Source organism: Chenopodium quinoa, unplaced genomic scaffold (genome assembly GCF_001683475.1).
Source record: "Chenopodium quinoa cultivar QQ74 unplaced genomic scaffold, ASM168347v1, whole genome shotgun sequence".
NCBI lineage: Eukaryota > Viridiplantae > Streptophyta > Magnoliopsida > Caryophyllales > Amaranthaceae > Chenopodium > Chenopodium quinoa.
In genome coordinates, this window is record NW_018742904.1 from 1,770,389 (window position 1) to 1,842,477 (window position 72,089).

At 38.7% G+C, this 72,089-nt stretch overlaps 4 protein-coding genes and 2 long non-coding RNA genes across 8 annotated transcripts; 3 read left to right on the plus strand and 3 right to left on the minus strand.

Moving 5' to 3' along the window:
• Window positions 1-2,768: 2,768 nt before the first annotated feature.
• LOC110727407 (putative UPF0481 protein At3g02645) lies at window positions 2,769-4,265 on the minus strand. The gene has a single exon (XM_021906969.1). The coding sequence runs from the start codon at window positions 4,263-4,265 to the stop codon at window positions 2,769-2,771; it is 1,497 nt and encodes a 498-aa protein (XP_021762661.1).
• Window positions 4,266-5,224: 959 nt separating this feature from the next.
• Window positions 5,225-6,763, plus strand: LOC110727296 (glutathione transferase GST 23-like). Its single transcript, XM_021906859.1, has 2 exons — window positions 5,225-5,576; window positions 6,206-6,763. Exons 1-2 carry the CDS (start codon window positions 5,265-5,267, stop codon window positions 6,566-6,568), a joined length of 675 nt encoding a protein of 224 aa, XP_021762551.1. The 5' UTR covers window positions 5,225-5,264; the 3' UTR covers window positions 6,569-6,763.
• Window positions 6,764-7,708: 945 nt separating this feature from the next.
• Window positions 7,709-9,262, plus strand: LOC110727348 (glutathione transferase GST 23-like). The gene is made up of 2 exons (XM_021906914.1): window positions 7,709-8,356; window positions 8,750-9,262. The coding sequence occupies exons 1-2, from the start codon at window positions 8,045-8,047 to the stop codon at window positions 9,110-9,112; spliced, it is 675 nt and encodes a 224-aa protein (XP_021762606.1). The 5' UTR covers window positions 7,709-8,044; the 3' UTR covers window positions 9,113-9,262.
• A 144-nt stretch (window positions 9,263-9,406) lies between these two features.
• LOC110727349 lies at window positions 9,407-12,944 on the minus strand. Its single transcript, XR_002512531.1, has 4 exons — window positions 12,242-12,944; window positions 10,914-11,018; window positions 10,717-10,773; window positions 9,407-10,032 (listed from the first exon to the last, which is right to left on the minus strand). It is a non-coding gene; the product is annotated as an uncharacterized LOC110727349 (long non-coding RNA).
• Window positions 12,945-14,130: 1,186 nt separating this feature from the next.
• On the minus strand, window positions 14,131-24,860 carry LOC110727350 (protein ROOT INITIATION DEFECTIVE 3-like). 3 transcript variants are annotated; one of them, XM_021906916.1, is made up of 11 exons: window positions 24,443-24,860; window positions 24,196-24,251; window positions 23,557-23,714; window positions 23,249-23,468; window positions 22,885-22,998; window positions 22,087-22,220; window positions 21,818-21,965; window positions 21,389-21,588; window positions 16,132-16,256; window positions 14,685-14,911; window positions 14,131-14,606 (listed from the first exon to the last, which is right to left on the minus strand). In XM_021906916.1, exons 2-11 carry the CDS (start codon window positions 24,196-24,198, stop codon window positions 14,430-14,432), a joined length of 1,506 nt encoding a protein of 501 aa, XP_021762608.1. In that variant the 5' UTR covers window positions 24,199-24,251; window positions 24,443-24,860; the 3' UTR covers window positions 14,131-14,429. The 3 variants fall into 3 exon arrangements, with proteins under 3 accessions (XP_021762608.1, XP_021762609.1, XP_021762607.1); XM_021906917.1 differs by lacking the exon at window positions 24,196-24,251 and having other exon boundaries at window positions 24,443-24,859; XM_021906915.1 differs by lacking the exon at window positions 24,443-24,860 and having other exon boundaries at window positions 24,196-24,417.
• Window positions 24,861-35,929: 11,069 nt separating this feature from the next.
• Window positions 35,930-40,311, plus strand: LOC110727352. The gene is made up of 5 exons (XR_002512532.1): window positions 35,930-38,835; window positions 38,914-39,112; window positions 39,245-39,374; window positions 39,461-39,514; window positions 39,614-40,311. It is a non-coding gene; the product is annotated as an uncharacterized LOC110727352 (long non-coding RNA).
• The last annotated feature ends 31,778 nt before the right edge of the window (window positions 40,312-72,089 follow it).

Sequence of the window (72,089 nt, forward strand, 5' to 3'; positions counted from 1 at the left end):
TTTAATTTATGTATTGAATGGTGTTTCTTTTATATTCTCCATGAAGGGAGGTACTAAATGCAGGGTATGATTTTATCTAAATGCAAGATAACTTAATTTTTAATAAATTTTATATTTTCAATGATACCCTTGTTTTAATCTACCATCTTTAGGGGTGGCAATATCATCCAAACCCGATGGATAACCATCCACCCGATCCAAATATGTCGATGAAAATCCGAACTTAAGCGGGTGACAAATGGATGATGGATGAGTCGTGATTAGGGGATTTTCCTCGCCCAACCACAGTCTGCCACGTGGACCAATCAGGTCCTGTCATGTGTCCGCCACATGGACCTGCCAGGGTCTGCCACGTGTCAGGCAGTAATCAGTCCAGCATGGACCAATCATGCCACGCCACGTGGCCCATGACATGCCAACCTGGAAAACGGCTACCAAGGCCCGATTTCCGAGGCAAGGCCCAATCAGTCCTAGGTTTACCTAAAACCTAGTATTGGGCACACACTTCGAGGCTATAAATACAGTAATTAAGCCTCCATTTAACACATTCAGAATTAATTACTCTCACCTAGAGAAGCCTAAACACACGTGCATACTATTTCTAGACCAGACTTAGCATTATTTGCACCTCCCGATCACTCCTCCCCCTAGAGGAACCAGATCACCCCTCTCTATTTTCCGCACCATTTACTCCACATACAAATACTAACTTGATCGTCGGAGGCGGAGCTCCCACCACCCAGAGTCTCCGTTGTTTTGCAGGTACAGGAGCAAGGATCCAGTTTCGGAATTGTAACTCTCCCGCAGGACATCAGAAAACCCCGAAACAAGTCGGGTGACGGATCAGGTCGGATTCGGGTGATGATACATCCAACCCATCACCCGATTCATCCATCCACCCGTTAAATTTACATATATAAAAATAAAAATAAATACTTTTTTAATAATATAATGTCCATTTGCAAGGTTTAGGAAGTAACATGTGCTTTTAAGTTAATAAAACCAAGCAAGTATTAGAAAGATATATCAAAGTTTTAATTAATTTTTCACTTTTTTCAAATCTTTATCTTAATTGTGAAAGTGCAAAATTGTATTTATATATATTTTATTTCACTCGAATTATCACCCGATCCACCCATGGATGATGGATGGATCGGATGTGGATGAAGGTAAATTAGGTGGATGGATGGATTGGGTGACGGATGGATCATTGGTGGATGGAGGCAAATGAAGCATCACCTGACCCACCTCTGATCCATTACCATCCCTAACAATCTTCCACGCCATACCTATTTAATCACCCCTAACATTTTACTTGTAAACCTATCTCAAAGTCTTCAACCATTCATTTGTTCGAACTTTGTAAGGCTTGATGAATGATGATGAACGTCATTTTGACAATTTTCTAAGGTACTTACGTTAATATGACTATTGGACAAATTTAACTTCTATGAAATATTTTTAGACACCTTCATTTTCAAGATCCTGATTTAATTTCGGTAAAAAAAATTTCAATTCTTCATCCTACTACCGACTATGATTTCTGGGACCTTCAGTTTACTACTGGCTATAATTTTCGGGACCTTCAGTTTACTATCGGAATGAATTTTCGGGGCCCTTCACTGCCTACCGGTTATAATTTTCGGGGCCCTTTACCACCTAATGGTTATAATTTCCAAGGCCCTTCATTTTTTACCGAATGAATTACAACTTCATTGTAATGCATGACAATAAAATCAAATTCATTGTTCAAAACTTTCAACCTTAAAAATACAAAACACAGAAGATAGACACAGTTTTTGGGGTTAAATAATAAATATATGTCTTTTCCATTCATTGACATGTAAAAGTTTTCTCAACTCTTATCTTTGCTGTACGTAATTAGCGGAATTGCCAAAATATCATACTTAAAAAATTCAACAATAGGAAAGCTTTCAAGCTTGTTCCTAAATGTATCATAAAAGAGAGAATAGATAATATGAGATGAAAAAGGGATTCTTAATAATGAGGAGAGGAATTAAGTTGGGTTGTAAAACGGATAATATAGTCTATAATATATCTAAATATTATTTTTTAAATTATGCATTTAGGTTATTTTGTATTGCCTTATTTTTTAATATATCTAATTTTATCTCGATTTTACTTTACCAAATTTGTGCATTACACGGGCTGAAGACTAGTTATTATATATATAACAAAAGTACATTACTACATGATAATATCACATTAAGTTATTGTTTTACCCATTTGCATATAAATCTAAATACAACTGGACGTAGCTTCTACCAATTGATAATATAATCAGGAGATAATTAAATGTTTTATTTTTTTTTTTTTTTGGGAAAAGATAAGAAGAAATAACATTAGGAAACCCTTCTCACGAGGGAAATCCCTAATGTGTCAGTTTGAAGTATGGAAGCTAAAATAGAGCAAGTACAATCATTAATTAACATTGATCTGCTACTAAACGTCCTGTCACCTTTTTAATACAAACCAACGATACCTTAATCCTCAAATTTTACATACTCCAATACTCCATCGTAATTGCTTTTTTTTCTTTTTATTCTACAAACTTAAATAACTACCGACACTTTTTTATTAACTTCTTAAATATACGATGTAAATTTCATAAACTACATAGCTCGATTAGCACGGTTACATTTTACTTCGTTAAACAACTCCTAGGCAAAGAAACTTATATATAATAAAAACATTAACTTCTAAAAAAACATGAAATTAATCAAATTGGCTATATTCCTAGCTTATATTCATCCTTGAGGATGTGGACCAACCATGCGAGAATTGTACAAGAGTGAACCTAATACTTGTAATATCAACAATGACAAGATTAAAGCAGCTACTATGAATACTAAAAATTGCCAAGAATTGATTAAACATGCGTTCATGAATCTACTTAATAGGACCTTCCAATTCCCTTCATAATACCTATTGACATTATCAATGACTTCATCCAAGAAAGAAACTCTTGTTAATCTCAATGACTTACTCATCCCATTCCAAAGATTAGCAACCTCTTCATCACTTCTCAAGTAGTTGAGTATAATCCCTTTCTCTCTTAAGAGCCTTACATCGTCTTTTGTATCAATAATGCCATTCATTACCTCGGTGTAACGAGTAAATACTAATGGACCTAATGTGCTTGATGCCTCAAATGCTACTAGGTTTCGTAGAATAACCTCGGTGTTATCATCTATACTAATGGTAGGGAGATAGAATTTCTTACTCTTTTGATCAAAATTAATACTCATTATATCTCCATTAACAGGCAAAAATGTGACCCCGGATTTTGAAAGTTCAATGACAGATGGGATCATAATTTCTTCAAATAAAGGTGGCATGTTGTCTTGAGTAGATTTGGTGTCAATAGGGTTTTCGAAATTATTTTCCTTAGGCAAAACAACAGCAGACAAAATGGCTAAACCAGGAAGGCTACAAATGAAAATCCAGGGTAATTTGAAGACGGCTTTAAGTGGAATTTGATGTAAGGACTCCTTAAGTTGTGAAAGCAACTTACATAACCTTCTTTCCTCGTTGATGCCTTGATTAACATTTTCGTCGATTTCAACCGTTTCTTCTACTTTAGGAGTCAATCTTTTGTACAAAAATTCTAGAATATGCGCACAAGAAGAGGGTTGAATTTGTGCCCAATTCAACATTTTGAAAGGAGAAACATCTTTACATAAGCCAACTAGGACATCATCCAATATTTCATCAACCATATTTGAAGAATGAAACCAATAATTCGAAATTTTTCTTAGGACAAATAGAGGAATTTGATTTTCCAACATCATAATATCCCTCAAGATAGTGTTATATACCGATTTCCTTCTTGCAAAATCAACAATCTTGGAAGAAGTTTGACATAAAAACTTTCCTTCTTTGTTGCTATAAATGTCAATAATCTCAAGCAAAAAGGCAGAGTCAATAGCCATCTTCCATGCTAATGTTTCTCTACTGATGTCTAAATATTTGTGATAGCATGCTCGAATTCTATGATCGAGCATTATCAATTGATCCACAATGGTGTGCAATTTTGTGCTTTGCTTTCGATTTTGAAACCTCTTAGCTGAAGAAATTTTGTATCTCTCCATTTCTTGAAGCTTAAAACGTCGATAATGATAAGGACCAAGAGCAACCAATTGAGGAGTGTAAGCATTAGGATTTATATCCCTTAAGGCATTAGGGACATTGAATATGGATACATGGATGTCTCCATCGTCTTCTTCGATTTCATCATCGATCATGTGTTGAACTTGCATGACCCAACGATGCTCATCAAAAGTTTTGTTGAAACAACAACAATTTGTTGGTTGAATTGATGACATGATAAAATTCTAAGGTGAGACGATTAAAATGTTTCATGAGGTTAAAATTTTACATATAAGTTGCATTGGTATCACTTAAAACTAAGTTTTATATTCCGTAATACTTAAATTTTTTTGAGATAATAACGTACCCCATTGTATTAATATTCCAATTGATTATTAATTAAACATACATGTTATTATATAGGTTCATAAGATATTGAATTAACTCATTACTTGCATTAAATGTGAAAACTCAGCTCATCCAAGAAGAAAAATATGAAGAAAAGGAAAATTATGTTTATTTAGAGTTACATGTCGTGCTCGTGCTCGTGCTCGTGCTCATGCTCATATGGGATAGTATATGTAGAAAAAATTTATGATGAATGTAAAGAAAAAGTTCTTAACTTCTCATTGATAAAATTAATGTTATTAATGAACATAAAGAAAAATTTCTTTAACTTCTTATCGATAAAATTAATGTAGAACGCAAGTTACATTGTTTACATGTTTTCTACTCCGTATTGTAAACAAGATTTGATATTTCCGACTGAATATTTTGGAATGACAATTGTTAAATACCTTGACAAGCTAACCAATTTGCACCTATATTTCCTTCTCTATAGACATGCTTTATCCCCACTTGCTATATTTCCTTCTTTATAGACATTCACCTTCATTAGTATGACACATTGATTTATTAATACATCCTTTCAAAGTAAATCAAATCAAACTTGGTCATTTACTTAGGGATTGATGGTGACAATAATACTTCACCATATAAAAAACATAACAAAACCTTAATTCAAAGTCAAAAAGTCATGCCGAAGAAACGATTAAAAAACTTTTAAAGCACCTTCTTAGATGTTTCCCTCAAGTAAACTTCTATTAATTAAACATAATTGTTAGATCACATATGTGTATTCTTCTCAATGAACCATGGAAAATGTAAAGCTATTTGGAACTTGGCCAAGCCCATTTAGTTATAGAGTGATTTGGGTGCTTGAATTAAAAGGCATAAAATATGATTATATTGAAGAAGATCTTGCTAATAAAAGTTCATTGCTTCTACAATACAATCCAGTTCATAAGAAAATCCCAGTTTTAGTTCACAATGAAAAACCAATATGTGAATCCTTAGTTATTCTTGAGTACCTTGAAGAAATTTGGCCTCATCAACATCCATTATTACCCAAGGAGCCTTATGAAAGAGCAATGGTTAGATTTTGGGCCAAATTTGCCGATGAAAAGGTACAATTCTAAACTTTGTTCATACTATGATGTATTTTATCAAATAATTTTGCTCGGAAGTTCTTCGATCTCGATATGGTGATGTTGGAACATTAACATGTCAACCAACCAAGTTGGTATTAGCTTAGTGGTTGCTCAATTTAATTTCTACCCTAAACTGCTAGAATAAATTATGAATTAGATTTGATTAATAAAGATAGTTCTGGGCCGTGTCTAGCTTGCATGTCTTGGGCCTAGTAAGCTAACCCACTAGCTATGTGTTATGTCAAAATTTGTAAAAGGGTAATCAAACACGATCCATTTTCACGTGTCAACGTGTCTAAGTGTATTGTATTTGTGTGACTAAGTCAAATTTAACTTTATTTTAGCATGTTAGTGTGATTATTAGGTCTTGCCTTGTTGTGGTTTCCCAAAAGAAAATTGTCTCAATCAAGGCTTGACAAACAAAATAGTGTGTCATGTTATGCTCATGACAATCTCATATTTATGTTGTGCCTTGGGCCAACCTGATCCATTGCCATCTTTAGATTTGATCTTTAGCCTTTACCCTTAAGTGTAGCACATGGGGTAAAAGGACTAGTCACTAAACGTTTAAAATCATGTAATTATTGTGACAAACATGACTGCAGGGCATAGTTATCTGGATACTATTTCGAACCACAGGGGAGGACCAAGCCAAAGCTAAGAAAGAGTGCTTTGACATGCTAGAAACATTAGAAGAGCATGGTAATCTAGGAACTAATACATTTTTTGGAGGTGAAAATGTTGGACTAGCAGATCTTGCAGTTGCGAGTGTAATACATTGGTTGGAAGTTATTGAGCAAGTATTGGAAATCAAGTTATTTGAAGTCACTACTTTCCCTAGCTTGTATAATTGGTTTAACAACTTCAAGGATGTACCAATTATCAAGAGCAATATCCCTGATCAGCACCAAATGTTTTTGTCCTTCAAGAAGCAGAGAGAGAGACTAATGGATGCTTCCTCTATGTGATACGAAGTACTCCATATATTTATAATTAGAGTTGCATTGTCTATTCGGGTGCTTGGGTCAGACTTGCTTCAAAGTTGATTTGAGTCATACCAATCAATTATATCATGTTATAGTTTTTCCTAGTATATAAGTTGCACAAGTTATATCAACTTATTTGGGTGTAACACAAAATTACTAAATTATAAATAATAAAAAAAAATTTCAGTTCATGGAATAATTCACCGTATTTTTTCTATATAATTCTCTCTTCTATTATACAAGTATAATTTTTTTTACTTGCAATAATTCTCATTTTACATTTGTCAATACATTATCTCACTTAGAGGTGATCAGAGATCGGTCCAGATAAATTGTTCGAATCCGAAAGAAGAGTAGTAGAGTACTAGTTTGGTCTTTGAGTTACGAAATGTATTCATTTATTTTTATCCGGTCTCTAGTGTAATTCAGTCTGAATCCTTATAAAGAAGTCTTGAACTAGACTGATATATTTTTTATATTTATGCATAAAAACCTTTAGGTTGAATTTTCACATGAGAAATTTTATTATGCTTTATAAAAGGCAATAGAAAAATATAGCTTTATTTTAAATTTGTTTTCCATATTATTAATAAAAATTAGTATTCTGTAAAAGTTTTCAAAATAAGGAAGGATAGCAATCAAACTAATGTTGTTTACAAAAAGTGTATCACTTACGAAAAATGTAGTACTAGTTTAGGTTATGTTTGATTAGCTTTATCTCAAAACCTTATTACATAATAATTGAAATTAACATAGAATAGAATAACAAGGTGAACTAATGTTATGTCCATTTCAACTTATTTAAGCAAATATATCTTATCAATTCTTAGAAATATATGATAAAATATATCAGACCATATTAAATTAGATCATAACATATCAGATCAAATATTTTTTTTTATTTGTGGTTGTTTATCAAAAAATTACCTGTAATAAAATTAATTTATGAATTTTAAATACTTAAAAATAACACATTTATATGAATGTCATAACTATCTCATTTGATAATATTTTTCCTATAAGGCCTTATTTACTTTTAACTTAATTTTTGGTGAACTGAAATTATTTTTATTGAATTCAAATTATTTTTACTAAACTGAAATTATTTTTACTGAACTAAAATTATTCAACTAATAATTTTTTTTTTTTAAGGTGAAGTGAACAAGGCCATAGTGTACAAATATCCAATGTCAAAGTTTAATAAAGTCGGAAATTAGATTAGTCACTAAAAATAAGCCTAAACCTACCTGCCTTGTTTGAAAACAAAAAAAATAAAAATAAAAATAATCTTACCCAACACAGTGTCTAAAAAACTAATTAAGCACTTTCTTAGAAGTTTCCCTAAAGTTAATCCCCCTAATCACTATCTATATAAAACATCATTTCCGATAAGTTCAAACTCTATTAATCTAGCAACAAAATTACAAAACCCCACAATCTTAATCTTCATAAAATAGCATGGAAAATATAAAGTTGTTGGGAGTTTGGTCAAGCCCATTTAGTTGCAGAGTTATTTGGGCACTAAACTTAAAAGGCATAAAATATGATTATGTTGAAGAAGATCTTACTAATAAAAGTTCATTACTTCTACAATATAATCCAGTTCATAAGAAAATCCCAGTTTTGGTTCACAATGAAAAACCAATTTGTGAATCTTTAGTTATCCTTGAATATATTGAAGAGATGTGGCCCCATCGTTATCCATTGTTGCCCAAGGAGCCGTATGAAAGAGCCTTGGTTAGATTTTGGGCCAAATTTGCTGAAGGAAAGGTATATTTTGAACTATTAGTCGGATCTTATTATATTCGTCTTGATACAAAAAAAACAAATTTTGTTATATAACTTTTATTGATTATTGATATTTGAAAAAATTAATTATTGAACTTATGTAATTGAAAAATAACAAGCATGAAAGTCTTAATACATATTACAAATACAAAAGTAGAGGAAATGTTTTATTAGCATTAATGGTTTAGACGAGATTTGATTTAAGATCTTAGCTACTAAATACAAATACTCCGTACTAATTATGATTTCTGTTCTTATTTTGATACGGTCAAACTTTAATAAATTAACTCCTTTATAAGATAATGATCTTCAAAATTCAACAAATTATTGCTACAATACTAACTTGTTATTATAAATCATGTACTTATATTACAGGGCATAGCTTTTTGGATGTTTGCACAAACCACAGGAGAAGAGCAAGCCAAGGCTAAAAAAGATGGCTTGGAAATGCTAAAAACTTTAGAAGAGCATGGTAATCTAGGAAACAATACTTTTTTTGGAGGTGAAGAAATTGGAATTGTAGATTTGGCATTTGGGAGTTTAATATATTGGTTACAAGTTATTGAGCAAATTGTGGGAGTTCAGATATTTGAAGCCAACATTTTCCCTTGCTTATATAAATGGTTCAACAATTTCAAAGATGTTCCAATGATCAAGAACAATGTCCCTGATCAGAATCAACTGTATTTACACTTCAAGAAGTATAGAGACAGACAGATGGAAGCTACATCTGTGTGAGAATTTATATTCTGAGATCGATCTAGTTTGAGATTTTGTTTATTTCCTTGTAATCAAGTAAGAAGGGCAGGGAATACGGCATCCCATCTCGTGGCAAAAGTGTTATACAACGTACGAATATGTAATATGAACTCCAAAAGTTTTTTCTAAGTATGTTTCAACACGATGGTCCAAAGTATCTTATTTTCGGTAGAACTTGATTTTTTTCTTAATAAGTTTATATCCTCCAAAAAGATTTAAACTACAACAACAACCGGTATTTACAATCCTATGATATAGATTGGCAATAGCAAGAAGAGAAAAAAGTAAAATATTAAACATTATAACAATCCTCTGATATACATTGGCAAAGTGGAACACAAAACCTATAACTATTAAGTAGAAGTATACATATTATTTAGACTACAAACTGATCACACTCAGACATAACTCCACCCAGCTCTTATTATAGGCAATTTTAATTATTCAAGAAACAAGGAAAAACTGTAAATATTACCTATTGGCATCATAGGACCACTAGAAAAACTTGGCCTAAATTATGCCATTTGAATTCAATTCCTAAACAAAGAAACTGCAGGGATAAACTCTGTATATATAAGTTAGAACATAGGTCCAGTCCCGCTATCCTTATGTGCATCTGGGACACTGGAGTAAGCGAAGATAACATTGGACATCTCCCAACCCCAGTCATCCCTCCTCGACACAGCCAAGCGAGGCCAACGATTTATCCTGACATAGTTTTCCCTGATCTTTCCATCTCCGACAATGCTGGTGACAATTGTGTAAGTACACTCATGGCCACCCCAAACCTTGTCGTCAGGGTCTGCAGTCTGGCTCCCATCAGCATGGAAGTAACGATGCATTGGAGAGCCCGAACCTCCCCAGTATGGGTCGAGATTTTTCCAATAAGCAGGGGCAGCCTGGTAATCGAAAGAGTAATGATGTTGTTAGTGAACCCTGAATAGAACTGTCATAGTTGAACAGGTAGAAGACAAGATGCTCTGCTTTGCAAATCTTATGACTTTAAGTGACTTAATATGTGCAAGATTTTCAAAACCCAACCGCTTTCATGAATAGAATTCTAATCAAGGAGTGTTGAAGTTGCTCTTTCGAATCACGACTTACAAAGAGGGTAAGTAAGTTTGATCTTCTAAGTGCTTATTTATGTATCTGTCCATTATAACGAATGTATATAACAGATAAGTTTCAAAAATGGTTGTAACACACTATCACTTGGCATTATTCTATTCAGTACATATATGCATATGTCCTTGTAATTACCCTGTTAAATTTTAAGCATTCCAAATCTATATGAAATCAAGTATTGGCCGGAAAAGAAATTGCACACCCCCCCCCCCCCCCCAAAAAAAAAAAAAAAAAAAAAACAAAGAAAGTAAATAGCAGTATTTTTGAACTGGCTTCGTTGCAAAAAGAGAGTGCATAACTGTTGCAAGAAATCCTCAAATTTGAAGTGAAACATATTTACTAAAAATAGGAAAAGAACCGAATCTGCAACTGAAAACTGTGAAGTACTAGACTACTAGAGGAGAAAATTACCAATTTCACAACTATAATACATATGAAATTTACAGATTAAAATATACCTCAGTGAAATGGAAATCCCAGGAATGGTCGCAGAGATCCTCCCTCATAATACGGATCTACAAGCACCAAAGAAGTGAATGAGTTAGAGCAAGACGATATAGAACCAACAAAATGCACTTGATGCACCAGCACATACAAAGAAAATAAGGGCACTCTAATGAATTAAGGCAGTAAAAAGAACTAAAAGAAGACTCACCCGCTTACTATCAGCGACTGCACGGGAATAACAAGCTAACTTTGACAATCCTGGTACTTTCGACCATCTGGGTATATGCGCTTTCCCAATCCACAAATTTTTACACTGAAATCAATGGGATGTATTCTTTAGAATAAAGGAAATATTGATAATCGTCTATCTGATTTCATAAGCTCAACTAATGTTAAAATCAGTACAGCCACAGGAAGTAAAATTATGCAAATGCACAAACAACAGAGACAAAGAGTCATAGAATCGAATATACACAACAACAAAAAGATTTGGACAAAAACTAGACTCGCCGATTTGCATTTTAAAGCCCATAGACTAATCTTGGTAAGCAGAGAGGAACTTTTATACTCATCTGTCAGGTACCTTCAGCTTACGTCACATGTCCAAATTCTACACAAATAGCTGTTTTACTTGGTTTCACAAACATATTAAAAAAGGAGTGGTTTTATGGGAAGAATACATTGAAAGTATGTTGTCTAAACTCTATCGTTTGCAGTTTCATCAGTCCATACTTCATGATTTTTTTCAATCTACAGACAATTCACCTCTATAACTCTATCTGCCTATTGATGACCTCATATGTAATACAGTATATCCTACTCTAAATACACTGTGTCCTGCAACAAGGTAACCTTTTCGTGTAATTGTTGTCGCTAACAGTAACAAAACAAGCAAAAAAAATCTAAATAATATGTCACATTTTAATAGAAGAGACGACTATTATTTCCAAATTACTCAGTTTGATTGAGGCCATTTTCTAGTCAATTATTTAATCTATCTGAACTTATTTTATCGGATTTCATTTGGTGGACTACTAAACACTGACTCCATCACCAAGGCTCAATTAAAAAAAATAGTTTTCATATACGGAGTATCAAATTTCCTTCTCTAAAAATACAAAATACAATTTATAGTCAGTTGACACCCAATTAGCGTAACATCAACACCTCGTCTTTAAAATCGTACTCATTCTATTAGTGTTATTTTAGGTGTCATTCGCCATGATCGATACTCAATTATCAATTCTATACGGAGTATGTTATAGAGGTACATAGAACCACGAACAAGCATGTTAAGCGGCTTACCAACCAACACCTAGACTAGACTACATGTGCACGATAATTCACGATCAAATTGTCCCTATTATTCTAACAGAACTGCCAAATTTTCCCAATTGAACTGAAATTAAAACAAGTCACTACTCCCAAATTAAATAAATAAATTCCAATATTTTCCAAATTAAAAATCAACAATTATAACATAACATATAAATAAAACAAAATTACAAAAAAAAATCAGAAGAAGCAAGAGAGAACCAAGAGCGGGATACGAGAAGAGAGCGTGCCAAGCTGCGTGCATCCAAACTTCCCATTATTTTCTTCATTACATCTTCACCCAACACTTCCATTGGATCATTTTCATTACCATTTTCAATTTCATTTTCTTTCTCTTCTCGCAGTCGTTGTCGACGTTGCCGCTTTCTTGTTCCACTCATCACCGCCATCGTTATCGTATCGGAAACCAATTCCACCACCATCACCCCATTCGATCTCACCATGTATGTAGGCGAAGAAAAAATGGGGTTTGATCTAATTTACATGAATAAATTTTTTTATTTGTTGTTGGTGTTAATAATAAGGATAGTTTGACAAAAAGATATACCGACCGATAAAAAAACAGGGAGGAGACTTCAGAGAGTTCGGAGGATGACACGTGGCTGTTTGATGTCGTGTTTTGATTGGATGAAAGTGAGATTTTTTTGATGATTACTATGTCGGAATCTGGGAAAATAGTGAGGAGCGAGAATGAAAATCCCACCTGATGAATGGAAACCTCGATTTTTTTTCTTAGTTTAGTTTAGTTTTGGGGTTATTTAACACCAATGATAATTTGACATTGCTTCTTTGTTTAGTTTTCTGTTAATATTTTTATCCATTTATTGGATTTTTGAACGGTCTCTAATGCATACTTTTTTGACATTTTAAAATATCTTTAGTACTCTTTTGTCATTTTTAATTTTTACATTTTGATGTTGTGGTTAATTTTTTAAAACTTTAATTATAGAAATTCAATATCATAAATAAATTAATGCGTGGTTGGTGCATCCGAAGAGAACTTTAGGTTAAAAGAACATAATAGACAAATATAAAGAACGTGAGCATAATATATTCTTTGAGTTTGATCATTATGTTCTTTGAGTTTGAATTATATGTTCTTTACATTATACAATATTTTCTTTAATGTATGTACATAAAAAAAATGTTAAATTTAATCACCTGAGTAATCATTAAAAATAACATGTTTTTTAATGTATTATCATGTTCTTTTTGTAAAAACTTTATGTTTTTTTAAAATGTCATATTCTTTGTCAAACACAAACATGTTCTTTTGTCAAACATAAGGTTCTTTTTCAAACACTTTCAACCACCCTAAGTAACCATGAAAAAAAACATGTTCTTTAATGTATTATCACGTTCTTTTGTAAACACTTTATGTTCTTTATAATGCCATGTTTTTTGTGAAACACAAACATGTTCTTTTGTCAAACATAGGTATATTTTTTTTCAAACACTAGTATATTCTTTTTTCGCCTATATTCTTTAAAATATGCCTAATGTTCTTTCCGAGTGCATTATAGATTATACTATTTTCATAAATATTATACTCGTATTATGTGAGATTTCGTTAGATTTAACTTCCTAAACATCTGTTTTTTCCTCGTATCATATAATCATATTGAACATATATATGATTAAAGATGAAGATTGGGGATTGATAGGAATATTTTCTGTTAATTTTTATTTGTTTATATGTTTTTAAGTGTAATTTTTCGATTCATTTTAGAATAATCAACACATCAATGAATTATACATGTCATTGTATTTATAAAACATTAAAAAGGAATTATTGAAAGTGTTGTGACGTGGAAGTGGAGATTAGATTATGTTTTGAAGTTTTGTTTGTTTGTACTTTTTCTAATTTTTCAACATGGTCCAATGTCAAACAAGACTTTTTTTTGGATATTCTTAAGTTGTGCTGGCATGGAAAGTTGTGTAGACGTTAGATATTTTTTGCAGATATTTTTGGAGGTTTTCGTTTTTAAATCAAACGCAGTAATTGGAAAAGACAAAAAAAAAAAAAAAAAAAAAAAAAAAAAAAAAAAAAAAAAAAAACCGTTTTAGAAAAGTGTTGTATTGGAGAGGAAAAAAAAAAAAAAAAGGCTGATACTTTTGTATAGGTTTTGGTAGCATGTACAACCACATCAATCAATAAGCAAATTAACGCTGTATCAACATATGATCCAAAGCAAACCAAATGTAAAATACAGACTAACAAAGCCTACAAAACTTGAAAGCTGCTGAAATACACTTAGCAAAGCCTGAATCGGGTTGGTATTCCTATGGTTTGCTCAAGTGTCATCTCCACAAGCTCATTCGCTCGAAACCAATGTAGATTATCAGTTTCTTAAATAGCTGAATCATCTGCATGCCCCTTTGCAATATCTCAACCAGAGTTTATTTTAATGTGTTTGGCATTACTTTCATCAACAAGCTCATTAACACAAAACTGATGCAAATTGTCGTACATACTTTTCCATTGTTGGACCATCTGTGTTGCTCTCTTGCACTCCAGTTTTAGTCGCTCAACTTCCATTTCTGCTGCAGTAGTTGAGCCTTGTTGCTAAACAAGAAAGAAAACGGTAAGGAAAAATAGACCACACCACTCACACATAAAGACGGATCAATATTGATCACTAACCTGAAATTCTTTGATTTGGTTGTTCATCACATGTTCGATGAGGTAAGAACCACAACCTGGATTAGAAGAGCTGTCACAACCAATAAAAGCCTTTGTCCCCACAATCTCCTCACTAGAATTTGCATATTTTTCAAGTGACGGAGGCAATAAGGCCTTCCTCCCATGAGAAGCTTGGGACTTCAACTCGCTCTCTGAAATCCTAGTAATCAGAACATTGGTCACTGGACCTGTCAAGCAAAACAGCTCACATATTGATAGTTTGAATTTTGTCGTTGGGCAAGATTGTAACAAAGCAATGTGTAGTAATAAATATACCAGGAAGATCCACTTTTTTGTTTTTCCTTTTTTTTATTTTTTTTATTTAATCCATTTATAGTAGCAGACTGGCACATAAAACCATAAGAGGCAAGTTAGTGCACAAACTTGACAGGAATTGGAACCAACATACTCAATAGTGGATACCTTGTGCAGTTGTGCTTATAAATTTTAGGTTTACACCATATTAGTTTGAGGGTGACCATATTATTCCTACACAATATTCACTTACGGACAAAAGCTTAAGAGCTTCTTACTTATCAATATCTACGAAAGAAATACTTGTGTACTCGAGAGTATAGATCTTAATTGCAGTTCAAAGCCAACCTCTCTAACTTACATACAGGATAAGGATACTTCAAGTATATTGAAATATGATGAGACACTAAACAAGGTATTCCGAATAGCAACAAGTGAGTTATTGGTGAAATGAATCCCCTAGATCTTAATCTTCTGATTCTATACGTCAGCATGATTTTCATCAACTATCATTCCAAACACATAAAAAGATAGTTGAGATACAAGCTTTTCAGCTCCTATCAAAATCAAATCTCAAGAAGTCCAGATATTTAAACAGCAGAACGGACATATAAAATTCCACATTAGTCAGTACATAACAGTCCAGTACTCGTAGTCTAGTTGAACTTGAAGTGATTGATAAAAAAAAATTCCACATCAGTACATAAGTAACATAACTGTCCACTACTCCAGTTGAACTTGAAGTGATTAATAAAACCTAGATACATTACAGATTCATTAAATATTCCAAAGAACTGGTGTAATAATATTAACCCATCCTTAGGTGCATGTAGATTGTAGACTCCAAGCTACTTGTTTGTCTTAATTATCTATATTATTCATTAGATACTTATATTTTCAACACAATCTAAACAAAAGGTATTGTGAGGATTCATATCTATATTAGGCCCCTCCTTGTTTTTGGTGTGTGTGCGTGTTTGGGAGGGGGGAGTATCTCTCTATGTATTGTGAGGATTTGTATCCTATCACTGAGATGTCAAAGTTGAAACAGTTCCCACTACCTGCTTTCTGCTCCTCACCTTAATATTAATAAAAAAAAATGAAAAGGACATGATAAGTTATCATAAACAGGTTGTTAAGTGGGTCATATTACCTTTACCATGTGTAAACATGCGAACAATATTACGAGTTCTAGTATCCCATACACGAATTTTGCCATCTTCTGATCCAGATACCAACGAGATTCCATCTGAACGAAATGCTAGAGAGGTAACCCTACTGTTGACCACAAGAAAAGAAGGGGAAAGGCACAGAGTAAATAAATCTAAAAAAGTGATCTCCAATTACAAAACTTCTGCTTTCTCTGAACATAAAACCAACCCCCAAAAAAGACAAAAATAGATACAAAATGTACTACACTAAATGAACATTGGCTTAAAGTCTGAAGAAGACTATCAGAAGTATTTTCAATTTCATTTAGGAAAAATTCATGGGAATAATCCCACCTTTGGGCCGTTCGTTTTTAATAATCCCATCTTTGGATTATTATTTAATAATCCGACCTTTACCCCCAATTCTTTTTTAATGGTCCCGGGTGACCAGTAACCGATTGAAGAGGTAATTTTTTTTTTTTTTTTTTGGTTTAAAATACACGTGTCACTATACAATTTGTCTAAAATTTTAAATTAAAAACAAAAAAAACGACAACCCAGCCACCTCCTCCACAAGTCCCAGCCATAACCACCACCCCAAACCCCCATCCGCAACCCAACCCCATTCCCACCATAACCACCACCCTAAATCCCCCACCCCGAACGCAACCACCACGAACCCCCACCCCCGTCACTCCCCCACGCCGGTAAATCACAGCCCCTTCCCATCCTTTGCAGCCCCCCTCCCGTACCCCGAAACCACCTCAAACGGAAACGGGAAACCACCCTAACCCCGAAACCGGATTTTTTTCAAAGGTTTAGGGTTGCGGTGGACGACGGCGGCAGGGAGGGGGTGGACTGCTCGGATTTCAGAGGGAAAAGGGGTGGGGTGGTCGGATTTCAGAGGGGAAGGGGGTGGGGTGGTCGAATTTCAGAGGGGAAGGGGGTGGGTGGTCGGGATTTCAGAGGGGAAGGGGGTGGGTGGTCGGATTTCAGAGGGGAAGGGGGTGGGTGATCGGATTTCAAGGGGAAGGGGGTGGGTGGTCGGATTTCAGAGGGGAAGGGGATGGGTGGTCGGATTTCAAGGGGAAGGGGGTGGGTGGTCGGATTTTAGAGGGGAAGGGGGTGGGTGGTCGGATTTCAGAGGGGAAGGGGGTGGGTGGTCGGATTTCAGAGGGGAAGGGGGTGGGTGGTCGGATTTCAGAGGGGAAGGGGGTGGGGTGGTCGGATTTGAGAGGGAAAAGGGTGGGTGGTCGGATTTGAGAGGGAAAAGGGGTGGGTGGTCGGATTTCAGAGGGGAAGAAGGTGGGGTGGTCGGATTTGAGAGGAAAAGGGGGTGGGGTGGTCGGATTTCGGAGAGGAAGGGGGTGGAGTGGTCGGATTTGGGAGTGGAAGGGGTGGTTTCAGGTGAAGGGGGAGTGGGGTTGCGGTGGTTTCATATGAAGGGAGTGGGGCTGTGGTGGTTTCATATGAAGGGTGTGGGGCTGTGGTGGTTGTTCGGTGGTTTTCGGTTGGGTAGGGGAAGGAGATCGTGGTTTCCGGCTGGGAAGGGTGGTGGCTTGGGCTGGTTTGTAATTATTTTTTTTTTATTTTATTTTTTCTTTAAACAAATTTAACTTTTTTAAATTTTTTTTTTTTACCAATCACAGGCCGCCACGTGTCATGTAACATGACCGGTTGGGACTAGTAAAAAAGAATTGGGGGTAAAGGTCGGATTATTAAATAATAATCCAAAGGTGGGATTATTAAAAACGAACGGCCCAAAGGTGGGATTATTCCCATGAATTTTTCCTTTCATTTATGCCAAAAGTTGCAACAGATAATTAAAGCAGTCTAATATTAGCTAAAAATAAGCAAGAAAACAATATATATTGGCATAATATCACTCCATGTTAATAGTCTTGGTACTAATATATTCCACAAGGCATTCATAAGAGATTATAAGCATTTACAAAAGCATGCAAGTCCGAAAAATTAAATAAAGAGAAAGCTCAAAAAACAAAAGAAGTTTTAAATTCCAAACACGTGTCAGATGGATCTCAGCTAACCTACTAATCCACCACAATCTCAAATTAATTCATAAACAACTTAACCATGTCTTTTGACATAGTAAATGCCAAAACTAACTTGAAGGATCAAGACAGGTGAGGCAGCAAGTAAATTTGACATCAAGGTCTGTCATAGTTCAGAGATCTAAGATAACCACCTCCAATGCATAATTTCAGCATTCCCTTAAGAATGTATGTGTAGTAACTAACCACAAGGAAACAAAACAACAAACCTACAGCCATTGAAATAATTAAGGGTCTGTTTGTTTTAGTCTTTCTTTTTTGTTTTTTTTTTTATAAACTAAAAACAAGAAACCAGAAAAAGTGGCTTGCTCTTTTTTGTTGTCAGTAGTCAAAATCATGATGATTCTAATTAGATTCACTAATTTTTATTCGTTTTATGAAATATGTCATTTGACTTTGGAAACCAAAAAACTGAAAACTACAGTGATACCAAAAAAGCCCTAATGATTCTAAGCAAATAAACTAAGACAAATACATATATAATTATTGTTCTCTTATTATATATATTAAAACCTACACTCTATTTCCCCTTCATGAATAAACTTGTTCCCCGAAAGTTGTACTCTCTCCTCTTGCCTAAATCCGTGCGTCTATAATAAGTGGGTAAATTGTAATAGACTGATAATTCTCACGCTACTAACAGTAAAATAAAGAGAAAAGATTGATTGTTTGAGTTAACTATATAATCTGATTTTCTGTAGATTGATTGAATATAAGGAACTACTAAAGATGGAAGCTTTAATATTGATTGATAATGGTGGAAGGATTACAAAATGATAGGGTTAATAGCTTGAGGCTATCACTCTCTAAATAGCTTGAGGATATAACTCTCTAACAATGGCTTGAGGCCATAACTCTCTCTAGGTTTCCCTAATACAATTTTCTGCCTATCCTCCCTTCCTCCCTCTCCCTATTTATTTACAATTTCTAAGATGATTCTAGATGGTCTGTCTTCTTTTGAGCCCATGAGGCATCTCTTGATTCCTTGCATAATTTCCCTTATGTACTACATTTGATGACTACCAACATACTAAGCTACCTATAATACCCCTCAGATAAGTCGGTTCATTACATAGATCTTCAAAGAGTGGAGCTAGTAATTAGAATCAAGAATTAGGTAAATTCAACAAGTGAACATTCCCTGTATGGGGACAGACAATAAAGAGTAGTGATTTCAACACTCCTCTAAGCCATGTTCACAACCCCATTTGTGGACAAAAATGAGAGCAGCAACGAGGAGGGGCATTGGGCAATGCACCCACTTTTTGATCTTGAGGTTGCAAGATGAAATGCTCATAGCCTCATAGGGGAAAAGGGAGCACTCACCTAGGTGGGCTTAGACTAAAGATAGGCAGCTGAGTTAAGTGTCCTTGGGCACCTCTTTAAACATAAGATAAAAGAAACCTAGGTGAGAAAATAAACAATAGTGTTAAAACCATTTCCAAGAATGAGTGGCGGGAAGAATATTTTTAAGTTATATCAGGGTTATGCTTATGCCCACTTTATTTTCTATTTTCTATTAATGTAAATTGATCCTGCACATTTACAAAAGAGTAAAAACTAAAACGGGCATGCATTTGCAGACTCCATTACCACCATCAATTAGAGAATTTTTACAGCTACATTAATTTAGAGAGTTCTTGTTTGTAGTTGTATGTCGGAATAATTAGAATGTGTCATTGGTAGCCTCAAAGAATCTCAGTATCCCAGCACTGTATATCCTAATATATCTGCAGAAAGGACCATGTCCACACTGAGAAGGGACAGGTTGAAAAAGCAGGAAAAAAAAATGAGAATATTGAGAACAGGGAAGAAATACAGGAAGGGGAGGGGGTGAGAAGAGGGTTAGCCCACATGCCTCATATATGTACCTAAATGCAGGTAAATCCAAAAACTACAAATCAGCAGATCTTGTAAAGACAGAATAACGGTTTAACATTAATGCTTTCTGCAATTTTTTAATAGTGCAAGTCTATCCCAAGATTATATAATAACATCTACTCTTACGAAAGGCAGATTAAATAATCAAATCAGCACATTAGAGTCTAAGACATGCTCTAAACTTTATTGTTCCCATCACATATCAACACATAAGAGTCTAATACATACTCGTACGTTATATAGTTAAGAATCTTGGGAACCCAACTCCCTATAACTAAATTCATACTTTTTCCTCATTTAGCAGCAAGTTAGTCACAAGTCTTGTTATAAATGGAATGGTTAGTTATTATATACATGGTTTCGAATTACTTTCTCAACTCTCCTCAGATGATATACATAAATACTTAATGCATTGTGTAGTCGACTCATAATTACTTCCCAGAGAAATATAGTGAATCTATACAGCTATACAATAGATTTACAGGCATTAAAATTCTTCTGGAGTCCTAATTTAATCAGAATAAACACCACCAAATGAAGGGAGTACTTCGAGACGAAAGGGATCAGAATCAAGATATTACTAAGCAAGGTCAACTAGCTAGCCAATATACTAATAGCTAATCAACTAGAAGCAAGAGATTACTAAGCAAAGTCAGAAACCTATAAATAGCAACGAATAGAACATTCCAAGCTTGTAAACCACATTTGATGTAACTAATAATTAGACAGACTTTCAATGGCAGAGCACTGCTTTCATTATATATATATATACTCCCTCTGCCCACATTTATCTGCAACATTTGCCATAAATGGGTGCTCTCTACTATGTGCAACAAATTCTTTTCTTTCCTCTTTTAGTGAATTTTAAAGAGTAAAAAGACCACCTTACCCTTACTCTTATTTTTTAACTTTGTTTAACATCTTTTAATTACACTCAATTTTCCACCTTTTTCCCACTCATAAAAGGGGCCCTCAATTTTCCACCTTTTTCCCACTCACTTTAACCCACCATAAAAAAAGATAAGGGACCACTTCTTTCCCTCTTTTTTCCCACTTAATTAAACCCACTCAAACTTAATTAAACTCCACTAAAAGTTTTGCCAAGGAGTCCGCAAAAAGGACGTTTGGTGCAGATAATTGTGGGCGGAGGAAATAATATATATATATATATATTATATATATTATATAATATATATATATATATATATATATATATATATAGTGATGACATCAGACTCACTAATTCCAAAATAGAAGAATAAATCAACCAAAGAGCATTGCAATGTAAAATAATCAAGTAACAAACCTCGAATCAGCTAATGAGCCAATAATATGCTTTCCATAGTCAGTACTATTCGTAGTCAAAGCATTAAGTGCAGCTATGTATATCTTGCCATCTCTACCACCAGCATAAAAAGCATATTCACCCACATCAATGGCAATTGCATTGATAACAGATGGAAATGTAATATTCCGCAACAATCTTCCTGTCGCCAAGCTCCACACCTTGAAAAGATTTAAATAAATATAAGAAAAATAACAAATTCATAATATGCAAAAAAAAGATACATAGTAATAATAATTATTTCATATCCTGATTTGACAACACATCAACAAATGAATTTTCAAGATCATAGGAAGCAACAACTAGCCCATGCAAGAGCATATTTTGTAACTCATTCCTTTTCATTTTCATCTTTAATCATTTATTGATAACTTGAATAACATATCTCACCTTACAAGTTTGATCCTCTGAAGCAGAAATAATTACAGCATTAGATCCACCATGACCTGTTTTGACATCTGTAACACGCAAAGTATGCTCTCGAAAATTATGCACATGATCATGCCTAGCTTCCTTTCTTCTAGCATCATCAAACATCCTGAAAACCACAAGAATAAGATCAATTGTGGCACAACTATCATCCTAAAGAACAAAATTGTCCAAATGGAACAGTCAAGTGTAAATTAATAGCATAATTTACGATCAAATTCAGGCAGTACATGAAAAGCGACCAAACTTTAACACGTCCATCTTCTGCTCCAGATATAAGCAGGGATTCATCATCTGACAATGTCAAACAAGAAACAGCCCCGTAATGCGCTCGCCATTTCTTCAGTAATCTACCAGTATAAACCTAATCCACACACAGAGGGATCAACAACCAAGAATATAAAGAGAGAGAGATCGCTCAATAAGTCGGTTTATTGTTATAATAAATTTAATTCTCCACCAACAAAAATTATACAACCAAACTAAGAGAATTTGCCCCATCTGATTAAATTGGTGTCAATTTGATAAGCAACCACCTCCAGATTCAAATAATCAGTATTAAAAAGCAAATTATTATATGCAACCCTATGTAGTATGTGCTCCATAAATAAAAATAAGACATCAAACATAGTTTCAATAATAGCACCAATCAATACATGATTTTATCACAAATTCATAAATTTTAACTATCTTGTGAAATTCAGTTCATGCTATATAACCTTACTAAAAAATGGGACATTAAAAAATTCTTACAAATTTCACTAAAACTCTACTTACATATAAAATTTCTTCGGAACTTGAATACTATTTATTGATGAAAAAACTAAGCTCTCTGTTCCTGAAACCTTCTAAATTCTTCCAATAAAAAAAAAAATACTCGTACACTCATATGAAGTCTTGTTTGATTAGTTTCAGTAAGTATTTAACAACTACTTTATAATTTTTCACTAACAATTTCAAAGAGATACTAAACCCGGGACATGGTAAAAATACGAAATGAGAAGAACACTTAGGAACGGAGAAAGTACCTCCCAAACAAAAACATCACCGGAAGCACCGCCACCAATGAGATAAGTACCCTCACGATTCGATACTAACGGTTTTATCGGCTCAACCGGAAAACTCTTGACTTCAGGCTGAGGCTGCAGAGTTGAAACAATTCATACATTAATCAAACATAACTGAAGAACCCAAATTAAACTCCAACTTAAAAAACCCAAATTAAAGTCTAACTTGAAAACCCCAAATCAAACATAATTTGAAGAACCCAAATTAAACACAACTTGAAGAACCCAAATAAAACATAACTTGAAAAACCCAAAACCCAATAAAACAAAAATTGAAGAACTAAATTTAGAAGTGCAATAGAAGTGAGGAGAGAGAAAAGAGTACCTTGTGCCAAGACCAGTAGAGAATGGAGCCAGAAGCGGAGGAGTCGCGGAGTTGAGAGGACGCGAAGAAACGACCACCGACGGAAACGAGGCCATGAGGAGGGGATAAGCAAGATTTGTAACGGAATTTCTCGGCGTTAGAGTCTTCTTCCCAGCGACCTACCCCGCCGTCCATGGAAGACGACGCCATTACCACCTCCATTTTTGCGAGAGAATAAATTCTAAGACACATACCAAAAACAAAATTTGAATTTGAATTTCTTCGAAAAAAAATATCAAATTGAAGGAAAAAAATGGGAAGAAACACACCGGACAGGGGGCTGTGAGGTGGCTGGACAGGTCCGCCAGTGGCTACGGTCAGGAGGCGCGAGGTGGCTACGACGGAAAAAAAAACCTAGAGCTTGGACGGTGTTGCAATGCTGGCTGCTGCAGCGTTGAGCGGTGGAGGCGGCTTTGTGGCTTGACGGCTCGAGTTTGAGGGAAGAGAAGAGGAAGAGGCGTTATAAACTTTACGGAGTAAGATACAACACTTTACTTAGAGGAAGCTAGGATGCACGGATTCAGATACGGATACGGAAAAACGGCAATTCTAAAATAGGGAACACGGGTACGGCAAATTATAAAACATACTTCCTCTAATTGATACGTTTTTGTAGTCACGTTAGCAAATGCACAAATTCAACCATTAATATCTTTAATTTTTAATTAACAAAAATTATATAAGTTGATATTTAGAAAATTTATATTGTGACGATTCCAACAAGATCTCACATCACTATATTTTTCATTACATATAAATTACAAAACACAGTCAAAATAAAGTGTGTGAAGTGCAAGTCAAAACGTGTCAACTAATAAAATACGGAGGTAGTATAATATATTAAAAAAAAAAAAAAGAATTTGACAGCCTATTTAATGAAACGCTAAATAATTGACATCAAAACATACCATTTTGTTGAAAACTAGTAAACAAAGTGTTACGAGCACTCGAGCATCGTTGCATACTACATCACAAATCATGCAATCAACCCCAAATAATCAAAATCAAGCATCAATTTATACACTCAATCATTAAAAATCAAATTAGGGCAAAATTTATGTACATCCAATAAACCAATTTTCAGCAGCAATTAATCATAAATATAAACAAAAGAGACTAATTATAGAATATAAATTAAAGTAAATTTATAAAAACCTGGAATTTGGTCCACCAAAGTAGAAGATTAAGAAGAAGATGGTGAAGGGAAGGAGATCTAGCACAGCCCCGCAACACCGAAGCCACAACAGCAGACGAGCAGCCGGCGGTGGTTGACTGGGTGTAGCGCCGGCGGTGGTTGGCAGTGAGGGGTAGCGGCAACAAACTCTGTGAAGTGAACTTGCGATTTGCGAATTGTGAAAGAAACCCCTAACGTATCACTGATTTACTGTAAAAAGGGGTTTCATTTAAAAAAAATAGAAAAAAGAAAAAAGGTTGAGGTGGCACTTAGGTGGCATGTCCAAAGCAAAACGGGCCGTGTCACCACATGACACGGTCCATGTCCAAGTGTCAAAAAATAAATAAAATATTCGGATACGAATTTTCGCGTGTCCAAGACGTATCTCCCCATGTCTCATGCGTGTCCGTGTCCGTGTCCGACACGCGTTTTGACACGGACACCTCATCAAAATAGCGTGTCCATGCTTCTTAGAGAGGAAATAGTGAAATACATGTTTCTCAATGAGAAATAAGAAACATGTACTCTCAAAGTCTCAAGTGGGAGTTTTGTAATTTAAATAGACTTTTGACCCGTTTGATACACGGACTATTACTATGCAATCTATCTCATCATGCCCATCCTTTGTGGGCAATGTCTGGCTTGCTCTAAGAAGGGTATTTATTGATTTATAGTGCAAAATTTAGTTAATGAACATATTTGGAAAGAAATAATGAATATCAGATAATTGAAATGAATATTTCATTAGATGAAAATGATATACATAGCCCTTATGGCTACATATAAGCATTAAATACACACTAGAAAATCGTATAAAGTTAAAAAATCATAAAAGATATAAACACTAATTACACTGATTTACGCGTGTTTTTATCATGAATTCTTAATTTTATACAATTTTCAAGAGTATATTTAATGCTTATATAGGGCTACATATAGCATTACTTTTCATTAAATAAGAATGAAAAATGGAAAATGAACTTCAAATCGAAAATAAAAAATATCTAAATTTTGAAATTAACATTGCAATTAATAAAAAAGAACATTCATTATTGTGACTATGGACATTATTATTTTGACAAAATATTTAAGATTTAATACCCTTACATAGTTAATTACAACACATATATTAAATACTTGTGTGAGCATAATAAAAATGAACATTTATTTTCATGATTGTTGTGAACATCTCAATTGATTACTTTTTGTTCGTATGTTATCGACAAATGAAATAAAACATTCTTTTTATGAGCGTAGTAAAAATGAGCATCAAATTTCATGATTTTGAACATCTAACAAAAAAAACCTTTTTGATCATACACCAAATGTATAAACAATACTTTTATTAGTGTGATATAAAATGAACATATACTTTTCCAATTATAAACATTTTGTTGATATTAATTCGAACTTAAAATGACCATCCTTTATTAAGATATGAACATTATTTTTTATAAAAAAAATTAAACATATAATAATGCTCATACATAGAAAATAATGAACAAATATTGAAAAGTTATGAGCACAATAAAAATAACATTTATTTTCATGATTACAAACATTTAGCAGTATTAAAATTGAACATTCAATTTTAACATTTCAATTAATTAATGTTTAGTATTTAATCATTTACAAATCTAATTAAACAATCACCTTTGATGAGTGTAATAAAAATGAACATTTAATATCATGATTTTGAACATCTAACAAAAAATCTTTCATATACCAATAATTTAAACATTTTGTTAGCATGATACAAAAATAAACATATGCTTTTATGATTATGAACATTTTACCTATATTAATCTGAACATTATGAATATACTCTTCAATAGTTAATTATTCACAAATGAACATCTAACATATGAGAATGAACATGTATTGTGTTTGGGCCTAGTCCATGCCCTAAGCCCAATGCACCTTGAATGACGAAAATATTCCTCCATGATCCAGCCCATCATTACCATCACAAAGTACGGATTTACCCCTAATCTGTCCACTCAAGTACAAGTCTGCCGCTTGAAAAGTACATCTATAAATAGCTCATCATTTAATAATAATGAGGACTTTTCCAATTCTCTCTCCTTCTCTCTCTACTTTCTCTCTCTAAGTACACTCTCTCTACTTTCTCTCAAAAGTACATTCGCTGACTTAAGCATCGGAGGGGCTTTCCCGAGCCACACCCCCAGGGGCAGCTAACCTTCTCTATTTTGCAAGCTGAGCTCTCGGACATCAAGGCGGAGCCCTTAGACATACCTTTGTTAGGCGGAGCCGAATTACATTTGAACAATCTGACTTAGTTTTTAGGACATCTTGATACCCTACCCTAATACTTCGAGGAGTATTCTGTTTCCAAAAACAGGTGGCGCCGTCTATGGGGAAAACAAACAAAAAGCTATGGTGAATATTAGGTGTCTCCAAATGTATCAAGATGCTACTAGAAAAGCTCCAGTCCTCTCAGCTCGACATAACCATGTAGTTGAGGAAATCGTACCAGGCCATAAGCTCTGGTCCTCTCAGCTCGGCATTAAACCCAATCCTCGATAGCGCGACGGGAGTCAAGTTAGCCCAGCCAAACCAGATATGCAATAGAGATAATCTATGAGCGGAGAATGAGAGAAGGGATGTTGGATGCCCGGGTGATACTTAACTTTAGGAGGGAAAATTCCAAGGATGGAGAAGATCAACCCTGAGGAGGCCCAACCTGAGCCGACTCTTAGCATGGCTTAACTCGATATCGTGATACCCGCACTCATTCAAATACTTCACGTCGAAGAAGAACATATTTCGGCATGTTAGGCAAAAGGCGTAGCCCAAGGAAAATAAATCAAGTGAAGGTTAGAAATTCAAAACCACAAAGGAGGGACAAGCTCTTGGCTCTTGGTCCCCCAGCATTCACCCCAAGCTCTCGGCACTTGGTCTAACTCACTAAAACACGCCATCTCTCAGCTAGGCGTCACAAGCAAGGTGTACAACTTGAAAAATTCGAAAAGAAGGGACAGCCGAGGGATATGCTTCTATATATCAACCCTTCGGCATGCCTAGCCGAGGGCTATGCTTCTATCAACCCCTTGGCATGCTTAGCCGAGGGATATGCTACTATAAACCCCTCAGCATGCCTAGCCAAGGGCTATGCTCCGATCAACCCCTCGGCATGCCTAGCAGAGGGATATGCTTCTATCAACCCTTCATCATGCCTAGCCGAGGGCTATGCTTCTATCAACTCCTCAACCTCTCGGCATGCCTAGCCGAGGGGTATGCTTCTATCAACTCCTCGGCATACCTAGCCGAGGGCTATGCTTCTATCAACCCCTCGGCATGCCTAGCCGAGGGCTATGCTACTATCACCCCTCGACATGCCTAGCTGAGGGTTATGCTCCGATCAACCCCTCGGCATGCCCTCGGCTATGCTCCAATCAACCCCTCGACATGCCTAGCCGAGAGATATACTTTGATTAACCCCTCATCATACCTAGCCGAGGGTTATGCTTCTATCCACCCCTTAACCCCTCGGCATGCCTAGCCGAGGGCTATGCTACTATCAACCCATCGGCATGCCTAGCCGAGGGTTATGCTTCTATCAACCCCTCGGTATGCCTAGCCGAGGGATATGCTTCTATCAACCCCTCAGCATGCTTAGCCGAGGGTGTAATACCCCGTATTTTTGAAAGGCATTTTCTAAATTAAAGAGTATTTAGTCTCGTATTTTCGACGTATTTTCTAACTTAAGAGTATTTCAGTTTTGGAGCCAAAATGATATTTGAATTTTGGCGCCTAAATCATTTATTTTAATAAAATGGATAAACTAAAAAATTTATAAATAGTATTTTGATTAAATAAATAATAAAACAAAACTATATTAATTAATAAAATTAGAGGCATTTTAGAATTTAAAAATCTGATTTTTAAATATAATTTCGGATTTTCCCAATAAAATCCAATTTTACTTAATACCTTGCTAAACTAATTATTTTCATGAAATGAAATTAATTTCCTAAAACTAAATAAATATCATTTTCGAATTTTTTTTTAATTAAAAATCTGATTTTTCTCTAAATAAAAGTATTTTCATAAAATAAAATTAATTCCTAAACTAATGAAGCGTATTTTCGGATTTTTATACATTAAAAATCTGATTTTTATTAATTATTTGCTAAATTAATTATTTTTATGAAATAAAATGATTTCCAAATTTATCAAATAATATTTTAAACTTTATATAATTAAAAATCTGATTTTTATACCTTAGTATTGTTCAAATTCGGCCACCCTAATAATCTAGCAAGAAAAATTGATTTTATTCTTATTAAATCTTTAGTTTTTGACAAATAAATTATTTTATAAAATCCCTAAACTAACATGATAGGTCCGAAAATATTGAATAATATTTTGCTCAATATTTTCGGCCATTCATGGTTTTTCTACAAAGATTTTAAATTATTTTATTAAAAATAAAATCTTTAAATTTCTTTTACTTCCATTCTTAAACCTAAAAATATTTTATTCTACGTCATCCTTGCACTCCAAGCTTAAAAATTTCCAAAAGGAATTTCATGATAAAAAACTTCCATAAATTATAAACCTTAAAATTCCATAAACCCATCCCCTAAACACCTATAAATACCCCTTTCATACACCCCAAAAATCACACCAAAAACCTCAAGAATTCTCTTCTTCTTTCCCCTCTTCCTCACGGTTTTCCTCCTCTCCCTCCTTCCATTTTTCCGGCCACCGGCGACCACCCTCACCGGCGACCACCTGCTGCTGCCAGCAGCCACCAGCAGCCGCCACTCCAGCCGGCCACAGCCACCCTTGCTCCTCCCTTGCATTGGTTCCTCCACCTTCCTTCAATCCCTCCTTTTCCTCTTAAATTTATTCTATTAACCATTTTCTAAATATTATTTCTTATACAAATTAATTTTATAAAAACAGAAAATTCTTTAAAATTATAAAACAGAAAATTATTTTATATATGATAATTAATTAATTCATGCACATATAGGGTAGTTTAATTGTTGTGTTTATTTGATAACCTTATATTAATTAAGGTTATAATTATGTGTAGGGTGTTCGTGATTTAGAGAAGTAGTTGTGAATCGCTCGTGATTGATCAAGGTACGTTATGTGGTTTGATACCTTCGAAAGTTGATTAAGAAACTACATTTTATGATCGTATGAAATTATAATTTATTCCGTATGGAATTTTATTTGTGAAACTATAATTCATGTTCCGTATAAAACTATGATTTATTATGAGACTATAAATTATTATGTTCCGTATCAAGTCATATTTTATTACATTCCGTATTAAATCATGTTTTATGTTTCGTATGAATTTATGATATTATGTTCCGTATTAAAATTATGAAATTTTGTCGCATTGAATTAAATGATTTGGATTTAAATCAAAAGGGCCTTAAATTGTGATTGGAAATTATTGGAAATGATTTGCAAGTTATGTAAGTGTGATGGATTTTTAAACAAATCAATCGATATGTTGAATCCCACTTAGGGAATGGTTTAGAGAAGACTATGGACTTTGCATGACCTAGTCTTTCCTCAAGTTTGGCCTTTGATTATAAAGTAAACCACTTGGGGGGTGTGCACACTTAGTGAGGAATTGGTTTGGTATGAATCGATTGAGTTTTACTTGAATTAAAAGAATTGGATTGAAAAAGTTCTATTTGAATACGGCATTGGTATTTCTTTTATTAATTAAACGTAAATGATTTAAATTACGTTTTACTTATCTTACACATGACTTACTTAGCATACTTTGCTAATACGTGCTTCTGTTTTGGCTTTGCCCTGTTTATCATTTATGGTAAGCAGGTGAATTTTTCAGGTGGAAATTAATTGATGCATACGGAGTCCACGGGAATTTCACCTAGCTAGGAGAAGTTTGAGTCATTTTTGTGTCACGAATTATGAACGAATTTTATTATGGTTATTTAATAAAGAATAAAGTTTTCCGCTGCAAAAGTATTTTTGTATAAGCCTTGCGTTATACACGGCGGTAATACGCCCAAACCTATCTCTACGGTATTTATGCGTATTTTTCTACAATTTACGTAGAGAGAGATTTGGGGGTGTTACAAAGTGGTATCAGTTTGTCGGGTCTTAAAACAAGATTAAAAGTGGAATAAATAAATTGGATGGGTAGACTTAAGTTGGGCATATAGGATAGAGTTTCGCATTTTTTTATAAAAATAAAAATAAAAATAAAAATAATAACCATTTTCATAAAAACTGTTTTCTTCTTTGGAAAGATGATTGAGAAAAGGATGCTCGGGCTCTCATAACGAGGCCTATAATGGGTACGCCTCTCTGTCTAGGCAAGGCTCTCCCCGACGCTGTGGGTAACTTACCTGGGAGACGCGGGCTCGACCATCCTATATCATGAATCAAGTACATTATTAATTTCAAAAGAAAATGAATTGAAATTTTTTTAAGTTTCAAAGACTATGTGTGCATATAAAATAAGTATATTATGAATTTTTGAAGAAGTCCATGGACATGATTTTTGAGTATATATGTGGCCCATATATGTTAAACTTATATGTATGTGAACATTGGTATGTTTATATGGATACTTATTGAATTATTGTTTTCTAAACAGATGTTGGATGATATTAGGAAGAAGTACTTTAACATTCACTACTTGAAAACTGATGCAATCAGTGTTAGCGACTTTGTGACTGGAATAACAGTTTTAGCTCTACACTACTACGAGAAGTATAATCTTGAAGTCTTCACCCAACCCCCTTGGCTAGTTCTTTTGGCATTAGCCCACTTACCCAAGCTTAAGAAGTACTACCCTCTATTTGAGAAGTATGGGGATGTGATTAAGGAGGATGGGCTTTGGAATGAGAGACATCACCATGAAGGGAAATGGCTAGCCACCTTGACCCATTTCAAGAATGACCTACACTATTTGGAGCGTAACTATGAACCTAAGAGGAAGTCCGTCAAGCCACCCAAACTTACCCCTCACCACACATTAAGAGAGGTTGACCAACTCCGTTATCTAAATGCTCAACTTCCTTTCTCTTACCCAAAGTATGAGGGAGACTTTGACTCTTCTGATGATGAATCCATTCCACCACTTGGACGGCGTAAGAACTACCCTCATCCTTCCCACTTTTCTCAATACAATGTACCTATACCACGTGAACATCCAAAACCTCAAACAAAAGCCCGAATTCTAAAAAGGCCTAGAGTCCATGACTTCTCATCATCTTCTAGCTCCAACTCTTCCCCTCCTCCACAACCCAACAACCCAAACCCTCAAGGAAACCCAAATCCAAAGTCAGGCCAAACCCCAAACTACAGTGACTATGTACCAACCTACTTGAAGGAGCCCAATGGTAACAAGAAGACTAACAATGAAGATCAAGAGTTTGACCCAGTAGAAGAGGAGTGATCAATTAAATGATTTATGATTGTTTCGATAAATTATATGCATAATAAAGTGTACTTGAATATTAATTAATAATAATAAAGTATTTGCTTGATTTCTTCTATGTTTATGTATATGAATAAATTTTAATTTTTTTTTCTTTCTTCTTTCTCTCAAATGTGAACACCAGGAAATATGTCTTTAAAGTTAAAGAATAAGAAATATGAATTTATGATATTATGTTCCGTATTAAAATTATGAAATTTTGTCGCATTGAATTAAATGATTTGGATTTAAATCAAAAGGGCCTTAAATTGTGATTGGAAATTATTGGAAATGATTTGCAAGTTATGTAAGTGTGATGGATTTTTAAACAAATCAATCGATATGTTGAATCCCACTTAGGGAATGGTTTAGAGAAGACTATGGACTTTGCATGACCTAGTCTTTCCTCAAGTTTGGCCTTTGATTATAAAGTAAACCACTTGGGGGGTGTGCACACTTAGTGAGGAATTGGTTTGGTATGAATCGATTGAGTTTTACTTGAATTAAAAGAATTGGAGTGAAAAAGTTCTATTTGAATACGACATTGGTATTTCTTTTATTAATTAAACGTAAATGATTTAAATTACGTTTTACTTACTTACACATGACTTACTTAGCATACTTTGCTAATACGTGCTTCTGTTTTGGCTTTGCCCTGTTTATCATTTATGGTAAGCAGGTGAATTTTTCAGGTGGAAATTAATTGATGCATACGGAGTCCACGGGAATTTCACCTAGCTAGGAAAAGTTTGAGTCATTTTTGTGTCACGAATTATGAACGAATTTTATTATGGTTATTTAATAAAGAATAAAGTTTTCCGCTGTAAAAGTATTTTTGTATAAGCCTTGCGTTATACGCGGCGGTGATACGCCCAAACCTATCTCTACGGTATTTATACGTATTTTTCTACAATTTACGTAGAGAGAGATTTGGGGGTGTTATAGAGGGATATGCTTCTATCAACCCCTCGGCATGCCTAGCCGATGGCTATGCTTCTACCAATCCCTTGGCATGCCCAATTGAGGGTTATGCTAAGATGAACTCACCAGCCTTTTGAAGATGAACGTTACAAGATCAAGGAGGTCTCTCACTTGAGGGTCTTCCGCTCACAAGTTCCAAATGGCAAGGCCTTCAGCTCGCCCTCCCCATCAATCATGAATAGTTATGTGGCTGAGCCGACAACCGATACGCTTGGAATGTCGACTTAAGAAGATTTTATGTTTGAACAACTTCTAATCTTACAATGATGCCCTAGGGGCATTAAGGGTCGATACTAGGAGATCTTTCTTTTAATAGCGCATCATTGTAAAAGTTAAAGTTGTTGAATTAAAAAAGTTCAGCAATATGACAAGTTCCCCCCTAGCTATTTTTCGGGTTAGTTACCTACATAGCCGCCTAAAGCTCTAAAAGCTCGGGAATTCATTATCTTCTCATAAAGCACCGGGCCTCCCTACATACAGGACACCCCAGGTCTCTAACTAACGTTAACAATAACAAGTTTGTTCCAATGTTTGGGGCAAGATAATAGACTATGAGATAATGTCCTGGCGAATTGCTAAAATAACAAAAGGCTCGTTTAGCCCTCAACCTACCACAAAAGTTGAGATAGCCCAGCTCTTATACATCTTTAACTTGGGGCTCGATTAGCCCCTCAGCCTATCCTAAAAGTTGGGACGGCCTACTTCCTATACATCTATAACAAAGGGCTCATTTCGCCCCTAGCCTGTCCCAAAAGTTGGGATGGCCTACCTCTTATACATCTATAACAAGGGGGCTCGTTTAGCTCTCAGCTTATCCCAAAAGTTGGGATGACCTACCTCTCATACATCTATAACAAGGGGCTCATTTAGCCTCAGCATATCCCAAAAGTTAGGATGACCTACCCCTCATACATCCATAACAAGGGGCTCGTTTAGCTCTCAGCCTATTTCAAGATTTGGGATAACGTACCATTCACTCATTATCATAACATCAGGCCCGTTTAGCCCTCAGCATATCTCAATGTTGAGATAGCGTACCGTTCATTCATTATTTTAACTTGGGGCTAGTTTAGCCCTCAACCTATCTCAATACTTGAAGATAGCATTCTGCTTAGCTCTCATTTTCACATGGGGCTCATTGACCCTCAATTATCATAATATTTGAGATAGAGGCGTGCCTAGTCCTCCTTAAAATGTTACTCGGGGCTTGCCTCTGGCACTTCAAAATTCATGAAGAATCATGATAAGGTCGTAAAAATATAATATTTATATCTATTAAACTTTTGATTTTATATTGATATTTGATGGTTTAAAGATATATTACGTAATTTTCTTATTTAGATACGAGTTACTACTATTTATTTTTATTGTTTGTAGGAAAGAAATATTGGCATCAAATTGCATATTACGACACAGAGCAAAGTTTATAAGCCCGTTGACTCTCAACTATTTCAAGACCAATGTTGTTTTATTGTGTAAGTTATTACAGTTGGGCCTTGAAGTATAACAATCTGTCACATAACATATTAGAAAGAGGAGAGCAGCTCAAACTCTTCATTGTTCTCACTGTTCTTGCGGGTAAGCCAAAGAGTAAATCCCTTAAGCGAGATTGACGGTTATCAATTTGTCAAGCAAGAAAATATAGAGATGAAATCAGATAAGGATGAGAGCGTTCGGGATCAAAGATTCCCGATGATAAGATTGGGATGCCGAATTGGAAGGAGAAGGCGTTTTCAGATTGGAAGATTTACACATATTTGGGCTGTTTTGGGTACCGAATCAGAGAGGAGGGAGGCCAAATTGCATGCGAGAAGAAGACCAGCAACAGCAAACTCAGGGGGAAGCTGAACTCGGCGACAGAGGAACCGAGGTGGTTGTAGCTCTCGGTTTGCTACAATACTGATTTGGGGATTCCGATCAACTACTCCAAAATAGAAAAAGGATCTGAGTTTTATTTTGGGGATTTTCTGGGCTACGTTCAGGGCAGCAAATTGATGAGCTTCATCTGAATTTTGCGAGGTACCTAGCGAGCAGGAGGGTAAGCAAAAACGGACTAGTCGAGGTGACTCGGTTCAGCTTGTGTCTACTCTGATTCTCATTAGAAGATTTGGTACTGTATTTATGCTTTCATTTTCTTTTCATTCGATTGTCAGCTTTGGTTTATCTTGGATTAGTAGTAGTATAAGTTTTGCTTTTGAGAATAAAAATGAAAGTTAGTGCTTTTGTTCTTGAATGCGTCAGTATACTAGCTGGTATACATCTTGGTAGATTAATTTAATTATTAGTTTTATTTTCATTTATTTGCTTTGTTTATTAGTTTGATTATGAATTTTATGTATTCTATTATAATTAACTCAATATTTGTTATGTCGGGCTAAATTACTAGTGGGGTAGGGAGACCAATTATGCATTGGATTATTGGTTTTGTGAGAATAGATATGCTGTAATTCTTGGGTATCGTGTTTATATCTTGATTGGATGGATAGTCTATTTTATTGGTATGAATTGGTTGAATTATATTTTAGACCTGCCATCTTTAATATCATCCACTAGTTTGATTGCTAGGATTTTAACTTGTGATACGTAATTGTCCTTGTTAATTTCCCTTGGTAGCAATTAGGTGTTTAATAGGTGACTAAAGCTTGTTATAATGCCTAAGATTATCAACCCTTTTAGTTGCAGGAGTCGAGCTTGTGAGATTTGTGGCTAAGTTAACTACTCCCTTGTTATTAATGCTACTAATTAATCAAGTCTAGAGAGCTTGTTCTAGATTATTAGTTGGTAAGACAATATTCCAAGAGCTTGTTTGGTCTATTTGCAACTAAAGGAAGTTTCGAATGCTTGTTTGTGCTCATTAGTTAACATTAAGATATAGTCATGATTATATATAATTCAATGATCAATTGATACTCCAATGCTATAATATGTCTCCCGATTCCTTATTTCATTACTCTTGATTTTATAGTATCTTAATTTTATTAGTTTATTTCTCCGTACTTTATTTGTTTTCTAGTTAATAGTTTATTTTTTAGATCATATTTTTCTTATTCAAATCAGGGGTTTTTAACATTCACAAGTAATAATTTAATAATCTAATTCTCTGTGAGATCGACCCTAGCTTACCCTACTACATTTTAGGAGATTTTAGTTAGGTTTATTTTTGGTAGACACGCGACAGTCGTACCAAATCATCAAAAGTAAACAGCAAGCCAACAAAGAGAAATGTCAAGCGGAGGGACATGAATATATCACAAAGTCAGAATAACAGTCTCATACATAGAAGAGATGATGCCAAGTACAAATCAAAAAATCCAAATACATCAGAAGAAAGTTAAATGTCTAAACATCAAGGCTAGAAGATCTATTCAATGCAAGTCAAGCGCACCTCGAGGACCAATTCCTCACATCCAAAGGTCTCGGCCTCCCTTAGCCTGGCATGTCTCACACCCCTAGGCTCTTGGCACGTCTCATACCCAAAGATCTCAGCTCGTTATAAAAAGGCTCTTGGCATTTTAGATATATTTGTCATATCCAAACGGAGAGTTGACAAGCCAAGCTCTCAGCATATATGGACAAGGCGAGCCCTCGGCATCTCTCAGCCTAGCGTAGGCCCTCAACTTCCTCCGCTCGGTCTTTTCAATCACTCTTGTTTCGGGGTTTTCTGTGTCCCTCGGGAGAGTTAAAACTCCAAGACTGGATTCCGGGCGCCTGTACCTGCAAAACAACGGAGACTCTAGTTGGATAAGTTCCGCCTCCGACGATCAAGTTAGAAAGTGTTAGGAAGAATAAAAGTGCGAAAAGTAAAGTGGGATCAGGTTCCTCTATGGAGACAAATGATCATCCGGCTATCGCAGACAGCCTCAATATCCGAGTGTTCACTCTCTTGTGTAATCAATTTTACAATTAATGCTCTTTTTGAATAATCAATTCTGTGTTCCCTGGATGGGAACATATCCCTTTTATAGGGTCTTAAAATGCGTGCCCATCCTAGGTTTCTAAACCTATGACTAACGGGCTGCCTCGGGATTTGGGCCTTGAATGCCGCCAATCCTATGTTGGATATTTGTTTGCCAAGTGTCGAGCCCTGGTAGGTTCACTTAGGGCTCTCCTTTGGGTGACACGTGGCGGACTCTGATAGGTCCACGTGGCACCCGTGACATGTGTCACACGCGGATAGGAAAATAGTTTTGTTTTTTTTGTTTTTTTTGTTTTTTTTTTTTTTTACCGTTTAGTTTTTGGAACATTCTTCAGGGGTGCCCCCTGAAATTCTTGTCCCTTTATATAAGGGTCCTACCCCCCATCATTTTCACACATTCTCAAGATTCTCTCGGACATGGAACCTTAGACTTTAGGAAAGAACTTGTCTTAATTCTGAGAAAAGCAACTGCCGCCTGTAACTAATGCTTGTTTCTACAGCTGCCCAAGACTTTTTTCAAGCGTCTACAGTATCTTCAAACCAAAGGTAACCGCCTGCTTTTCTCTCTTGCTTTAACTTTGTTTCTTTTCCTTTTTGAAAATGGTTTCCCAAAAGCACACGACATAGCCTAGGTTAGTGATCAGCCGGTCACCGGGGACGACTGAATCTAGAACTAGGAGCACCGACTGCCCCTTGCTGGACCACCCTTTGCGAACTTCCCCAAGTCCGACGCTCTTTGTGTCTGTGTAGGACACCATGGCCAAATTAAACAAACATCCAGGTAGCAGAATCCGAACGGCTCTTTTAGGGCGCCTATTAGTGAACTCTTTGATTTGTCGCCTGACACCCCGAGTACCCCCAGTGATTCTATTTTGCAAGAATCAGGGGAGGAGTTTGAGAGTGATGCCTCTGACTCTATTCGACAGGCCCCTCAGGGGGACGCGGCTCAGACAGTGAGTCCGAACCTAGTACTTCTAGCAGAGTCTCCGATGACTCTGAGGAAATGCGCTCTCGGTTGGAAACAGCGAGAGGGTCCCATTCTGTAGAAAAGGCCGAAGGCTGGGCCGAGCCGTCTGCTACCCGCCGAGAGCAGTTTGCTGCTTATTATCAACACGTTCTCGCGGGCAGGCGGAAAACAATGGCTGACAAGGTGGGAAGTTTTCGAGTTGATCATGTCATGGGACATGGCTTCATTTTGTGCCGGATGCTGAGGATACCGTAGTCTGGCCAGAAGGATCAAGATACGGGGACGAGTGCTCTGGCTACTATGAAGGGGCCATCCAAGCTGGCCTTAGATTCCCCCTCCATCTGACCGTGGAGAGAATTCTTGATGGATACCAGTTGGGTATTTGGCAACTGGCCCAAACTCTTGGGTAAACATTCTAGGCTTTGTTGCCGCCTGCGAAATGTTAGAGGTAGATCCAAGTTTTGAGGCTTTCGCCCACATGCACTACCTCAACCGAACCCCAAAAGCAAGCGGGTCTGGTTGGTACACTTTATCTAGCCACAAGGGCTATATGATGACCATTGGGAAGGATAACAAATGGAAGGACTGGAGAAGCAAGTTCTACATTGTTTCTTCACCTGACAAGATAAAGAACAGAAAATACAAACGGTGGAACCGGAACCCCCCTCTGCTCTCAGGCGGAACATAATTGTCGTCTGTTCCCAGAAAGGCCAAAGAGCATATCTTGGAGAAGGGTCTTTTCAAAGTGACCATTCGGTCAAATGAGGAGACCGGGGTGAAAGAAATCATACCCCAAAGTTATATTCCCAACTATGATTGGTTATCTGATGGGGATTATCTTACCGCCTGCGGTCTGAGTGTAGAGAGGCCGAGAGGTAGACGACCGAATGTGTTTAGATTTTTAGTAAAACTTGATCATTTTGTCTAGCTTACTTAACTATTTAAAATTTCTTATGCAGACAAAGCGATGGCGAAGCTCTCGTCTACAAAGAAGCCGACTGCCTACTACCGCTTGCTTTTGGGCAAGCGAAAGGGCGAGGAGCCGGATGCCACATAGACGCCCAAGGTGAGCCACACTCTTTAATTTGACTAAGTCTGACTTAATTTTCCCGCTTGCTTCTTACTCTTTTTGGTTTATATGCAGGGTGGTTCCTCCAAACCCTCTCCTTCATCTTTGTCGGACCCGAAGCTTCAAAAGCAGACGGTCGGTGATGTGGGGACTCCTGGCAGGTCCTGGAAACACGTGGCCCACAAGCTAGGAAGGACCCATCCTCCAACTGGGGGAAAGTCCCCAGCTTTCCCTGAGAGTAGTCGGCTCCCAAGGGAGAAGGCGGCTGCCGGAGGTATTACAAGTTTTAATCCCTTGCCCTACCCCTGTAGGGTCAAGTTCAATCAACAGTTGGCCAGTGCTTCTGAAAGCAGCCGGTCTATAGGTCGAATTTACACCAAGTATTTACAAAGTGTTGAATGTGCAGATGTCCCTCAAAGGCCGGATCTTCAATAGCTGGCAAAGACCATGCTAAGGCCATCTCCCTTGAGGATAGGGAGTCTGTTAGAGGAGTCGGCACCCTTGATCTTGATGTCATTCTTGCTCTCCTTGCTGAGGTATTTTACTTTATCATTTTTATGATTTTTTGCACAACTCTTTGAGCCGTCTGGTACTGATGTTTTCCCTTCTTTGCCGGATGCAGTCTATGCTGCGAGTGCACGGTCTTAGAAAATTGCTCAACGAGAAGAAAAAAGAGGTAAAAGCTGCGAATGCTCGGGCCGCCTCTTCTCTAGACACAGCCATGTTTCAGATTACTCAAAATGAAATATTGACCACTGACATACTATATTCTCAGGCGGCTGCCAATCTGCAGGTCAAGGCCGATCTAGACGCGGCAAAGAGGCGGATCTTTGAGCTCGAGAAGGAGGTTCCAAGAGGCGGACACTGAAGCAGCCGGACTCTGCACCCGGGTGGACAAACTCAAAGCCAGGCTGCAAAACCAGGAAGTCCAACTCGCCAAGAAGTATACTTCAAGGGCTGAGGAGGAGAAGGAGGCCCTGGTTAAACAGATGATGGACGACTGTGAAGCCATCATGCAGCTGACTTGGGGGGCTCTTTTCCCGGATGCTAGCTATGAAGGCTAGAGGACCAGTTTGCCGCCGCTTCCCAAGAATACAATGATAAACTCTTGAACCAAGCTCAAGAGGAAGCGGAGGAAGAGGAGTCGTCTGATTCTGCATCCGAGGTTCCGATCAAGAGGAGGAGTAGGATGGCGAAAAAGACCGAGAGCCGACTGGGGAGGAAAAGGATGCGGCTGCCAATACTGAGAAGCCCCCTCCTGAAGCTTAAGCCTTGTGTTGATTCTCTGAGGCCTGTTGGCCATGTATTACTTTCTCCGGCGTGCGTGCCGTGTGTTTCCTTATATCTTTACCGACTAAGGAGTCGGGTTTTTTTGACAATTTTTGCCGGTTGTATCGGTTAACTCTTTTTAGTCGCCCCTGAGGTCGACTAAGTTTATTTATGAATCATCCGGCCATTTGGCCGGTTTTTCCATTTTGCAAGATGTCTTTGAATTTTTGCATTTCATAGATTTTAGCTAAGTATTTAGCTTGCTTTATCCTATGAATTTTTCACTATATACCGGTTGTTTTTGCCCCTGGGCGGCTGTGCGACTGGTTTTCAAAGGTAAATTGATTGACTTGGAAATTTTTTATGCTTTAGAGAGTATGATTGGTTTCCAAGCCAATCAATCACTATGGTGATTGCCCCAAACCAGGCGGACAGTCGACCATTGCATAGGCGGGTAAGCATTCAATAGTATGTGACCATTGGCCTCATTAGTTAGTTCTAAGACGAGCAATGCTTAGCTGCTAAGTTTTTTAACTTAGCTTATTTTATTATTTGGAAATTGGCCGTTTGCATTGCAATAACGGGCTTTAAACAGGATATCCAACCAAGATAGCGACCGCTTGTTATATTACAGGCAGTAGCTTTTAGTTATCTTGGTTTCATCAACCTAGGTAGGAATAATGGTCGAATACCGGCTGGTGTCAATGAGACATGTGGTTTTGTTTGTTCCGTTTAGGTTCCATTTTAGATTGTACAGGTTAGACGGCTGTGAGTTAGCCTTTTTGGGTTAATCAGTCTTTGCCGCTTGTTTTCGGGTTAATAGAGCAATGTGCAACTCAAATGGGAGATGCTCTCTGCGACGAATTCACCCGGGTGGGCGTCGCGGGACGCCTACTCATGTTGGAGCAGACGGATGCTAGCTGCTAAGTTTTATACTTAGCTTATTTTTCATTTCAATAGCTGCTAAGTATGGATTTAGCTTATATCCTCAAATTTATCTATCTGTATTGCTCCTAAGCAATAGCAGGCGGTATTTGACCAAGATAGTAGCTGGTTTTCGTTTTATTATACAATAGTCGGTAACCCTTGTTATTTAGGTCTCATTTAATCAATTCAAACAGCTGCGAGCTTATCTTAATCCAGACAGTCGGTAGGGCCGTTTGTTTTTAAGTTTATAGAGCAATGTACCACCCAAATGGGAGATGCTATCTGCGACGAATTCACTCGGATGGGCGTCACCGGATGCTTACTATGTTGGAGCAGGCAATGGTTTGTAATATTACCTGGCCATTGGCCTCATTAGGTTGTTCTAAAAGGAACAACGCATAGCTGCTAAGTTTTTAGACTTAGCTTATGTCTACTCATGTTGGAGCAGACGTAAGATTTTAATAAAGCCGCCTGCACATTGTATAGACGGTACTCCCATTGGGAGATGTACATAAAAATGAAAATAAAAAACAACTCTTTATTGATAGGCTTTCTACTTTACAAAAATTACAAGTCTTAGAAGTAGTACTTTTTTAAGTTGTCTATATTCCAAATTCTGGCTAGCTGCCTACCGTCTGGAGTTTCTAGGCGGTAGATGCCGCCTCTTGCTTCCTCATAGATCCAGTAGGGGTCTTCCCAAATGGGAGTCAGCTTTCCCTACTCATTGGCCCTACTAGTTGCCTCCATTTTCCATAACACAAAGTCCCCCACTTTCAAAGGTCGTTTGTGTACTCTTTTGTTGTAGGCTCTCGTCAAATCTCATGACGCAAGGCGGCATTTCCCCAGCGTTTCGGGAGTGAGTCCAATGCTAGCCGCATGGCCTCCCAATTAGCCTCTTCGCCATAAAGCATGACTCGATGAGTCGGCTCATAGTGCTCAATGGGCAAGACAACTTCAGCACCATAAACCATGAGAAACGGGGTTTCACCAGTCGCCCCTTTTTCAGTTGTTCTGATGACCCATAGAACATGCGGCAACTCATCAGCCCATAGACCGCCAGCTCTTTCAACTTTCTTTTTAATGTCATCTGAGATTAATTTGTTGAAGGCTTCAACCTGGCCGTTTGCTTGGGGACGACCGATTGATGCAAAGCAATGAGAGATCCCTTGGTCTCCCAACCAACTCTTAAGAGTAGGCGTCTCAAACTGAGGGCCATTGTCAAATACCATAGACATAGGTACCCCAAACCGGGTGATAACATTTCTCCAAATGAAGGAGATGGCATCTTTTGTCTTGATACCTTTGATCGCCTCTACTTCTACCCATTTGGTGAAGTAGTCAACAACAACCAGGATATACATTCGTCCGCCTGTAGCGGGCGTATACGGACCCAGAATGTCCATTCCCCATTTGACGAATGGTACTGGGCTGTGAATGGCCGTCAGATTAGTGGCCGGACGGTGTATTTAATACCAATTCAATTATATTGCAATTATAGCAAAATTTTCACAGAATAAACCATCACAGCAAAGCCTGAAGTTATAATTCATGAATAAATATTAAGCAATTGCTTTTTACATTGTCACAGAAAGCATAACCCCAAAATCGCATATTTGAAAGTAAAAGTAAAAAATAAATTGCATACCTTTCAATAAGACAATCATCATCCTTCTCCAAGCTTATCCTATAATAGCAATCTTCAACTTTTCAAATCGATAAAATAACCATGCTGAAAAAATCAAGTAAAATTATCAAGACAGATTATCAAGAGCACAACTTCCACATACTGATGAGTGATGCATAGCACTACACTTTCGGAGTCATCGGAACCATAGTGCACTTCATACCGTTGTTTCCCTCTCAAAGAGCAACATCAAATTGCCAAATTACCACTGTAATTAACTATCAATTAAGCTTATGCACATATAATAAAAAAAAAGTCACTTTAGAACTTATACATATCAAACTTTTTCAGTTAAATTTTATTTTTCACTTTTCCATCGAATCGACCATATTTTCTGTTTGGGTCCAATTTAGTCAAAATTGGGCCTAAGCACTAAATGATCCAATTAAAAGCCCAAGGTCAAGGTTCAACTCTCCAATTGCACAAAAGTCAAAGGTCAGCCCACAAAGCATGCCAATTGGGCTAAGGCCCAACCTCACCATGTATGATGAGGTATAAAAGCCATCATATTCGGCACATTCAGATATTCAGATTCATATTCATATTCTGATTCATATGCTCATTCTTGCATTCAGATATATTCCACAAAAGCCTCAAGCTACAAACTCTCTTGCATAGTGTCTTCTTTTTACACATTGTACTGACTTTAGCATCGGAGGGGCCTTCCTCGGCAACACCCCCGAGGCTAGTTTACGTGTGTTTACTGTGCAGGAAACCTTCGGCCCAACACAACTTGGACCGAATCCAGTCTTCTCCATTTCAGCGGACCTTCGGCAAGGTCCCATTGTTTTCACCCGAAACAATTTGGCGCCGTCTGTGGGGAAGACTTTCAAAAATCTTTAAGCCAAATTCCTAACCAAGATCATCTTGCAATTATCTTAGCAGCCATGGCTAAGAACCGCAAGAGCAAAAGCCTCCGTCAAGGAGCGGGCGAAAAGCCTAAAACCCCTACACCATCGCCCTCGCCGGACCGGAACTCTCCCAAGGGTGCCGGCTCGGGGGGAGGATCATGCAAGGAGGATTCCCTATCTCCCGTAATGCATGACTCTCAATATAGGCCGGACCACTCTCGGTCTAGCAGGGGTCAGTCTGATCACAGGACATATTCAGTGTCCCAAAGCCAACCATCGGCTGCGCGGCCTCATTCCCACACTCGGCCGAGGACCCCTTTAACGGGGCCCAGTTCGGAAGAGGTGGCAAGAGCGCTGGCAGTACTCATGGAGGCAATGAGGGCACAGAATATGCCACCGCCTCGTGATCGAACTCCTCCGCATACCCGGCATCAGCGGAGGAAGTTAGACCATGACGGTGGGAAGCTTCCTTCCTTCCGGGAACTGGAAGAGTGGGAGGAGGATTCTTGGAAAAATGAAAAACAGAGGAAAAAGAACCCTCAATTATTTAAAGGATCCTCATCCTCAAGACCAGAAGCGCATAAGAGCAGCAGCTCAGCTTCTCGGCCAGAATCTACTCGCCGAGAACCTGAGACTGTTCGCAGAAGCGTCCTTGACCGACTCGGCGGCCAGGAACCGAGCGTGCGTAGTCGCCTCTCGTTCCCTGCAGCCGAGGCCCAGACTTCCCAGCCAGGGACGAAAACCACTCCTACCTCTCTAAGAGGGCGGAGCGCGGTCCCTTCGGCCAGGAACAAGGGCAAGGCCGTTATGCTACCCGCTAGTTCACCATTCGAGCAATGGATACTGGAAGAGCGCGTACCCACGGTTAAAATACCGTCGCATATCACATATGACGGGACCACGGATCCGAAGGACCACGTGGCCTCGTATGAGACTCATATGCATCTTTGCCCCAGATCCGAGGCGACTTGGTGCAAATATTTCCCAACCACTCTCAAGGGGGTCGCGCAAGCGTGGATCTCCAAGGGAGTAAGGCAAGGCTCCATAACAGGTTGGGATGATCTGTCCTCCAAGTTCAGGAGCAAGTTTTCCACGGCAAACCGCCGAGAGAAGACTACCGCAGAGCTCATGAGTCTGCAACAGGGGGAAACCGAAAGCCTCCGAGACTACCTGACCCGTTTCAGTAACGATTCATCAAGCGTCTCCCAGCTGGACCAGGGGTTAGCTGTTTTTGCAATGCAGAATGGCCTTCAGCCAGGAAAATTCCTAGACTTCATGGTCATGCATACCCCGCAGACCTTGGAGGAAGCTCTTAGTGCTTCGGATAAGTTCATCCGAGCCGAAGAATGGAATAAAGCAAAAACCCAACCTCAATCCGGGGGAGGGAAGCAGAGGCAAATACCCTTGTCTGAAGGCCAAGGCCATAAGGCAAAGGGAAAATCAAAGGCTCCGGAGCCATCTTTGGCCAACGACCTAAAGAAGGACAGATTAGCCTCATACACAGGCAGATACGAGTCCTACACTCCGCTCTCTCTTCCACGCGCCAAAATTTACAGTGTGACGAAGGAAGAGCAGAGTTACCGAAAGCCGCGACCACTCCCAGAGTGGTATCAGCGAAAAAATAAAAATCAGTGGTGTGAGTTCCACGAGTCTTCGGGCCACAACACTGAGGAGTGTATCCAACTGAAGGACCAGATAGAGGACATGGTCCGGAAGGGATACTTGAAAAAATACATCGCGGATCACCGCGAGAAAAAAGAATCCGAGAGGTCAGCAAAGGACCCTCGGCAGGACCTTGATTTCCCCCGGAAAAACAGTAAAAAGCCGGAGGGGAAATTCCCTCCGATCAATGTTATCTCGGGAGGAATATACTCGCGGAGGGAGCACAAGCGCCACCTTAGAGCTTTGACTCACCAGGTGAACAACGCTGACATTCAATCTCCCCAGTCGCCGGTGCCGAACATGACGTTCACAGCCGCCGACTGCCGGGGGATCACGTTCCCTCATGAGGATCCGTTGGTGATCATCGCCACGGTGGCCAACCACGACGTCAGTAAGGTCCTTGTTGACGGTGGCAGTGGAGCAAACATTCTGTTCCGAAAGGCCTATAATCAAATTAAGCTGAAGCCCAAGCACCTTACGCCGGTACCCTATCCGGTATCCGGGTTCAATGGGGCTTCAACTTATCCAGATGGGAAGGTGACACTTCCTATCACCATCGGTTGCGATGAGGCAGCCCGGAACGTCATGATTGAATTTTTGGTCATCGACGCTCCTTCAGTGTACAACGTGATTCTGGGGAGACCCATAATTCACGAGATCCAAGGGGTCGTCTCAACTTATCATCAGCTGATGATTTACGTCTCAGACGCCGGCTTCCCCGAAAGGATACAGGGCAACCAAAAGGACGCCCGAAGGTGCAACTACCTCAAACCATCCAGTAGTCGCCCAGACGACGACAAGGATGAGGAGGGGAAAGGAAAAGAAAGAGAGCCAAGCACAAAAAAGCCGAAAGGCCTAAGTGCTTCGGCCCAAGGATCCGTGCCCAGAGAAAAAGGGCCCGAAAGGGAAAAGGCTGACTCTTCAGCTGAACCGCAAGACTCAGAGAGCCAGCCGAAGAACACAAAGACTGGGACACCTGCTGACATTGGCAGCAGACCAGATTCTGAAGAGTTCAGTCCATCGGCAATGGACATGGACCAACAGACTGAAACAGTTGAGTTGGCTGAAGGAGATGCTGAGAAATGTGTAACAATCGGGATGGATCTTGATCCTAACACCCGTTGTGAACTTATTCAGCTCCTTCGGGATAACAGAGATGTGTTTGCTTTCTCGGCAGCTGATATGCCCGGGATAAGTTCAGACCTCATCTCCCATAAGCTTAATGTTGACCCAACGTGTCGACCAGTTAAGCAAAAGAAGCGGAATTACTCCGCCAATAAGAACCGAGACATCGCAGCCGAAGTCAAAAAATTATTGGAGGTAGGGTTCATTGAACCTTGCCAATATCCGGAATGGCTGGCAAATGTGGTGATGGTTCAGAAGCCCAATGGTACCTGGAGGATGTGCGTTGACTTCACGGACCTAAATAAGGCTTGTCCAAAGGATTTCTATCCCTTGCCGAGAATCGATCAGCTAGTCGATTCGACAAGTGGCCATGCCTTGCTTAGCTTCATGGACGCATTCTCGGGGTATCATCAGATCTTTATGCACCCCGACGATCGAGCCAAGACAGCATTCGTCACGAACGCTGGGGTGTATAATTACAAAATGATGCCCTTCGGATTGAAAAATGCGGGGGCAACCTATCAAAGGCTGGTGGATCAAGTTTTCGCCGATCAAAAGGGCCGAAACATGGAAGTCTATGTTGACGATTCAATCGTCAAAAGCAAAAAACTAGAGGACCATGTAAAGGACCTGGCTGAAACTTTCGCCACCTTGAGAAAGCATCAAATGAAGCTGAATCCGAAGAAGTGTGTCTTCAGCGTGAAGTCAGGGAAATTCCTGGGGTTCATGGTCAGCAAAAGGGGGATTGATGCCAATCCCTCTAAAGTCAAAGCGGCGCTCGACCTTCCTGAGCCGAAAACGAAGCGGGATGTTCAGCGGCTCACCGGAAGAATGGCAGCCCTCTCGAGGTTCATTTCCAGAGCTTCGGATAAGGGGTTACCCTTCTTCAAAGCCCTGAAACTCCCGAAAACAAAAGAGCTTGTTTGGGAGGAAGAGCAAAAAGACGCCTTTCAACAGCTTCGGGAGCATCTGGCTCGACTCCCCACGCTGGCTAGCCCAGCTGAAGGAGAAACTTTATACCTATATGTGGTCGTTAGCCCGGCCACCATCAGCGCAATATTGCTGAGGGAAGAGAGTAAGAGTCAACAACCGATCTATTTCGTCAGTCATACACTGACGGATGCCGAGACCCGCTATCCTCTACTCGAGAAAGTTGCTTTCGCGGTAGTAGTAGCTGCTCGGAAGCTGAGGCCCTATTTTGATTGCCATCAGATAGTGGTCTTAACTGATCAGCCGTTGGAAAAAGTTCTCGGCAAGGTTGAAAAATCCGGTAGGCTAGCCAAGTGGGCTTTTGAGCTCACCGAATTCAGCATCAGCTACCGTCCGAGGGCTGCCATTAAGGCTTAAGCCCTGGCGGATTTCTTGGCCGAATGCTCATACCAAGAAGTGCTGGACAGTGAAAAGAAAGTCTGGACCGTGTTTACGGATGGGTCTTCCACCGAAAACGGTTCGGGGGCAGGAGTAGTGATAACTTCTCCCGAAGGCAAATCCTTTGAGTATGCACTAAAATTTTCTTTTAAGGCCTCGAACAATGAAGCCGAATATGAGGCAGCAATCGCCGGCCTACAATTATGCATCTCCTTGGAAGCCGATCATGTCTGCTTAAAAACAGACTCTCAGCTAGTTGCATATCAGATCAGTGGCAGCTATGAGGCCAAAGAGCCCTCCATGATAGCTTATCTTGCCAAGATCAAATCAGTCATTGCAGAGCTGAAAACTTTTGAGGTTCAGCTGATCCCAAGGGGTCAGAATACTCAAGCCGATGCACTCTCCAAACTTGCTAGTTCATCTTTTACCGAGCTGAACAGGTCTGTATATGTAGAAGTGCGTCGAGAGAGAAGTGTCGACGAAGCACCTGAAGTGTGCTGCGCTGACCCAGAGCCTAGTTGGATGGAACCCATCTTAGCTTTCAAGCTTCGGGGAGAAACTCCTGAGGATAAAGCTTTGGTCTCCAAAATGAAGAGAACCAGCTCTAGGTTCATTGTCTTCAGGGGGGAACTTCTGAAAAAGTCCTTCTCAGCCCCATTGCTGAAATGCGTGGGACCAACAGATGCAGATTATATCCTACGGGAGATTCACCTCGGCATCTGTGGGAACCACATTGGGGGAAGAACCTTAGCCCACAAGGCATTGAGGGCCGGATATTACTGGCCCACCATGATCGCAGATGCTAAGGAGCTGGTTCGGAAATGCGAAAAATGTCAAAAATATGCTCCAGTTATCCATCAGCCAGCAAGGGATCTTCAGCCGATCCTTAATCCACTCCCGTTTGCCCAATGGGGACTGGATATACTGGGACCATTTCCGGAGGCTGTGTACCAGAAAAAATGGCTGATAGTTGGTGTCGACTACTTCAGTAAATGGATCGAGGCCGAAGCAGCCTCGAACATTACAGAGCAAACTGTCAGAAAATTTATCTGGCAGAATATCATCACTCGCTTTGGCATCCCGAGAGTATTTGTCTTCGATCATGGGAGGCAATTTGATAACTTACCGCTGAAGCGATATACAGATCAGTTCGGCATCAAACTGGCATATTCAGCAGTATGCCACCCACAAAGTAACGGACAAGCCGAAGCAGCAAATAAACAGATCTTAAATGCCCTCAAGAAGAGGGTGGAAGATCAAAAGTCCAAATGGCTAGAGGAGCTCCCTGGAACCCTTTGGTCCCTTCGGACAACTGAAAAAGAGGCAACGGGCCACTCACCTTTTGAACTGGTGTATGGTGCCGAAGCCGTCCTTCCAGTGGAAATTGGCTCTAAGAGCCTTCGAGTGCACCATTTCTCGGCTGAGAATGAGCGACTGATGAGGGAATCTCTCGATTTCCTCGACGAAGTAAGAGACTCAGCTCGAGATAAAATGGCCGCCTATAAGCAGAGAGTCAGCAAATTTTATAACCGAAGGGTCCATGCAAGGCCTCTCAAAATTGGAGATCTTGTCCTTCGGAATGCTGCTGCAGTTCAGAAAGGCCGAATCCATGGGAAACTCTCAGCTACATGGGAGGGACCTTATGAAATTTATGATGAGCTTCAGCCAGGGACATACCGACTTCGGCAGTTGGATGGAACTGAGTTGAGAAATCACTGGAACGCTGATGTACTGAAAAAATATCATGTGTAAACCCTTCGGGGCAGAACAATCTTTGTAAGTACATTTTGAACTAATGAAAGGCCTTGGAGCCGCCATTTATATAAATATTTACAACTTTTTATCCTTTCAAAATTTTCTTTGTTCTATCTACTCTTTAAGGGTTTTTTATTCAGCCTCGTCTGAAACCTTCGCCTTCGGGTAACTGGGTTTCAGATTGCTGACAAAACTCGTCTTTTTAAAGAACACCGGTCTTTCAGCTGAAGTCAAACTTCAGTAAGACTTGTTCTCCAAAGACATGAGTCCATGGACAATTCTGGGATATTGCCTTAACTGAGCCTTGTATCCCAGAGAGCCATTATCCGAAACATTGCCTTAAGTTGGCCCTGTGTTTCGGGTATCCATTTTTCAAAGATAGACAGAAAATCAAGGATAACAGCAAAAGTTGAAATTTTTTAAAATCAGCCTCGTCTGAAACCTTCGCCTTCGGGTAACTGGGTTTCAGATGGCTTACAAAACTCGTCTTTTTAAAGAACACTGGTCCTTCAGCTGAAGTCAAACTTCAGTAAGACCTGTTCTCCAAAGACATTAGTCCATGGACAATTCTGGGATATTGCCTTAACTGAGCCTTGTATCCCAGAAAGCCATTATTCGAAACATTGCCTTCAGTTGGCCCTGTGTTTCGGATATGCGTCTTCTTTAAGAACACTGGTCTTTCAGACAAAGTCAGTCTTCAGTAAGACTTGTTCTAAAGAGGTTAGTCCATGGGCAATTCTGGGATATTGCCTTAACTGAGCCTTGTATCCCAGAAAGCTAATATCCCAAGCATTGCCTTCAGTTGGCCCTGTGTTTCGGATATCCAACTTTCAGACATAGTCAATCTTCAGTAAGACTTGTATCCCAGAAGAAGTAAAGAAATTGCTTATTCAGCTGAAGTCATACTTCAATTTCTGGGGGGGCAAGAAGCACTCAGTGCAAGTATGTTCGTCAGAATTGAAGAAAAGAGCATTCAAAAATAAAGCAACTGAGGAAAAGAGCATCAAAATAAAGCAACTGAAGAAAAGAGCATCAAATTAATATTTCATGCTCAAAAATTGAGCTACAAGTTCAATAATTCAATATCGGCAGCCGCCCACAAGCGGAAAATAACAGCTGCCGAAATACGTACATAAGCAAAAAAATAAAACTGCTGTACGACAAGGCAAGCTGAAGCAAAAAACAAGGCAAAAAACTCAGAAAGCGGCAAGTCTAAAGTTAAGCACATGATGAACCGCAAGATTCTGAAGACGACTGCCCGAGTTCCTATGCTTCAGCCTGAGGATCAGACTGATCAGCGTTGAGCCCCATGGTGGCCTCAGCCCCAGCAGCAGAAGAAGCGGGCTTTGCACTTTGCCGAGCCTCCCTTTCCCTCTGCTCAGCTTCCAACTCCAGTCTCTCAGCTTCCTCTTCGGCTTCCTCAGCCTTAAGAATTTCAGCTTCGGCTGGAGTTGCATACTTCATGTGAGGGTCTTCGGGATTCTGGACCCACTCAGCACATTTAGACCAGTCCAGCTTCGGCTCAGCATGAAGGCAGACTCTTCGGCATACTCGGAATCCGTTTCTGAAACCCATCTCATATTCCTCTTGGGTATAAACACGGACTTTGAGTAAAGCCTCAGCATCAGCCAACTTCTTCTGGGTCTCCTCCAAGTCTTCCTTGGATTTCTTCAGCTCATCAGCGACCTTGGAGGAGGAACCTTTCAGCTCATTCAGCTCTTGCTGAATTTGGAAAGCCTTTGTCTGAGCTTGGGCCACTTCAACTTTCTGGATCAGCAGTTGATCCTCAGCCTCTTGGAATTTAACTCTTTGGGCTTCAGCAGCAGCAGCAGCCTCTGAGAGTTGGACGTCTTTGGCCAGGAGCAACTCTTCAGCAGCCATTCGGCTGGCTTCAAGAGCCTCTAGGCGCTGCTGCACTTCAGCTTGTGCAGCAGTTCCTTCTTGAATTCGGCTCTCAACAGCAGCCTTGAATTTGGAGACGTCCACTCCCATATGCTCCTGGAGGAATTTTTCCCCTTCCATCAGTGGGGGAAAAACTTCCTTCTCCATAGCATCGCAGAAGGTTTTCAGGGCTTCGGCAGCTCTTTTCCCGTACTCCTCAACCTCCTGCTGCTTCTCTTCAGCTGCTGCTTGCTTCAGCTTAGCAAGCTTTACTTCCTCATCAGCCACCTTCTTGTCGTGCACAGCAGCGTCTACCCTATCTTGTAGGGTATCTATCAGCTCTACAGTGAGAGTCTGATTGTGCACGAACTGAAAACAGGAAGACAAAAATAAATAAATAAAAAAAATATATATATAAAGAGTTGAATTTCGGAGGAAATGAAGACAAGGAAAATTACCTGCATCATCAGCAGTTGGTTAGACCTGGCTGGGTCAGGAACTGATCTGCTGGATTCGCCCATCCCAGCAGTGGCCTTCAGCGACCAGATCCTTGCCCTGTCTACTTCGGACATGCCAGCAAAATTGCCGAAGTAGGCTGCAGCTCCTTCTCGGTTTTGACCCCATATGAGGTCCCAGATGTGGTCTGGGATTGGAATTCGGGGGGCCGAGAAACCCATTTCTCCAGAATGCAGAGTCTGGAAAGAAGGGAAGGATGACGATGGAGCTTGATTAGCTTTGGTTGTCTCAGCATCGTCCTTCTCAGAGGAGTCAATTACTATGACCTCCTCTTCTTCAGGGGTGAGGACGAAAGCCTCAACCTCTCTTGCGATGTCTGCCGTGAAGCCCTCAGCACTGGACATCACGGCATCCTTATTTTCGTGCTCAGCAGCACTCTTCTTGATTTCTTCTTGGACCCCTCCCTTAGGTTCGGGAGTTCTCTGATCCACCTCCATCTCAGGAGGTGGCGGAGGGGTCTTTTGAGGTGATTGGGGTGTTGGCTGGGGAACCCTCGGCGATCCGTTGCCTTCCTCAGGTTCCCTTATTGCGACGCCGATGGTCATCGGCCTCCGCTGAAAGTCATGAGGGCCGATGATGGCCATCCTTCGGCGCCTTTTCAGAAGGGGCTGCTCGTCCATATCAGAGTCTGAAGATTCTTGTATTTGGTCTTCGGGACGAACAGGAGCTTTGCCTTCTCTGTGTCTGTTACTCTCTTCAGACTGTAACAGACAGGGGGGAAGAAGAATGTGAGTAATAAAAAAAAAAGAGAAAAAAAAAAAAAAAAAGAAAGAAAAAGTTGTCTGAAAACTCACCGAGGTCTTCAGCAAAGCCTCGTCTTCTTCAGCTGCTCTAGCTGCAGCTTCGGCTTCAGCAGCTCTGGAGGACCCTTCTCCTCCTTCGCAAGCTTCGAGTACCCGTGCAACCTCTTCGGCTGTGTGGGCAGCTTCAGCTTCTTCGTTCAGCAGCTGAAACCAAGGGTCTCTCTTCTTCCACCAAGGCTTCTGCCTCTGATATAGAGCAACAGCCTCAATTTGGAAGTGGGAAGAGTCTAGATGAACTTCCCTATGCCTCGGCTCAGTGATAGACGGGGCCCGTTCAGTTACAACTCGCTCTCGGTTGACACCAAGACGAGCGTAGTTAATGCCAACGTTGGTCTCGTCCCGCTCTGAAAAAAGGAAAGGGGAAAGTTTAGCTCAGATAGATCGGCACAACATAAAAAAAGCAAAGCGAGAGAAGAAAAAGAGGAAGTTAAAAAGCCTCGGCCCCAGCCGAAGAAGCTTACCATCCTTAAACTTTCGGCTGAGGCCAACAGCTGCTAGCATGTTCTCTTGGAAAACGTAATGCGTATCGGGGAGCCAAGTCTCCGGGATATGCTGCATTCGACCACTCCCCCCCCCCGGTTCGGCAGCTTGCCGAAGATATGTTGCTGATCCAGGTTCGGATCCGCCCCGTTATCTGCGGGGGGACCTAGACTTCCCATTTCGGGATCAGGCTCAGCTAAGTACCGGGGAGCGCTGAAGACGCAAGGGTGGCCCGGATCTGTGGGTGCCCTAACCCAAATCCATTGATCTCTCCAGTCCTTGTCTGAAGAGTCGTTTGGCCACATGGTCAAGTATTGGGGCCGGGACTCAATCCGGTACCACCCAGAACCATGGCTTCCGTGCCCACTTTGAATATTTGGCACTAGCCGATGGAGCTTTTTGAAGCAGTGCAGGTTCGGTACGTACTTGAAGAACTTGCAAACCCATAAGTATGTCATCACCCTTCGGATGCTGGTGGGGGTTAGCTGACATAGGGAGATGTTGTAATGGATCAGCAAGTCTCGGACGAAAACGTCCAAAGGGAACCTCAGCCCGTACTGAAGCTGTCTCGTGTACACCCCCACATACCCCGGGGGTGGACGATGGATTCTATCGGATGCTGAGGGCATTCGGCACCAATATCCATCAGCTTCAAAAATGCCGTAATGCAACTCAATTTGCTCGGCAAATCGATATTGATCGGTGTTCTCTACCCACCATGAGTAGGGGCGGTTCTTTATCATAGCCGAAGCGACTTCGGCATTCTCCCATTCTGAAAACCCAGGGAGGATATCCCAAAGGACAGCGGGAACTTCATCATCCCGTCCAGAAGCGCTCGGCTCATCCGTTCTTTGAGGAGGAGCCGAGGAAAGGGGAGTCGCCCTAATCCCTTCAGCAGGGTCAGACTCCGGCCTTTGACCATTCCAGGTCCCAATCCTGTTCCTAGGATCGGGAATCGGCCTTGCTCTTCTTGGAGCACGGGCTCTACCTCTAACTCCTCTTGCCATTGATTATTTCGAAGAGAAAAGTCGAAAGAAAAGGGAAAGGAGTTCGAATTCGAAGAAAAATAAACTGAAATCAAAGGAATTTACCTTAATCTGAAGCGAAAGTTGCCGATTTACGAGTTCGTAGTGGCAAGTCTCAGTTTCTAAGCTCAATGCTCGGGGAATTTGCGAAGTTTTGATACGGGTTCTTGGTTTCTCTCTCGAAGAATTCTGGGTTTGTGTTGGTGAATAAGTGAGGAGAATGACGCGCCTCTGTTTATATCTCCAGGTACGGGATACGAAGAGTCTGTGCTTTAATTTCTCTTAAATACCCACTAAGTAACCATTAAACACATGATCTTGTGATTAAACTGCCCATTATCCGTCCAACTTCCGCAATCATTAACCGTTGTTATCTCATTAATTACGGTTTAAATTCAAATTTTTGGATCAATTAAATCATTTACTTCCCTCCTTTTCTGAATTAAATCAAACCCGACCCGTCATCCTTCCAAATCGGGTCTGGGGGGCAAGTTGTTTGGGTCCAATTTAGTCAAAATTGGGCCTAAGCACTAAATGATCCAATTAAAAGCCCAAGGTCAAGGTTCAACTCTCCAATTGCACAAAAGTCAAAGGTCAGCCCACAAAGCATGCCAATTGGGCTAAGGCCCAACCTCACCATGTATGATGAGGTATAAAAGCCATCATATTCGGCACATTCAGATATTCAGATTCATATTCATATTCTGATTCATATGCTCATTCTTGCATTCAGATATATTCCACAAAAGCCTCAAGCTACAAACTCTCTTGCATAGTGTCTTCTTTTTACACATTGTACTGACTTTAGCATCGGAGGGGCCTTCCTCGGCAACACCCCCGAGGCTAGTTTACGTGTGTTTACTGTGCAGGAAACCTTCGGCCCAACACAACTTGGACCGAATCCAGTCTTCTCCATTTCAGCGGACCTTCGGCAAGGTCCCATTGTTTTCACCCGAAACATTTTCTATTTTCTATGAGCTGAGGTAAAGGAAGCAATTAATAAACCAAAATGAAAAATGCTTAATTCAATAATATTGTAAATTATAGGGAATAACTAAGAAGGGTATAGAATGCAAACAAACAGAAGAAGAATTTCAATCTAAATTAGCATACTTTTTAAGATTGATGATTTCACTAAAAATAATTTATATAGAAGGTAGACAAGGCGTCCATCTCATAAATAAATTGCATAATCACTTTCAAAATCTTTGTGATAGATGATGATGACGACGATGAGGAGGGGAAATGAACTATCACAAATATGATAGATGTTCACTTTCAAAATCTTAATTATTCATAGACTTTTTTTCAAAAAAAAAAGCCCAATAACAGAGATGCATAAGTCAATCTGAAATTCACACATAAAAATGCTACAATAAAGCCCAAAATAGATAAGGAATACAAACAATGTAGCAAGAAAATTGTAAGATTACAAACAATTGCATTTTACCACAGTACAAACCGCTAGAAAACCCTAAATTCCCAAAACTGCGTAATAACAATTAATTTATTATTCACTGTAGAACCACAATTATTATGCAGCGAGCAAACTAGGGTTAATGTTAATCGACCTTTTTACTAAAATTAGGGTTCAATGGAAAAAATTGGCAGCAAATTAGGGTTGGATTGGGAGAAATTGTAATGGATGAAGCAATTGCCTATATATTAACCCAATTATCTAAAACATTGCCAATTTCGTTACATATATTACAATGTTAAACGAATGAGTTAGATAAGAAATTTAAGCAATGTAGCACGAAAATTAATTGTAAGACTACAAACTTAAAATATAAAGTAAGAAAGGGGGAAATCAGAATGTGAAGGGAAATTTGGGAGAAATTATCTATTATTTATAAATATAAATAATGGAGGGACATAGTTGACTTGTTGTGGGTGATCGTATTTATATACGGGTATTGTATTGTCGGTTATTCAATACGTGTACAGTCATATTTTTATTGTATTTTTATTTTACACCGTAATTTCAGTAGCTGTTCTTTTTTATTTTCAGTTGTACTTCGTATGTGGGTTGTATTTACGGTAGCAAGTTAGCACTTAGCAGCTGTATTTTTAACTATTTGTTTATTTTATTTGTATTCCTTATGTGTGTCGGTTTTTTCTACCTACAATTCTATATTGAAAATAAAAACTACAGTGAAAATCACTTTTTTCTGGTTTTTGTTTTTAGTTTTCAAAAAAACTGAAAACTAAAAAGAGAAAACAAAAATGGTTATCGAACGAGTCCTAAACTTTCATGTTGGAATACTCCTCTATTAGCAAGGCAATCCGCTACCGCATTGCCTTCTCTGTAACAATGAGCCAACTCAACTTCCCAACTGTTATTTTTTATGATGTTGCGACATTGTTGGAGGATAAAGAAGCATTCCCCACCTGCATAAGCTTTGCTAGGAAATAAGAATTGATTGGATACAAGCAATGTCATCCATTTGGATTATTAGAGTTTTAACTTTTTGTTTAGTGGGTTTGTCTACTGGTTTGAAAAGCTTTATACTTCATTTGTTTCAAATTAATTGCAACAAATGGGTATTATTGTGAGATATAAAAATTCATTTGTTGCGATTAATTTAAAACGGAGGAAGTATAAATTTGTGTGTGGTAAACTCATAACTGATTGCTAAAGTTAAAATTATTTGTTCATGTGAATTTACATTTATGGGCATTTGTCTTATATTTTTCCCTAAGTTTAAGGATTGTACATAATGGACAAAATTGTCAATTGACATTAAGTAATCTAAAATTCTGATGAAAATGCTGCTCAACTTAGTTTTTTGGAAAAGATAGTTATGAGGCCAAAACTCTAGTTAAAAACTCCATTGACCAAACACTATCTTTAGAGGTTTTGACTTGTCAAACCTCAAGTGGTCCAAATTCCAATCCTCTTAAAGCCCCCAACACTCTCTTTGTCGGACGCCCCTTGAAAATCTATGTAGGGATTCCAAAAATTAGCATACGTTTACACTTTTCACATTTGCCAATGTAAATTGTGTCTTCGATACAAATTACACAAACCAAAAAAAAAAAAAATAAAATATTGAAACTTGAAAGTAATAATTTAATGTACTTAATAAGACGAATCAAATAAACCCTCACATTACTATATTTTTTCTTATATATTGAAAGTTATTGTGAAAATTCTCTTAACTTGTGAGTTGGACCGACAAAAATTCAGATGTCCATCATTTTGTCAAACGAAGGGAGTAGACAAAAATGAAATTAATGACAATAATCAGTAGAACAAATTGAATTGAAACTTTAAATACCGCTAATAATAACGGCCAAGAAAGACATTTATTTAGCTAACAAGATCTTCTCAAATGTCATCAAGCAACTAGATACACTAGTATAGTAGAGCAAGTCTCAGAAAATCTCCATAAGCTCAAGATTATTGGGTTTCGGATGAAAGACACCATCATCATTCTTCTTCTTTTGTTTCATCTCATAAACGAAAGCCTGCAACTTGTCTACCATAGGCCAAGGTTCCAGCAACTCATATGCGAAATTGCACTCTGGAGGTACAAGAGTCCGCCAATTGTCAGGTTGCATTGCAGGCTTGCCTGCATAAAACTTGTAATATCTATCCATCCAAACAAACATACGACTCTAAATTAGATCATATGACAAATATAAAACCTAATAAATTGTTTTGACCATCTATCTTTTCATTTTTTTTTGGACAAAAAGAAAGTTAAAAGGAAAGAAAGAAAATCAACTCATAGTCCTTGCATAAACAGCAAGGTTATGAGCTTCTACAACATCTTCCCTAGAGACTTTTATAAACTTAGACCATGACAACTTCTCCTAAATAGTAATAAATGTCTTGCATAATGCTAATAATATCAGGAAATCCTAGACTATTGCACGCTATTAATCTAATTAAAGTAAGGCTATCACTAATGAAGATCCCTTGTGATATTCCCATGTCATCGCAAGTAAAGCCATTGCTTCAGTTTGTAGCGCTGAGGAAGTACACACACTAGTTTGTCCCTGCTTAATGACCGCCTCCTCGCTCTTTATGATAAATTCACAAACGGCTTTGTCTTCTTGCGCACTTCCATGCTCCATCAGTTTGTATGACATACACGTGATGATCCCATCTAAGATGGCAATTTTTGTACTATATCTTCATGGCTCTCGTGCCATTATTCTGAGTATTTACAAGCTTTCTCTTTCAATGATGAGATTTCCTTCATGATTTTGAGAGGGTGTGGTTCAATTCCTTGATATACAACTTCATTCCTATGACCCCAAATGGCATAACATGATAACATGAATTCCATTAGACTTTTTGCTGTTTTTGCCATCCCTGTGGCCGGAAATAAAACACATAATCAGGTACCCACCCTTTGAGTGTGTTGTGACCCGGCACCCGTGCATTAATTCCGAGCATGGAGGCAGCCAAACATGCTTGGCGAATGTACAATCCCTAAATAGATGCTGCTCCGTTTCGAGTACATCCTTCCACAATGGGCATAAAGGATCTATCTCAATCCCTCTCTTTCGCACATTAACCTTGGTAGGGCAAGCTCTCCACATAATCTTCCACATAAGTAACTTCCATTTCATTGGAATTGTCGTACTCCAAAGAGCTTTCCATATGATGGAGTTTTTGTACTTATTAAGTTATGATTTACCTTACATGCTAAAAGCCTATAAGCAGATTTACATGTGACTTGCCCTGTATTACACTCTTTCCAGTAAATAGAATCCTCAATATTTTCTGGGGTAAGTGAGTTGAGAGGATTTTCCTAGCTGTGTCCCCTTGGAATTTGGACCAAATTAAGTTTGGCTTCCAAGACTTCGAATGCTGGTCAATTAGCTCACTGACTGTGTTAAGTTGCATCCTTGCTTAAGAATTCTTTGGTATCGCTTTTCAAATGTCAGTTGAATTCCCATTTGTGATGGAGATTCCAAAGCCAGCTTTACATTTGGATATACTTCTACATAAGCCCCTATATCCCCAACTTGCATTCGAAATCCTCTTTTCTTTATATCCTGCTACAACTGGAGACATTTTATACTTGGCTTTGTAAAATCTAGAGATGAGGAGATTAGGATTGTTATGGATGCGCATTGCTTGCTTCGTTAGAGCTTCTATATTGAAGTAGTCTACATTCCCTAATCTAATTCCCCCATTGGCATCTCAACTATCTCCCTCTTTTTCCGGTGGATGCCTCCTCATCCAGCTGCACCCTTCCACCAATATCCAGCCAGAATCAAGTTGATTCTTTTTGTTAAGTTCTTAGGCATGAGGAATACTGAGAGCACATGAGAGCAAAGAGCCGCAAGAATTGCATTTGCTAAGATAAGCCTTCCTGCAGGTTCAAGTTGAAGGTGTTTCTAAGCAAGAACTTTCCTTTGAACTTTTTCCAGTAGAAAATTAACTAGGGAAGTATTCTGTCCATTCACTTCAATATGGCATCCCAAATATTTCCTAATGGAGTTGGCATGAGGAGTTCTTAAAATACAACTCAATTCCTCTTTGTGCTCATTTGTACAATTAGGGTTGAAGGTTATAATTGACTTGCAAAAATTAACCGCCTCTCCTGACATTTTGCAAGGATCGTCAATAACATCTCTTACCGATGAAAATGATGTATAATTGGCTTTAAAAATAAGAGTGAATCATCCGCAAAAAATAGGTGTGAGACGGCTGGTGCTCCTCTAGCCACTTTAACCCCTTGAATTGCTTTCGAATCCTCTAATCGCTTGATTTGCCTCGAAAAAAACATTCCATGACAAGGATGAACAAGTAAGGCGAGAGCGGGTCCCCTTGCCATAGTCCACATTTGGGGTAGAATCAATTAGTGGTTTCGCCATTGACTAACACGGAGTAGGACACTGTCGTTACACATTGCATAATCCAATGGACCCACTTGCATGGGAAGTTCATGTTTATAAGCATCCACTCAAGGAAATTCCAATCCACTCTACCTTGTACATATCCAATTTTAAAGCACCCCAAATTGTTTTACCTTTTTTCTGCTTCTTAATGTAGGTCATTACTTCATGAGAGGTCAACAAATTATCTCCAATAATTCTGCCAGCAATGAATGCATTTTGATTTTCACTAACCAGATGAGGAAGTATTGGTTTGAGCCGATTAACCAAAATCTTGGAGATAATCTTGTAGACCACATTGCATAAGCTTATCAGTCTGAAGTGTGGGGGGTCTCAGGTCAATTTACCTTTGGAATTAGAGCAGTACGAGTGGCGTTCCAGCTCTTTAGTAAGTAGTCTTTCTCAAAGAAGTGCAAGACAGCTTTAGTTATGTCTTTCTGTACCGTGGCCCAAGCAGTCTTGTAGAATAGCGCTGGGACTCCATCTGGGTGCTTTTAAGCTTCCAAGTTGGTGGACTGCTTTGCTCAAATCTTCCTCCATAATTGGAACATTGAGTTGATCATGATGTGAATCATTGAGAATGGGGAGGGAAGAGGTTAAATGATGTGGTTGGTTCCAACTGGGAAAAGAAGTATTATAGTCTGCTTTATAGATTCTTTCAAAGTGATTTTTGAATATCACTTTGATAGAATCCTGACTTGAGTGCCAATTTCCCAACTCATCTTGTAACATTAGGATTTCATTCCTTCTTTGCCTTGACTTAACATGCCTGAAAAGAAATTTGGTGCCCGAGTCTCCATGTGTAAGCCATTTCCTGTTGTATCGTTGTTTCCAGAATTCAAGTTTGACTCTTGCTTCATTCATTTTCTCTTCTTTCATAGTCAAGTCTTTTTGCTTAGCTTGCTCTGTATCCTGTAGTTGCAGTTGGACTTTAGTAATGTCTTACACTAGGTCCTCCCAAATGAGTCTATGCTTATGAGAGTAGTCCCTACTCCATTTGAATATTTCCATCCTCGCTGATGAAATCTTCCTAGCACATTGAAACATTGGAGATCCTTGAATGCTAACACTCCATTCTTTCTGCCTGCACCTCTCGGAAGTAAAGACTCCATGATTCCAACTTGATACCTCTCTTGCGTTTTTCTTTCTTGGGATCAGTTTCCAGAATGATGGTACTATGATCCGAGACAAGTATAGGAAGGTGAATTACCATGGCATTTGGGTGGCTGGAAAGCCAGTCCTCTGAAACTAGTACACGATCAAGTTGTTCGTAAATTCGCTCTTGTCCTTCTCTGTCATTGCACCACATAAATTTGGCCAGTGGAAAGGAAGCTCCACAAGATCCCCGTTCGTTTTCCAATTTATAAATTCCTTCACACCTTGTATATTAGAATGTTCACCAAGTTTCTGTCGGATAGAGTCTAATTGATTGAAGTCTCCTTGAATAACAAAGTTGGGTCTAAGCGACGGAAACAAGTTATTAAGTTGATCCCAAACTTGACCATCTATCTATATAGTATATTAAAAGGTGTGCAACGCATTGCAGCTGCGCCACGTAAACATGAGTTGTGCCACATATACAATAGGATTATGCCTTAGCTATACAAACTTAGAAAATAAGGTTGTAACAAGTTTCAAACCCAACTCTTTTCTTTCAAAGCATAGACACATACTCACGACACCACTCAAAGCCATCGAACCACTCGACCAACCCCAACAAACCACTCAACCCAACGATTCGTTCGAATGCAAACCAAAACCAATAAAATGAAACACAAAATGCACACCATAACAAACCCACACCGTAACATACGCAACTACCACCACGCTGACCACCCACCAACCACTCGACCCAAAAATCCGTTCGAATTCAAACTAAAGCCCAGAAAATGAAATTCAAAAGTCACACCGCAACAAACGCAACTACTACCATCGCTGACCAACCGCCTTCTATCGACTGGTAATAAAGGTGGTGCTGATGAGGTGAGGAGAGAAAGGGGGTGAGATGGCTGGGTTATTAATGGGTCAATTAAATAAGTTATGATATTGACTAAAAAATTAGAAAATCAAAAGACAACAGAGAATCTAAAGCTTGATTAATTGTTGGCGATGGTATGTATTAGCTGTATACAATTAATCTAACATCCTACAAATACGTATTGTGGTAGTTTAGATGAATGGCATTCAAAATAGAACCAACGCACGGCTAATCAATCATAAAAAAAATTCAATCAATAATTATATATGAATGAATGAATGAATTAAAATTATACTCGATGCCATACAATCAACTGACATCAAAATCAAAGGAATGGATGCTCTAAGATTCGTAAACATATATAGCAGATTTGATTGATAGATTGATATACAGCGGATCGGAGTATATAAAATCAAAGCCAGCAATTTGATGTGAAGTGATGGGAAAATCATTAATAAAAGGAATGAATTAATTGTATAATAGAAAGTAGAGTAGAGGAGAGCACTTACGCCCAGCAAAATCCAGAGTATCCGCAGACTCTTGTGGCAGCTACAGCCACATCCTTCCTCGTCCACTTCATCTTCAACAACCCCCCTAACATTAAGATTACAGTAACTAATAAGAGCAATGACAATTCAAAGATAGATTAATCCCAATCTCATTTCAAATTTCAAATCCCATTATTACAATATATAGCAGATTTAGCAGGCCTAAGTAAATTACTATCAATTAAACCCCAATCATAATTCTATCTATCTTAAACCATTGACACTTATCAAGTTAAAGTAACTCATACTGCATTCTGCTTTAAGCTTCCCTTCAGTCCACAATTTCCTACGAATCAAAATTAAGCTCAAGAATCCCTAAATTAAATTACCCATTAAACCTTTACTTATTTTGGTCGAACTTATAAAATAGTGTGACAAGTACTATTAGTTCAATTGGAAATAATTCTAATTGCCCAATTCAATTGAATACATCATTTGCAACATATAAAGCTTATAAATTTATAATCAAGATATAATTTTGGGCAAAGTTCATCAGCAAAACTTCCTAATGGCATCAATTACACCAAACAAAACGATTATAAGAGAAATCAAACAAACCCTAATTGCTTAAAAAAGCAATCTTCCAAATTCAACCAATCAAAATTATTCACAGAAACCACCAAACAAACTATTATGAAACAAAAAGTACTGTTACAAAAACCCCAATTGCATCAAAAATCATACTTTCAATATCAACCCATCAAAGTTAATCTGAACAACAAAATTTGATTAATGAAAAGCAATAACAACAAAAGTAAATTTTGGGGGTAACAAATCTGAAAAGGGGAAAAGAAATAAATCAAAAGAATCAATGAGAAAGATAGAAAGATTGAAACTTTGATCTTAAAAATGGAAAGAGAGAAAAGAAGATTACTTGTTGGGAAATTCTCAACAGCGACCCCCAACTTCTTCTGCGCACCAACGGTAACCCCCTTTTTTGGATTATACAAAATGACACTACTTTTCTTTTTTCTACTAAAGATGACATTAATGATGATGTTTTAACATAAAATAGTCGATTAAAATTAACTATGGTTAGTTTTTTTTTAGAAGAAAAAAAGAAAAACATTTAGAAAAATTAACAACCACAACCATCATTCCACACCACCATCTCCACCAGCCAGCCACCGCCATATCCCTTCCCCTTTCACTGCCGGCGACCCCAACTACCCGACCACCTGGACTCTAGACCGCCGAACACAAACGACCCATTCGGTGTGTTCATAGTCGACACACCTGAAAACCCACCTGCAATAATCTCACTCGCTGAAACCTAATCGGAAAAGGGTGGGATTCGTCGACGGGCAGGGGAGGGGCTAGGTGGGGGTTCACGAGTAGCTGAGCAGGGGTTGGGGCTGGGTGGGGGACTGGGGGGTTCACATGTAGAATCGTCGCCGGAATAAGTGGGGTCATCGGATGTGGTTGGGGTGGTGGGGGTTCACGGGTAGGGTTGCCGAAATGGAGGGATTGGGTGGGTTCACCAGCTAGGGTGGGGGCTAGTGGGGTTCGCCGGCAGGGGTTAGGCTGGAGGTGGAAGGTTAGGGTGAGGTGGTGGATGTTGGGTTGGGGGGCTGCCAGAGTAGGTTTTTTTTTTTTTATTAAATAAAATCTGTCAAATAAAAGGAAGCATTTTTGTCATTTCGCTATTTTGGTTAACCAAGGTTTAATTTTATGTTAAAACACCATCATAAATGTCATCATTAGGAGAAAAAAGATAACTAAGGTCATTTCTTATAATCCAAAAAAAGGGGGTTACCGTTGGTGCGTAGCAATTTTTGGGGGTCGCCGTTGAGAATTTCCCTTACTTGTTTTAGGGCCAGCAGAATGATTTCGTAAAGCTTGAAGTTGTTAGAGACGAAACTGCAGGAACAAAAATAATAAGAAAAATGTTACCAAGAATGAGACTGAGTCGCGGACTATGTCGCTCTCTTTAGAACTTTCACTGTACTGCCTTGAATTTGTGCAAGCAGATCAAACCTTCACCGGATGTCCCCCAAGATAAAACAACCTCTCAAAATATAGTGTACTGTTGGATTTGCACAGAACCATTGGGCAAACTAAACACCACAAGTATTAGAAAAATTGCTCGAATATTTTTAAGGGGAAGAGAGATTAGAATGGTTTTTTCTTTTCTGTATTTTAAAAAGCTTAACACGTTCTCCTTTTATAGCCAAAGCCAGAAAGCCGTTTTGAAAACCACTAATAGCATAACGACAGATTAAGTGCTAATTATGCCTAAAAAATAGTAGAAAACGGTCAGGAAAAAAAACGGTCAGAAAATCAATTTTAATAACAGTCAAAATTGATTAACGTAAATAACGGGAATCAAATCAGTCAAAACGGAATAGAATCAATTAAAATGGTCAACAGTCAAGGCTATAATTACGGGATTATTAAGGCAATATTTAGTAACACCTTTGTTCAAAAAACTGTATAAAAAATTAAGTTTGTTTAATAAACCCGACCCAACCCAGCCCAGCCCGGCCCGGTTCGGTTCGGCGCGCATATGTGTGTTGGGTTGGCTCGGTAGATAAGTCTTCCCTCTCCACAAAATGTGGGTAGCCCTTGGGCCACACCCAAGTATACTACACACTTCTATATAAAGAGATCAAGACTCTCATTTCCCACCAATGTAGGACTTTGTGTTTTTTCACAAAATTCACACCCAAAACACACTTTGTTCCAACAATCCCCAACTTGAATTTTTTGAAAACATTTTCGAGCAGAATCCTTACACATATAGGTTGTGCATAAATAGAAGTGTTTTTCAACTTGAACTTCTGCATAGTGAATACGATTCAGATTTAACAAGGGTAACTCGAAGTTTTGAACCCTATCTCTGACAACGTACCACACACGACCTACTCTTGGTGTTGTTATAGACCTGTGCTATTACGGCCATGCACGTCTATCCCAGTATAGTGAACGCTCTAGAAATGCTGCCACACATTTCATAGGAAGCGGCCTAACTTCCACATTCACATAGGTGAATCTATCAAGAGTACTCCTGTAGCTAGGTACTCCACTCCAAATGGAGTATAGATTTCATTAAGAGTTCCTATTAACTCATCCTTGATCGCTTCAGGAATTTATGTCTTTTGAACATAATCAACATCACTCCATAACTTGTTATTACCCATTGAACCTATTTCTTGGGATCTTCAGTCTATAGGTTGAGTTACCATTATGTGTGACTCATTTTAATGGCAATAGTCCCATTTTTTAGAAAAAATATGGACTTTCTCTCTAGCCAATCCTTTCGTTAAAGGATCAGCCAAATTATTCTCAGTGCTTACATGATCCACTCTAACAGCTTCGATTGAGAGATATTCTCTTACAGTACTGCTATGCTTACGACGTATTTGTCGTCTCTTACCGTTGTAGTAACGGTTGTGAACTTTTGCAATAGCCGCGGTACTATCGCAATGGATCAAGACAGCCGGTAATGGTTTTTCCCATAAGGGAATCTCACCTAGCAGGTCTCTTATCCAACCTGCTTCTTCACTAGCTGTAGCTAGTGCTATCATTTCTGACTCCATGGTGGACTGAGCCAAAATATTCTGTTTCTTAGACTTCTGAGATACAGCCCACCGACTATAGAGAAAATATATCCACTAGAAGCCTTAGAGTCATCTGATAAGGTATTCCAGTCAGCATCACTTTAGCCTTCTAGAACAGCTGGAAATCTCTCATATTGTAATCCTAGGTTCATGGTCCTCTTAAGGTATCTCATGACCCTTTCAATAGCATGTCAATGCTCATTACCAGGACAACTAGTAAACCTGCCTAACAATCCCATGACATAGGCAATGTCGGGTCTAGTACAATCAGTGGCATACCGAAGGCTGCCAATGACGCTCGCATAATCAGATTGCCTTACGACAACACCAGAGTTCTTAAATAACTTTACACTGGGATCATTAGGTGTACTAGCAGGTTTACAGTCAAAGTAACCATATTTCCTTAGGATTTTCTCAATGTAATGATATTGATCCAAAGAAACTCCATTTTCTGTCCTAGTAATCTTAATTCCAAAGATTACATTTGCCTCTCCTAGATCTTTCATGTCAAACTCAGCATTCAACAATAGCTTTACATTATTCACAGCGTGAATATTCGAGCCAAAAATTAACAAGTCATCCACATACAAACAAATTATAGTGCAAATGTCATTCTCAAATTTTACATATATGCATTTGTCACTACTATTTATCTTAAAACCATGTGAGATGACTAAGTTATCAAATTTTTCATGCCATTGTTTAGGTGCTTGTTTGAGACCATAAAGAGATTTATCTAGCTTACATACCAGATGTTTTTTTCCTGGGATGACAAAGCCCTCCGGTTGGTCCATGTAGATTTCTTCTTCCAATTCACCATTCAAGAATGCAGTCTTTACATCCATCTGATGCACTACAAGATTATAAACAGAAGCAAGAGACATTAGCACTCTAATAGATGTTACTCTAGTTACAGGTGAATAGGTATCAAAGAAATCAACATTCTCCCTTTGTCTGTAGCCTTTAGCTACCAAACGAGCTTCATACTTATCAACGATGCCATTAACTTTCAGCTTTCGTTTCAGGACCCATTTGCAACCTATTGTCTTGCAACCTGGTGGCAACTCAATTAGGTTCCAAGTTCGATTAGACTCAAGTGATTCCATTTTGTCATTTACGGCTTCTTACCATAAGTCTGCATCAACTGAGGCTAGGGCTTCTTGGAGGGTAGATGGATCCTCCTCTACATTGAGAACTTCAAAGTCCGGGCCAAAGTCTTTTGCTACTCTAGCCCTTTTTCTCCTTATTAGTTCGGGTTCAACATCCAAGTCTTGTGAGTTAGACCTAACTTCAGGAATAGTAGAGGAGGACAAACCCTCACTATTTCTAGATTTAAAAGGAAACTTGTCCTCATAAAAATCAGCATCATTAGATTCAATAATTACATGTGCATTTAGATAAAAAAAAATCTATATGCTTTACTGTTAACAGCATATCCAATGAACACACATTCATAAGCTCTACTAGCTAACTTAACTCTCTTACGATCAGGAATCCTAACATATGCTAGACAACCCCAAGTGCTGAAATAAGAAATATTAGGTTGTTTATTACGAAGTATTTCATAAGGAGAAACCCTTATTCTTAGTCTTTGGAACACGATTCAAGACATAACAAACGGTGAGAAGGATTTCACCCCACCAATAGCACCAGAATTTAAGGAACTAGCAACTACTAACTCAGTAAAAGTTTTATTTTTCCTTTCAGCCTTACCATTCATTTTTGGAGAATAAGGGGCAGACCTTTCATGTATGATACCATGTGAATTATAAAATTCTACAAAAGCATCAGTATCATGCTCAGTTCCATGATCACTTCGTAACCTTTTTATCTTCTTGTTGAACTGATTCTCAAACTCTGTCACAAACAACTTAAACATTTCAAAAGCATCACTTTTATTTTTCATCAAATAAACACAAGTATAATCAGAACAATCATAAATAAAGGTGATAAAATATTGTTGTCCATTTTTGGTCAACGTTCCATTAAGTTCACAAATATCCGAATGAATTAAGTCTAATGGTTCCGAATTTCTAATAACCGATTTATGAGGTGTTTTTGTAATCTTAGCCTGACTACAAAATACACATTTGTCAAAATCATTAAGAGAAATATTAGGAATAAGGCCTAATTTGCTCATATTTTTTATGAGTCTTTTGTAAAGTCTAGCATGCCAAACATTAATAGTAGAACACAACATATAAGAAAAATTACAAATTTTATTAATTTTAACATTCGGTTTAAACATACCATCAGTAGCATATCCTTTTCCTACAAACATTCCATTCTTAGTCAAAGTAAACAAATCAGAACCTATGGTTTGTGTAAAACCAGCCTTATTAAGAAGAAAACCAGAAACTAAATTCTTTCTCATTTCCGGAGTGTGCAGTGCACCCTTCAGAATGAGAGTCCGGCCAGAAGTAAACTTCAACTCAACATTTCCAATACCAGCTACATTAGTGGAATGAGAATCACCCAACAACACTTTCTTATCATCGGTCTTTTCAGTGTATGTTTTAAGCATCCGACGATCATAGCAAACATGGCATGTAGCACCAGTGTCTACCCACCACCCATCTGATCCATCAATAAGGTTGATCTCAGTAATCATAGCCACAAGAGGCTCTTCAATCATGCTTGCCTGCGCAGGTGCAGGGATAGGCATGTTCCTACACTTTCGTGCCATATGGCCTGGTTTTCCACACCTATAGCATAGAAATTGACCAGTACCATTCTTAGGGGATTGAGACTGTTGCTTTCCACTGTTCTTTTGAACATTCTGTTTATTTTTGTTGAAGTTATTCTTCCTGTTCTGAGGTTTGAAATTCTTACCAGCAGGCTTGAAAACTGCAGCAGATCGCTTAGGAGCATTGTTTGCAGTGACTTGTAAGATTTCTTCGTTCTGGTTCTGTTTTCTGGATTCTTCTTTTATACGGAGCCGAGTGATCAAACTCTCTAAGCAGAATTCCTTAGTCTTGTGCCTGAGATTATTTTTGAAATCTTTCCAAGAAGGAGGCAGTTTGTCAATAATAACAGCAATTTGAAATTGTTCATCTAGAGCCATACCTTCAGAAATTATCTCATGAGCAATTTTCTAAATTTCATGAGATTGCACTTTAACAGATTTTTCATCGGTCATCTGAAACTTCAAGTACCTACTGACAGCATACTTTTTGGCACCAACTTCTTCAGTATCATATTTCTTTTGCAGGGCATCCCACAAATCCTTAGCAGAATTTTCCATGTTGTAATAATCATACAAGTTATCTGACAGACCATTAAGAATGTAATTCTTGCAGATAAAATCAGTTTCATTCCAATTATCAATTTCACTATTCAGATAAACTATTTCATCTTTATCAGCAATATCAGGAATAACAGACCTAGGAATAGTCAATACAGAATGAACCTTTTTAACAGTCAAGAAAAATTGCATTTTCTGTTTCCATCTTTCAAAGTGAGCGCCTTCAAAACGGAAGGGTTTGTTAAGGTCGTTGGACATAGTCATTTCTTTGGTAGACTTAATAATCACGAAAGGTAGAAAAGAGGTGTTCTAAAATTGTTAAAGACGAAACCGCAGGAACAAAATTGGATCAATTTGATAGATTATCTTTCTTTTATCCTAAAAGTGCCTACTGACAAACCATGCCTACTTTACCTTTGGGCTTGGGCTTCGGCTGCTCCATTTACGCATCATTAAAGCCTACTAATCTCAACGTCTGGATTTGCTGAGTTATTATTATTAGGAAAAATTCATGAGAATAATCCCACCTTTGGGCCGTTTCTTTTTAATAATCCCACATTTGGGTTATTTTTAAATAATCTCACCTTTATACCCAATCTGCTCCTAATGGTTCCAAGTGACCTGGAACCGGTTGAGTAGGTAATTTTTTTTATTAAGTTTATTTTACACATGTCACAATTTGATTTGTCCAAAATTAAAAATAAAATAAAATAAGTAAAATCAAATAAAAAAAAATTAATTTTAAAAAAAGGTGGGGAGTCAGCCAGCCACCACCTCCACCAGCCCCAGCCACCACACTTGATCGTCGAATTGCAGCAGATCGGATCGGAGCTCGAGGCTAGGGAGAGAGACATAGACCGAAATCGTGGCAGGAAGGCCGAACTCGAGCCGGGGAAAGGGGAGGGAGGCCGGAATCCGGAAGGAGATTGGGTTTTCGAGGGTGGTGAGATGAATTTATGGGTTGGAAAAGGGACCAGGGAAGAGGAGAGGGCCAAAAACGTGGCGGGGAAGGGGGAGGGAGGTTGGGATCGGGACAGGGAATGGTTTCGAAGGTGTTTGGTGGTTCATGGGGAGGGATACGGTGGTCGGCGTGTTCAGGGGGAGGGGTACGACGGTTGGAGCCTGGGTTTTCGAGGTGACGTTACCTGGTTTCGTTAGGGCAGGAGGCGGGTTGGTGCTTCAGGCGAGGGGGTTCAGGCCAACGCCGGCGTCGGCGCTGCGTTGGGGGTCCTGGTGACCGGAGCCACGGGGCAGGGATGTCAGGGGCAGCGGGGAAGGCTTGGGCTGGTGGTGGTTTTGTAAATAATTATTAATTTTATTTATTTTTTCCTTAAAATTTTTCTAAATATAATCCAATTTTATTTTATTTTATTTTTATTTTTTTTACCAATCACAGGCTGTCACATGTCATGTAACTTGTTATAACAGGTTACATGAAAGGTTTGGACCGTTAAGAAAGATCGGGGGGTAAAGGTGGGGTTATTTAAAAATAACCCAAAGGTGGGATTATTAAAAAGAAACGGCCCAAAGGTGGGATTATTCCCACAAAGTCATACAACCTATAATAAATTAGTGGGAAGCCGAGATACAATCTGGGCCCCCACTCCTCTAGCTATAGCAAAGCCTACCCTAGTGAAGATATGAGCTACAGAACGAGCCCTAATGTCTTGCGTCGTCGAGAACCTCTGAACCCGCTTCAGCAATGCAACAACCTCCTTCTCTAATTCCCCAAGCGAAGAAAAGGAGAAGGGAATGAAGCCATATCCAATCAGCCAACAACTAGCTTCATACTTCACCCGCTTCCGATGAGCCGCATCAGCCACAACCCGTCCAGGAACAAAGTCAGATAGCCTTGTCTGTGTCAAAGGAGAAGACCATGTTAAGTCCACACATACATCGTGACCACAATCCCAAGAATAAAGTCAGATAGCCCTATGTCAACCTTCTTTCTTACTGAAATCCCAGATCTGTAGTAGATATCAACAAGAGTATCCCGGACAACATTATGCCGATGTTTAATACTCACAATACCAGCACACGACACCGCGTGATCACCAAAAATATCCCCAGTAAAAACCCGAGAACAAGCAGAGCACGACGTCGAGATAGAGAACAATGGAACACCCATCCGGTAGCACAACACACATCGGTAGGTCTTTGCGTTCATCGTCTGACCCAACCCAGATTTAGGGACTGCGCGAAGCCAAGAAGAGGTGTGATCTCCATGCTGTGATTTCTACAATGCTGATTGCCGAGCAGACAAAGAAAAGGCAGATTCTGCAGAAGCGGTAACCTTTGTGAAATATATATCTGCCAATTTATACTTCATCAAATTAAAAAATTGAGGGAGCCAAGATATTATTATTATTATTATTATTATTATTATTATTAAAAAGAAAAAAAAATCTGCAAAGTCTTTCAAATTACAAAAATTAGTGGGGAGCCTAGTTACAATCTGGACCCCCACCCTTCTAACTATATCAATTAGCAAATCCAATCCTACTAAAGATGTGAACAGTCGCATGAGCATCAATATTCTAAGACTTAGCGAAGGCCTATACCCGCTTCGGCAAGTCAAAGTGGGTCAATTTTATGACTTAGTTTTTTTGGAAAATTTCATGTGGTACCCCTCAAATTTGGTCAAATTCTCAATATAATCCTATAAATGTCTGAGGAACTCTTGATGTTTTACCCAATATACCCAAACCAATGCTAA

Coding starts and splice junctions, on each gene's coding strand:
- LOC110727350 (XM_021906915.1), bottom strand. CDS start 24,267: ATGATTTGTGATGTAGTATGCAACGATGCTCGAGTGCTCGTAACACTT. Junction 23,469..23,556: donor ACCTCACAGCCCCCTGTCCG/GTGTGTTTCTTC, acceptor TATGTGTCTTAG/AATTTATTCTCTCGCAAAAA. Junction 14,912..16,131: donor CATGTTTACACATGGTAAAG/GTAATATGACCC, acceptor TTTGCTTGACAG/GTCCAGTGACCAATGTTCTG.
- LOC110727296 (XM_021906859.1), top strand. CDS start 5,265: ATGGAAAATGTAAAGCTATTTGGAACTTGGCCAAGCCCATTTAGTTAT. Junction 5,577..6,205: donor CCAAATTTGCCGATGAAAAG/GTACAATTCTAA, acceptor ACATGACTGCAG/GGCATAGTTATCTGGATACT.
- LOC110727407 (XM_021906969.1), bottom strand. CDS start 4,265: ATGATCGATGATGAAATCGAAGAAGACGATGGAGACATCCATGTATCC.
- LOC110727348 (XM_021906914.1), top strand. CDS start 8,045: ATGGAAAATATAAAGTTGTTGGGAGTTTGGTCAAGCCCATTTAGTTGC. Junction 8,357..8,749: donor CCAAATTTGCTGAAGGAAAG/GTATATTTTGAA, acceptor CTTATATTACAG/GGCATAGCTTTTTGGATGTT.